At 47.5% G+C, this 60,141-nt stretch overlaps 1 protein-coding gene across 2 annotated transcripts; it reads right to left on the reverse strand.

Annotated features, from left to right (window-relative positions):
- Positions 1-13,504: 13,504 nt before the first annotated feature.
- On the reverse strand, positions 13,505-57,114 carry Slc25a37 (solute carrier family 25 member 37). Of its 2 annotated transcripts, XM_021182559.3 has the most exons (4): positions 56,755-57,114; positions 20,938-21,166; positions 19,159-19,215; positions 13,505-16,951 (listed from the first exon to the last, which is right to left on the reverse strand). In XM_021182559.3, exons 1-4 carry the CDS (start codon positions 56,962-56,964, stop codon positions 16,431-16,433), a joined length of 1,017 nt encoding a protein of 338 aa, XP_021038218.1. In that variant the 5' UTR covers positions 56,965-57,114; the 3' UTR covers positions 13,505-16,430. The 2 variants fall into 2 exon arrangements, with proteins under 2 accessions (XP_021038218.1, XP_029324971.1); XM_029469111.2 differs by lacking the exons at positions 20,938-21,166; positions 56,755-57,114 and adding an exon at positions 20,440-20,821.
- Between the last annotated feature and the right edge of the window lie 3,027 nt (positions 57,115-60,141).

Here is a 60,141-nt window from a genome sequence, read left to right on the forward strand (position 1 = left end):
CCATTCAGACCCAAGTCTCATGGCTATGAAGCCCATAATGAACTAAGTCACAATGCCTGCAGTTACAGCAGAAGATCATAGCTTTGTCTCCTGACATTTAGATGGAAGGAGATTGGCCAATGTGGGGACTTAAGAGGAGAACTCCCCAAAAAGCCCTTGCCACATGAGCCAAGCTCAAGCCCCAGAACAACATTAACAAATCAGGCAAGGTTTGATACTTCTACACCTAACACAGAGACTGTAGGGGGTTCCACTGGCCAGCCAGCCTAGCAGCAAGTTTGAGGCCAGTGAAAACTTGTCTCAAAAACAAGGTGGACAACCAGTGTTCTAGTTCGCATTCTCTTGCTATGATCAACACTATGACCAAAAGCAGTCTGGGGAGGAAGAGCTTATTGTAGCAGGTTACAGCCCCTCATCCAGGGAAGCCAAGATAGGAACTCAAGGCAAGAGGTCAAAGCAAAACCAGGGAAGAAAGCCACTTACTGGCTGCACTCCTGCTTCAGCTCACACACTTGCTGTGTAATCCAGTAACACTTGCCCAGGGTGGCACTACCCAGTGGGCTAGGCCCTCCTCCATCAATCAACAGTCAAGAAAATGTCCCACAGATAAGCCTACAGACCAATCTAAGAGAGGCAGCTTCTTAATGGAAACTCCCTCATCCCACAGTTGTCACGTTGACAACCAAGGGTAGCTATCACAACATCCAAAGGACACCACCAGTGGCTGTCGTCTGGCTCCCATATGTGCTATGTGCACACACATACCTGTGAAAATACACACACAGGCACCAAAACAAAAAAAAGATCAGCCTGTCTCACTAACTACATGATGCTCTGTCACCGTAGCCTTGCTTATAACATTTAGAAGCTGTTTGTTCTCCTTGGTCTATATGTCCCTGTCCAAAATTTTCTTTCCAAGAACATACAGATCAGAGCTGAATATGGTGGAGACACTTGCCTGTAATCCCTGCACTAGAGAGCATGTGGCACGTCCACTAATTTAAACCATTGTCACCACCTACCCCACCCCCTGTGAAACCTTTCCCAACTATGCAGTCCTTTTATTTGGGAGTTTACTCCCATGTGGAAACATTGCCATGCAAAACATAAGGGAACGCCTATCAATCTTAATCCCATATGGGACAGGTATCTGGAGGCAGAAGATTTGGGTTCAGTTCCCAGCACCCACATAATGGCTTACAACCATCCCTTGTAACTCCAGTCCACTGACACACTTTCCTGACCTCTGCCAGTAAGTACACGGCATACATACACATGCGTGCAGGCAAAATACTCATACATATAAACTCAGAAGATCTAAATAAATGCAATCCCCATGGATTTAGAGACCTTACACTGAACACAAGTCTAGAACTGAGACAACTGGATTCATGTGCTTCCTTCAGTGGGTATCTTGTGTGTGTGCCCTGTGTATACCCAGCTGGAAAGGCAGCTTCTGAGAAGGCTCCTCTGGAATGTCCCACTCACAAGCTAACGTGTGCAGCCTATAGCAGGCACTTGTAAAAGTACAATGTGCTTTTATTCTAGGCTATAAAATAGAGGCTGTGAAAGATAATCAAAGATGAACCAAAACCATTGAAAGTACATATTTATATCTTGCCGCAGCTAAGATTGATCCAATACAAGTCTCCTCGACAAAGACATGTTAACCGAACTTTCTTTAGGAATTCCATCTGGTGCAACAGATGCAGAAACAGAAAGGATGAGGGGCAGGGTTGGTTTGGGGGAGTTTCCTGACTGAGCTGTAAAAGATGAGGTGCTTGACTTCAGCATTAATGAAAATCAGATACCACCTTGTGGCCAGAAGTAGAAATTCAGGATTGAGTGGGGAAGCAAATATAAAACTGCATTCCATAAGCGACATGTTCTAACCAGCCCAGTGAGAACAGTGTATAGCCACATTAAAACCTCAAAGATGGGCCACACCATTTGTCTGCCATGGGGTGAAGTAGATGTGGGAGAGTTGCTCTCTTCGCTTACTACCTGCTGCAGTCTGGAGAGCTAGCCCCGGGATCATGAGAGCAGGAGAATTGGCTCTGTCCCTCATCAGCTGCAGCACTTGGGCGAGCAGGCCCTGCACCTCACCTGGGCAGCACAGCGGAGCTGGCCCTGCTGGTGGGAGGGTGAGCAGCCTGAGGGCACAGGAGAGGGAGAGCTGTTCCTGCCCTTTGCTGGCTGCAGCATTGGATAAGCTAGGATGGGCAGTGCTGGAGAGCTTGCCCTGGTTACATGGGTGTGGGAGCTAGTGGTCTGATCAACTCTCCTACACCCCTGGCCCAGATCCAGGGCTGTGATTCCCAACATCTACCTCATCTATTAATTGCTGGAGTGAATGAAAGGGCCTATCCTGCAGATCCAAAGCTACAGGATCTCCATGACACGGGGCAACAACAGGATATCTGAGAGGAGTGCCTATATCAGTACAGGGATCCATCCAGTATTAATGCTGTAGCAGAAGCCAGAAGCCTTGAACCAGACCAGTGACTCACTGCAATGGACATTTGCAAGTGAAGAAGAGTGGACAAGAGGGTACACTGTAGAACACACTGTGACACACTACAGCTTCCACAACAAGATTTTTATCGTTTTTAATTTGTTTCTTAATTTTCTTTTGTGGGTAGGCTGCAAGGGCAGAGGACATACATAAAATCATGGATGGGTGCATGATGTGAAACTCACAAGGAATCAATAAAAAGTTAAAAGGAAAAAAAAACAAATATGCCTCTGCTCTGCTATGTACAATGCACACATTTCTGAGCCCCCCTCCCCCAACTCTTCTCTGCAGAATGGATCATCTCTTCCACTGATATCTGTGTGGGTTTACTCATGACAAACACTCGGAGGGAATGCTCATCTGTGAAAATGATGACACTACATAGGTTTCCATGAAAATTAGGACCACACAAGCCTCTTCTGGTCAGAAAAGCACCGGAGTAGCTAGGGCGCAGGGTCGGCTGACACCCGCCAGCTACCCATGACCCCCGCCGCAGGATTTTGGGACTGCTGGTGAGTGGAACACAGCTTCTGCTCCAGTCCAATCACGCGGGACCTGACACTGCTCTGGTTGGGGAGAGAGAAATCCGGCCTACATAGGGCCACAAGCCTCTTCCGGTCAGAAAAGCACCGGGGCAGCTGGGGCGCAGGGTTGGCTGACACTCGCCAGCTACCCACAACACCCGCCACAGGATCTTAAGACTTCTGGTGAGTGGAACACAGCTTCTGCTCCAATCCAATTGCACGCGGGACCAGAGACTGCATTAGTTAGGGAAGCAGAAAACCGGCCTGAGTAGGACCACAGGCCTCTTCCGGCTGGACCAGCATCGGGGTACTGCCAGCTACCCACGACCCCCGCCACAGGATTTTGAGACTGCTGGTGAGTGGAACACAGCTTCTGCTCCAATCTTTAAACAGTGACAACGACAACAACTAACCCCAGAGATTACCAGATGGCGAAAGGTAAACGTAATAATCTTACTAACAGAAACCAAGACCACTCACCATCATTAGAATCCAGCACTCCCACGTCGCCCAGTCCAGGGCACCCCAACACACCGGAAAAGCTAGACACGGATCTAAAAGCATATCTCCTGATGATGGTAGAGGACTTCAAGAAGGACTTTAATAACACACTTAAAGAAATACAAAGGAACACTGGTAAACAGGTAGAAGACAATAAAGAGGAAACACAAAAATCCCTTAAAGAATTGCAGGAGAACACTGCTAAAGAGTTACAAATCCTTAAAGAAAAACAGGATAACCTAATCAAAGAGTAGAAGTCCTTAATGAAAAACAGGAAAACACATCCAAACAGATGATGGAAATGAACAAAACCATACTAGACCTAAAAAGGGAAGTAGACACAATAAAGAAAACCCAAAATGAGGCAACACTGGAGATAGAAACCCTAGGAAAGAAATCTGGAACCATAGATACGAGCATCAGCAACAGAATACAAGAGATGGAAGAGAGAATCTCAGGTGCAGAAGATTCCATAGAGAACATCGGCACAACAATCAAGGAAAATGTAAAATGCAAAAAGATCCTAACTCAAAACATCCAAGAAATACAGGACACAATGAGAAGACCAAACCTACGGATAATAGGAGTGGATGAGAATGAAGATTTTCAACTCAAAGGACCAGCAAACATCTTCAACAAAATTATAGAAGAAAACTTCCCAAATCTAAAGAAAGAGATGCCCATGAACATATAAGAAGCCTACAGAACTCCAAATAGACTGGACCAGAAAAGAAATACCTCCCGACACATAATAATCAGAACAACAAATGCTCTAAATAAAGATAGAATACTAAAAGCAGTAAGAGAAAAAGGCCAAGTAACATATAAAGGCAAGCCTATCAGAATTACACCAGATTTTTCACCAGAGACTATGAAAGCCAGAAGATCCTGGACGGATGTTATACAGACACTAAAAGAACACAAACTCCAGCCCAGGCTACTATACCCAGCCAAACTCTCAATTAACATAGATGGAGAAACCAAAGTATTCCACGACAAAACCAAATTCACACATTATCTCTCCATGAATCCAGCCCTTCAAAGGATAATAACAGAAAAAAAACAATACAAGGACAGGAACCACGCCCTAGAAACAACAAGAAGGTAATCCCTCAACAAACCTAAAAGAAGACAGCCACAAGAACAGAATGCCAACATTAACAACAAAAATAACAGGAAACAACAATTACTTTTCCTTAATATCTCTTAATATCAATGGACTCAACTCCCCGATAAAAAGACATAGACTAACAAACTGGCTACACAAACAAGACCCAACATTTTGCTGCTTACAGGAAACTCATCTCAGAGAAAAAGATAGACACTACCTCAGAATGAAAGGCTGGAAAACAATTTTCCAAGCAAATGGTATGAAGAAACAAGCTGGAGTAGCCATTCTAATATCTGATAAGATTGACTTCCAACCCAAAGTCATTAAAAAAGACAGGGAGGGACACTTCATACTCATCAAAGGTAAAATCCTCCAAGAGGAACTATCAATCCTGAATATCTATGCTCCAAATACAAAGGCAGCCACATTCATTAAAGAAACATTAGTAAATCTCAAAGCACACATTGCACCTCATACAATAATAGTGGGAGACTTCAACACACGACTTTCACCAATGGACAGATCGTGGAAACAGAAACTAAACAGGGACACAGTGAAACTAACAGAAGTTATGAATCAAATGGATCTGGCAGATATCTACAGAACATTCTATCCTAAAACAAAAGGATATACCTTCTTCTCAGCACCTCATGGTACCTTCTCCAAAATTGACCACATAATTGGTCACAAAACAGGCCTCAACAGATACAAAAATATTGAAATTGTCCCATGCATCCTATCAGATCACCATGGACTAAGGCTGATCTTCAATAACAAAATAAATAATAGAAAGCCAACCTTCACGTGGAAACTGAACAACACTCTTCTCAATGATACCTTGGTCAAGGAAGGAATAAAGAAAGAAATTAAGGACTTTTTAGAGTTCAATGAAAATGAAGCCACAACATACCCAAACTTATGGGACGCAATGAAAGCATTTCTAAGAGGAAAACTCATAGCTCTGAGTGCCTCCAAAAGGAAACTAGAGAGAGCACACATTAGCAGCTTGACAACATACCTAAAAGCACTAGAACAAAAGGAAGCAAATTCACCCAAGAGGAGTAGACAGCAGGAAATAATCAAACTCAAGGGCGAAATCAACCAAGTGGAAACAAGAAAAACTATTCAAAGAATCAACCAATCAAGGAGCTGGTTCTTTGAGAAAATCAACAAGATAGATAAACCCTTAGCCAGACTCACTAGAGGGCACAGGGAAAGCATCCTAATTAACAAAATCAGAAATGAAAAAGGAGGCATAACAACAGATCCTGAAGACATCCAAAACACCATCAGATCCTTCTACCAAAGGCTATACTCAACAAAACTGGAGAACCTGGATGAAATGGAGAAGTTCCTAGACAGATACCAGGTACCAAAGTTGAATCAAGATCAGGTTAATGATCTAAACAGCCCTATATCCCCCAAAGAAATAGAAGCAGTCATTAATAGTCTCCCAACTAAAAAAAGCCCAGGACCAGATGGGTTTAGTGCAGAGTTCTATCAGACCTTCAAAGAAGATCTAATCCCAGTTCTTCACAAACTATTCCACAAAATAGAAACAGAAGGTACTCTACCCAACTCATTCTATGAAGCCACAATTACTCTGATACCTAAACCACAAAAAGACCCAACAAAGATAGAAAACTTCAGACCAATATCCCTTATGAATATTGATGCAAAAATCCTCAATAAAGTTCTTGCTAACCGAATCCAAGAACACATCAAAACAATCATCCATCCTGACCAAGTAGGTTTCATCCCAGGGATGCAGGGATGGTTCAATATACGGAAATCCATCAACGTAATCCAGTATATAAACAAACTCAAAGACAAAAACCACATGGTCATCTCCTTAGATGCGGAAAAAGCATTTGACAAGATCCAAGACCCATTCATGATAAAAGTCTTGGAAAGATCAGGAATTCAAGGCCCATACCTAAACATGATAAAAGCAATCTACAGCAAACCAGTAGCCAACATCAAAGTAAATGGTGAGAAGCTTGAAGCAATCCCTCTAAAATCAGGGACTAGACAAGGCTGTCCACTTTCTCCATACCTATTCAACATTGTACTTGAAGTCCTAGCCAGAGCAATTCGACAACAAAAGGAGATCAAAGGGATACAAATTGGAAAAGATGAAGTCAAAATATCACTCTTTGCAGATGATATGATAGTATATATAAGTGACCCTAAAAATTCCACCAGAGAACTCCTAAACCTGATAAACAGCTTCGGTGAAGTAGCTGGATATAAAATTAACTCAAACAAATCAATGGCCTTTCTCTACACAAAGAATAAACAGGCTGAGAAAGAAATTAGGGAAACAACACCCTTCTCAATAGTCACAAATAATATAAAATATCTTGGCGTGACTCTAACTAAGGAAGTGAAAGATCTGTATAATAAAAACTTCAAGTCTCTGAAGAAAGAAATTATAGAAGATCTCAGAAGATGGAAAGATCTCCCATGCTCATGGATTGGCAGGATCAACATTGTAAAAATGGCTATCTTGCCAAAAGCAATCTACAGATTCAATGCAATCCCCATCAAAATTCCAAATCAATTCTTCAACGAATTAGAAAGTACAATCTGCAAATTCATCTGGAATAACAAAAAACCTAGGATAGCAAAAACTCTTCTCAAGGATAAAAGAACCTCTGGTGGAATCACCATGCCGGACCTAAAGCTTTACTACAGAGCAATTGTGATAAAAACTGCATGGTACTGGTATAGTGACAGACAAATAGACCAATGGAATAGAATTGAAGACCCAGAAATGAACCCACACACCTACGGTCACTTGATCTTCGACAAGGGAGCTAAAAGCATCCAGTGGAAGAAAGACAGCATTTTCAACAAATGGTGCTGGCACAACTGGTTGTTAACATGTAGAAGAATGCAAATCGATCCATTCCTATCTCCTTGTACTAAGGTCAAGTCTAAGTGGATCAAGGAACTTCACATAAAACCAGAGACACTGAAACTTATAGAGGAGAAAGTGGGGAAAAGCCTTGAAGATATGAGCACAGGGGAAAAATTCCTGAATAGAACAGTAATGGCTTGTGCTGTAAGATCGAGAATTGACAAGTGGGACCTCATGAAACTACAAAGCTTCTGCAAGGCTAAAGACACCATCAATAAGACAAAAAAAAAAAAAAAAAAAAAAAACACCAACAGATTGGGAAAGGATCTTCACCTATCCTAAATCAGATAAGGGACTAATATCCAATATATATAAAGAACTCAAGAAGGTGGACTCCAGAAAGTCAAATAAACCCATTAAAAAATGGGGCTCAGAACTGAACAAAGAATTCTCACCTGAGGAATACCGAATGGCAGAGAAGCACCTGAAAAAATGTTCAACATCCTTAATCATCAGGGAAATGCAAATCAAAACAACCCTGAGATTCCACCTCACACCAGTCAGAATGGCTAAGATCAAAAATTCAGGTGACAGCAGATGCTGGCGAGGATGTGGAGAAAGAGGAACACTCCTCCATTGTTGGTAGGATTGCAAGCTTGTACAACCACTCTGGAAATCAGTCTGGCGGTTCCTCAGAAAATTGGACATAGTACTACCGGAGGATCCAGCAATACCTCTCCTGGGCATATATCCAGAAGATGTCCCAACCGGTAAAAAGGACACATGCTCCACTATGTTCATAGCAGCCCTATTTATAATAGCCAGAAGCTGGAAAGAACCCAGATGTCCCTCAACAGAGGAATGGATACAGAAATTATGGTACATTTACACAATGGAGTACTACTCAGCTATTAAAAAGAATGAATTTATGAAATTCCTAGCCAAATGGATGGACCTGGAGGGCATCATCTTGAGTGAAGTAACACAATCACAAAAGAACTCACACAATATGTATTCACTGATAAGTGGATATTAGCCCAATACTTAGGATACCCAAGATATAAGATACAATTTGCTAAACGCATGAAACTCAAGAAGAATGAAGACCAAAGTGTGGACACTGTGCCCCTTCTTAGAATTGGGAACAAAACACCCAGGGAAGGAGTTACAGAGACAAAGTTTGTAGCTGTGATGAAAGGATGGACCATTTAGAGACTGCCGTATCCAGGGATCCATCCCATAATCAGCTTCTAAACGCTGACACCATCGCATACACTAGCAAGATTTTGCTGAAAGGACCCAAATATAGCTGTCTCTTGTGAGACGATGCCGGGGCCTAGCAAACACAGGAGTGGATGTTCACAGTCAGCTATTGGATGTATCACAGGGCTCCCAATGGAGAAGCTAGAGAAAGTACCCAAGGAGCTAAAGGGATCTGCAACCCTATTGTTGGAACAACATGATGTACTAAACAGAACCCCGGAGCTCTTGTCTCTAGCTGCATATGTATCGAAAGATGGCCTAGTCGGCCATCACTGGAAAGAGAGGCCCATTGGACTTGCAAACTTTATATGCCCCAATATAGGGGAATGCCAGGGCCAAAAGAATGGGAATGGGTGGGTAGGGAAGTGGGGGGCGCTATGGGGGACTTTTGGCATAGCATTGGAAATGTAATTGAGGAAAATATGTAATAAAAATATTAAAAATTTAAAAATAAAGAAAAGAAAATTAGGACCAACATGATTTCAGTGAGCAACATCCCAGAGCTAAAGGAACAGCTCTCATCCAACAAGCTCGGAATAACTCGGGACATTTTAATGGGAAAGGAATTCATGTTTGGAATGTTATACAAGTTCAGCAGGGTATGCTGGTGAATCCTTTGCATTTTATAAATCGTCATATTAGTAGATTTTATTTTCATGAGCAATTCTGGCCAAAGAATCACTTCTGGTCAATTAAAAAAAAACGTTTTAAAAATAAGTATATGGGGCTGGAGAGATGGCTCAGTTGCTAAGAGCATTTGTTCTCACAAAGACCCAGATTCCTTTTCCAGCATCCACTTGGTGGCTTACAAACATCCAAAACTCCAGTTCTAGGGAGCCTAACTTTCTCTTCTAATTTCTTAGGATACCAGGCACACAAGTGGTGTACGTACATACATACAGGCAGAAAAAAAAAACTCTCAAACACATAAAGTGAATATATCTAAATTTTAGTCAACATATATGTTAGATACCATCATGATATTTTTGAACAAAGTGTGTGTTGTGGTTCTCCCCACCCTATTTCCTCGCCCTTCCTCCATCCCTTTTCTGTTCTTGTGGCCTCCCCATCCCACCCAGAACATGTGGGACATGAATATGAAGTAATATTGAAATAATCATTCCCACAGTCATATGTATTCCTCTCAGATCAAAAGCTTTTCAACACAGGTGGTGATTCACACCTGTAACCCCAGCACTCAGGAATCAGAGGCAGGAGGATTATGAGTTGGGGGCCAGCCTGGGCTACATAAATGAAAAGCGTGTTTGGGGCATGATTTCAGCCCAGATTATACACTGGTGCAATCAAGGGGAGGGCGGGGCCACTGCAATACTTCATGAAGCAGTCATGGTCAAAGCATAGCATATATATGCTTGACTGTCGGCCCAGGCTAAAAGCGTCCTCCAGGGGAAATCTCATTCTCTTGAGACGTGGGCAAGTTCAAATCTCAGAGATCTCTCTTGGCTCTGTGGCATGTAAATGTGAAGCCAAGGACAAGAGTGTGACTGCTATGGACCATCCAAGGACCCTGGGTCCAAGAACAGCAGTGGCTCAGCATGGAGATACCAGAACGTCTCCAAGTAGCTGTTCCTGTTTAATGCCTGGGTCTCAGCCCCTCTGCTGCCACCTGCTGGTCCTTTCAGTAAGGCCCTCCTTCCTTTCCGTGGGGTGTTTTTCACCTACCACTGAGCCCCACCTCCCAAAGCCTGTGAACTTTGTTCAGCAACCCAGTCCCTGACACTCAGTTCCAGTCTTCTTTGCCTGCCTCTTAGGCATCCTTCTAGGAAATTCATTACATCACCAAACTCCTGAGGACGCTCGCCAACCCCACTCGCCCTGAGACTTCTGTGCCATGGGTTTCTCCAATGACAGCCTCACCCCATAACTTGGTACTTAAGAGTCAAACTTCTTGCAAAGGCAGTGTTACGGGTTGAACGTGAAATGTCTCCAACAAACGAGGGCTTTAAGTGCTTGATCTTCAGCTGGTGGCGTTCTTGGGAGGTTGTTGAATCATTGGGAGACGGAGTCTACCTGTAAGCAGGGGGTAGGGATGGCGCCAAGGGTTCTGCCTGCTCTCTCTCTCTCTCTCTCTCTCTCTCTCTCTCTCTCTCTCTCTCTCTCTCTCTCTCTCTCTCTCTCTCTCTCTCTTTGGTTTTTCGAGACAGAGTTTCTCTGTATAGTCCTGGCTGTCCTTGAACTCACTTTTTGAACAGGCTGGCCTCGAACTCAGAAATCCACCTGCCTCTGCCTCCCGAGTGCTGAGATTAAAGGCGTGCGCCACCAAGCCCGGCTTGGCTCTCCATTTCTTGTTATTTCTCTCACACACCCTTGCCTACCCTAAGGTGACTGATCACACCTCCCTATAAGGCACAATCTTCCCCTCATTAGTTGTTTTAGCCAGGCATTTTATCACGGTGAAAAGGGAAGAGAAGGGGGGGGGGAGAAGAGGAGGGGGTGGGAGGAGCCTGAGTATGGGGAGGAGAAGCAGGAGGAGGAAACAACCTAGAGGCTAGAAAGATGGTCCTGTAGGTAAGAGTGCATGCTGCTCTTATAGGGGGCCTCAGTGTGGTCTCCAGTGCCCACACTGGGTGGCTCCCAACAGCCTGTGAACTTCAGGGGAATCCAGGGTTCTCTTCTGAACTCCGTGGGCACCTGCACTCATGTGCACATACATACCTGCCCCCCCCAACCCCCAACACATATACAAAATTGTTTTAGAATTAAAAACGGCAGCTTAAATGCTTAGTATAGCTTACTATGGACAAAACCCCAAAGCAGTGTATCTATGGCCCAGGCTTTCCCTTCCCAACCCATACTCAAAGGTCTGCATTTAGCCTTAGACTAGATAGGACACTTGGTAATAATCCTCTATCCCTCTCTCCCATCCCACGCCCCACACACATAGCTAAATCTGCTGGACAGCATTGGGAGAATGGCATCCTCCCGAGGCATCCATCCCACCAAGGGCTCTCCTTAAGCATCAGCATTGAGTTCTTCCTAGCAGAACAGTTACCCACTAAAGGTCACGACAGGAGACCTTAGCTAAGGAGAAAAGAAAACCCTTTTAGGGACTTTTGGAGGCAGGAACTGTGTTCTGCAGGGGGCTCTGAGTAACAGGAGAAAGGCCAGGAGCTAAGAGAGGCAGCACTAACCAAGAACTCTGAGGTGAAACCAGCTTTATCCCTCTCAAAAAAAAAAAAAATCGTATTTCACACCAAAAGGTGTGCTATGGACCAGCCTAGTGTACTGCCAGCTCTCAGGGAGACAAACACCCAGATCTGTAAAAACCACTCGTGTCTGTGGTGAATACTGCCCCACTGGAGCAGATTGCAAATGTCCAGCATAATATTAGTCACTGCATGGAAAGAAACGCAACGTGAACACTGAGGGGCCAGGCCAGACAGAGCAGCTTCAGCCTCCACAAGTTAGGGAGAACCAGTGAATCTAACCAACAGTACACAAAGAGGTTCCATGCTACCTGTAACCTCCATAGCACGGAGCACTGCCATCTTGGGGAAGGGGACTGAAGTGTGTCAATGAGGTGCTAGGAACTAAGCCAGAACCTCTCATATGTGCTAGGCAAGTACTCAGACACTCAGCTTAACCCTAGACCACCTTAAACTTTTAAAAAATAAAAGATTTTAAAATTATTTTCAGTTACGCATATGTGCGGAGGGCTACGTGCACTAGAGTGCAGGCACCCATGGAGACCAGAGGCATCATCAGATTCCCTAAACGAAGTTGCAGATGGGTGTGAACCACCTATGGTGTAGGGGACTGAACCCAGGTCCTCAGTAAGAATGGCGGGTGCTTTGAATGGAGCCAGGTCTCCCATCCACACAACCCGCCCCACTAAACTACTTATGGTGGCTTGACTAATCTCTTTAATCCATGCTGGTCTTGAATTTATCACCTCCTGCCTCCCAGGTAGCTGGCATCACAGGCCTGCGACAACAGGGCTGGCTGGCTTTGTATTCTACTAGACTGCATCCTATGCAGGACATCTCGCGCTTCCTTCCCACAGCTCCACATGACTTCCGCTCACCGCCACTTCCATGTTTGCCAACTGAGGCAGGCAGGCAGACTGGGTTGAATCAGTAGACCCTGAACCCATCCCACACTCCCACACCAAAATGCAGCAGCTACAAGCCACAAGGACATAGAGTAGCTCAGAGTCGGGTACGAGGAGACAAGTCAGACAGTTGCTCCGTGGCACTCTTCGCCCAGCACCTTTGCCCACCTGGCACCTGTGTCCATGGCTGGATTCCAGGCTTAGCCTCCGTTCTAACTTTGTACCTTTTTGGGAGAGACTCGGCAGTCATACTGAGCAGATCTTTGGCCTTGGTTCTGGGAATAGAGTCCAGCGTTCTCAAAGCAAACATTTTCCTTTCAGGCTTCCTCACCTGTACCTCTTGGGAAAGTTCTACTCTCTGGCTTTGGCTGTGATATTTTGAGACTGTGGACTCTGGTCGTCTGAGGCTTTCTCTGTAAGAGGTTCCTGACGGACTCTGCACAGAGGTATGTGCGGGGGCGGGGTGGGGATGGGGTGAGGGAGCCATCCTCCTGATGTTCAATGCAAGCAGGAGGCCTCTAGGCCGTGTGATGTACATGAGCGCCCTCTGCTGGCAAGATGATCTGCTTCCTATTCAGCTAGTTCCCAGCGCATCAAGTCTCCTCTGAACCCATTCTCCGGACCCTTCTGCATCCCCACAAAGACCCCACAATGCTTTCAAGATTGATGCTTTATTTTTCCAGCTCCAGTGTTACAACTGTAGCAGCACAACAGACATCCACACATGTGAACACAATGCTGCTCTCCAGACCCAAAGGCCACAAAGGCAAAAACAATCTTGACCACAGGTACTTTAAGACATTCGGAAAGCAACACTAGGCCACTCTTATCCCACACACTGTGTGACCGCTAACGGCACATTTGTTGTTCATAGACATAATTATCCATAAATAAAGTTAAATAAAACCTTAATGGCATAGCAGTATGTTGGATATATAGCCTTGGGGGTGACACTGGAGGGTGATAGTTGTAAGAAATGAGACAGAGAGAAGGGGGGGGGGGACAGAGGGGAACAGCTCACATAAAAGTAGCCATATTTAATCCAATTCTTTAAAAAGTCATGAATTAAGAGCATCCCATTTTTAAAGATCAATATTTGTCTATAATAAATTAACACTCAACTATTAAATGGTTGACTGTCACATGGCCTGAACACACACACACACACACACAGCTAAAGTATTATCATTGTACACAGGTGGGATGGTCCATCCTTGGATGTCACTCCAAAGATGACAATGACCGAGATAGGTTATGGCTATCCTAAACTGGTCACTGAGCCTTTCCCTATCTTGAAATTTGCAACGTCAAAAATTACAATCAACACACTGGCTATCATGTGCATGACGGTCAAGGACAATTTCAATGTTGGAGCTAAGGGAGGGGGGACTGACTGCCACAGAACTTATGTTGAATGTTTCCCAACTTTTAACAACTTTTTTGCAGACATATCACTCGCTCAACTTTAGGGTGACTGAATTGGATGGGTAGGTTAAAAAGCTATCCTCCTGCAGACCCACCAATCATGAGGAGGTGATAGCCAGGATGGGACCCCTGGACTTTAAGCTCAGAGTCCTGAAGTCCTGGTCCTACCTTATAAGGCCATGACCAAAGGGGCTATCCTAGTATTCGATAACTGTAAAGAAAATCCAAGGGAAAATACTGGTTTTGCAGCAGGATTGGTCAACAATGTATCTAAGCGTGGTATAGGAATAGTTTGGGGTTTGATTTAAATTTGACTTCCCTCTCCATTTATAGAATTTAACTCTACTCAATGCTAGCAGGGTAAGAATAGAAACATTGTCAGTGATAATAGGACACCAGCCAGCCCAGGACACCAGTAAGACAGAAACTGCAGCTAGCCAGGAAGCTCTCCTGGAACACATGGGAGTACTTGAGAGAGGTGGTTCTCTCTGGAAAAAAAAAAAAAGTCAGCTGACAAGCGTGTAATTTCTCACAGCTGCTGGACAAAACCAAAAATCTGCATCTACTGGCACCAAGTGGTACGTGGGTCCAAGATGAAATTCTCCAAGTACAAGCTCAATTTCTTCCCAGGCAGCAGCATGACCATCCATGGGAACTCAAGCCTCCCCAGTGAGGGAGCATGCTAGCTGTGGCTTCCAAATGAGACCAGGGCAATGGACATGAAAACATGAGCATCTTCCCAGCTTACTCGTTGACAACTGGAAGAAGGAAGCTGAGCCCATCCTGTCATCTCCATGAGGATGGGAGACTGGACAACACAGGCTTGTGCTTTCTCTGAGAGGATCTGACTCCACTTCAGAAAACAAAGCGGAGAGGACATAGGTTCTCAAGTGGCACAGGGTGAGACAAGGCTGCTGAGCAGCTCGGGAGGGGGGGAGGATCATGGCAGGCTTCAGTCCCGGCTGGAGGGCTGGCCTCAGTGCAGTAAAGAGGCTCTGATGTTAAAGTCGTGGAGCTGAACAGGGTAGGAGACAGATGAGTACCAGAAATACTCAAAATCCCTAGACTGCATGGGAAATGGGGTCAACAGGAGAGTAATAACAAACCTTATAAACCAGGTTAGCAGAAGTGCCCAAGGAGGAGGTTGCCATGGAGATTAGTCCTAAGACATAGGCAGAATTGTCTCATCGACTGGCTAGGCATACAGTGGCAGTCCCAGTGCTAAGAGCTGACCAGGGAGGCACATGCTCACATCACTCACACAGAAGGTTAAGGCCAGCCATTCTTAGTCTACTGAGACAGCCACAGTGCTGAGGACTGTACAGGGGTGTCTACAGAGGGAGAAAATGCTCCAGGACCCTATTTTTGGTCCTGGAAGTCTTAGAAAAGACAGAAAGGCACGCAGGGTAATTATATTTAAAATTAAAATTAAAAAAAAAAAAGCTCCAAGTGATAGACTATTTTGATTTGTTTTCAACGTACCTTTTTTCCCCATGAAAATAGAAATTCAAAATATAAACTTTATATTTATTATTTTACATTCAAGTTAAACTCCCATGGGAGGGGCGCTACACACAATTTCAGGCCACATAAAGCCATTTGTTACTTTGGTGCCGTTTTCCCCCTTGTTTGTTGTTGTTGTTGTTGTTGTTTGTTTGTTTTACTTCTCATGATGGAAGAATTGAACTCAGGTCCATCATTCCCAACTCTAATATTATTTATAGACACACACAAGCACACACAATTTCAAAAATCTCTATGTAGAAAAATAAAGGATAAACATTATCCACCTATTTCAGACTGGGTAGTGGTACTTTTATGTACATAAACTTTTTCTTTGCTGTGTCACTGTTTGCCTCTGCGGTGTGATCTAAAGATCTAGGGAGAAGGCCACAGTGAGGCAGAAAAGCTACATTCCTCTGGAGGAAGGAGGAGAAAAGCAACTTCCCCCTCTCCCCGAGTTTCTCCTGCCTACCACCACCTCTGACGTCCCCACAGACAGCACGCTGGTCAGTGGAGGCCGGTCCTCCCTCTCTACGGCACCAGGGAACGAAGGGCCTGGCGCAAGCACCCTTCAGGACAAGCCCTGGGTGCGAGAACAAGAGGATGAAGCTGGAACAAAGGATGTCAGAACCACTTCCCACTGCCCCGTTCCTTTAGTACAGAGTTCGATTCTCCAGCTGCCTCTTCGTGAGGATGTACTTAAAGAACTCATAAACAGACCAGGAGATGGCGGTGGAAGGCATCTGGTAGATGACTCGAGCCTGGATGCCTTTGAAGTAGCCGGCAAGGCCGTTGAGCTGGTATACCGTCCGGAAGGCATTGGCCATGCCCGACAGCCGGCCGCTGACGTTGGCCAGGGAGAGTGCCATGTTCTCCTGCGTGTTGAGGAGGGTCTTGCAGACATCCAGTGGGGTGGTGGCAGCTGCGGCCAGCGCCCCGGCCAGGCCTCCTGAGATGATGTGAGACTGTGGGTTGTAGTCCCGGCGAGGGTTGACTTGCTCCTGCAGAAACTCATAGGTGATGAAGTGAATTGACTGGAAGGGGATGTTCATGGTCAGCTGTGTGGTGTAACTCCTGTAGAAGGCCCCCAACCCCTCGGTCCGCCACACTGTCCGGATACAACTGAAGGCTGACCGGTGCTGGGAGTTGTACATCTGTAAGCGCTGTTTCACCACTGTCAGGTGGGAGATGAGCAACCAACCAGCAGACAGGTGGATGGTTTGGCCCCATCCCAGACGGGAGTGAGAAGGGAAGCCAACCGATAGAGAGAAACAAGCATGTTAGAATACACACCAGTGACAGGTACCAAGACAGCACACATATAGCCCCAGCTAAGAGGCCACGGAAGGCCAGCTCCAGGTAGCCCACCTCAACTTTGTGACTCTGCACCAGGAAAGTAGGTACTTCTAAACAATTTCCTGTCTGAAGCTGGAATGAGGGAAGATCCCCAAATCAAGCGGTCACTTCAGGCTCGATTAGCTAGCCTGATTTCCAAGGTCCTAGCCTTCCATATACTCCCCCAAAATACTTCCCTCTCCCTGATCTGTCCTTGTCCCTGGCAGGGTGGCACATGTCATTAATTCCAGCCCTTAGGAGGCACAAATAGGTGGATCTCTATAAGCTCAGGGACAGCCTGGTCTACCCAGGGAGTTCCAGGCCAGCCAAGACTACATGGTGAGATCCTGTGTCAAAACAAAACATGGACCTACAAGAGTATCCCTGATTTCTCAATTTTAATGCCTATCACATGTACCCCTGGGACAACACTAAATTACATCTGCCCAATTGGGTGATGTCTCCTAGAGGAGACCTTGGCTTTAACACAAAATGATCCAATGGTTCATAGGACCAGAGAAAACAAAGTGTATTCCCTAGCATTTCAATGGTACCTACACACTGCCAAGATGCTCGATCTTTAAATAAGGGCCTAATTGAGTCAAGAGTCATGCCAAGGGGGTTGGGGGCTGGAGAGACGGGTGATTCCATGTTTAAAGCACTTGCTGCTCTTCCAGAGGTCCTGGATTTGACTCCCAGCATCCATAAAGAGACTCACAACTGTCTGTAACTCCAGTTTCAGGGGATCCCATATACCCTCTTCTGGCTTCTGTGGGTACCAGGTACACATAAATGCATGCCAACAAAACACCCATCCACATAAAAAAATTTTTTAAAATATAAACACCAGGTGGGGTAGCATTTACATAATTATAAAATTCTAAAAATCTAGAGGCTGAGTCAGGGGATAGAGATTTCAAGGCTAGCCTGGGTTACATAACACCACCTTGTTTGCTTTTGGTTTTTGTTTTTTAGGAAAAAAAAACTGTTTAAATAAAGAAACTCTTTGTTTACTTAACATTGACTGAGTGACTGTCATTGTCAGCTCCCTGTATGAATAGATTTTTTAAAAAGGAATCCTAGTCGGTCCCTCTATACCACGCTTCTTTATCCACAGATTTAACTAACTGTGTATGAAAATAACCAGAAAAGAAAACAGTCTGTACAGAACATAAGCAGATATTTTCCTTAGCGTTATTCTCTAAGGGAGGTCATACAGCATCTGCCTACACTGTACTGAACCCTAGGAGTAAGGCAGGGATGATTTTAGCCTGCATGAGGATGCCAAGTGGGTTATAAATACTGCCTTATTTTATAAGAGGACCCCCAAAACTCAAAAAAGGTAACCCCCTTCAAAATGGCCACATTAATTTTAGAAGTAAAGAGGGCTAATAATTCTATATATTCACTGTTTCTAGGAAATTGCCACCATCTCACAAATTAAGAAAAAAAATGAGGCTGGGTGTGCCTATAACCCCAGTACTCAGGAGGCTGAGGCAGGAAGGTTCAGAGTCTGGGCCAGCCTGAGCCTCAGAGAGAGTTCCAGGGCATCCTGAGTTTCATGGTGCGACTCTATATTGATGGGCCTGAAAAAGGCAACCCACAGTGAATGAGATGGGAATAGTTCCCTCTAGATTTGTTTGTGACTAGAGACAATTAACAGGGTCAGATGTATATATTTGGTGTGCACACCCCCTGAACACACAAGTTGCACAGTAGTGATAAGCATGCAAAGCAATCCCCTGCAGCAAGGCCTGGGCCTGAAGATTCTTTTCTAACTCCTCCTAGGATGCTACAGGTAGGCAGAGAGCTCTGCTTAGCGGTTGGTTTCCACAACAGGATGTTCCTAGAGCCCCAATGCTCGCTGGCTTTCTGGAGACACCCCAGTAATGTGTGAGAAATGAAGTCTTCCCGCGGGCTCCAGGGAAGCCAGTCCTTGCCCACTTTCCTCACCCACCCACCCCACCACCACCACCACCACCACCCCGCTCCTCTGGCCTCTCTACCTATCCCCCACGGTCCCTCCCTAGAGCCACGGATCATTACCTTCTGCTGGATTCATTACTGCATCGTGGAGTAGGGTGGCCATACTCCCAGCTACCCCTGCAAAACAAACTCCAGAAAATTACCCGCTGTCACCTGGTGCTCTGGGAAATTCCATGAACTTAAGTCAGATAAACTCTGGACTTAGCTTTCTAAGGCTCAAAGCTGCCTAGCAGCTCAGCCAAGGTGAGCAAATTTTAAAATCCCAAAGTGGTGGCAGAAACGCTGAACAGCAATAGGGAGAGCAGCTATCCGGAGCACCGTTGCGTCTAAACCTCAGAGACTCCTTTTGTTTGTAAATCAACCTTGGGAAAAGTTAGAGCTCAGAAACCACACCTCAGGCATTTCCCACTGCCTAGAATTTTATTCCCTTGTCCCAAGCCTTTGGGTACAGATAGGTCTCTGTGCCCTTAAGCTAAGGCTACTGAACAGGATACAATCATGCACAAGGCTAGCTGCCTTAGCTGAAGTCTAAGCATACTTAGGACCAGCCTTGTGAGTGAAGAAGTTCATCTGAAGTCTCCTTTAGCCTGGCTTTGAAAGCCTGAATTGGCCCTGGAATTTCTGCTTCTGGCTTCCCAGTACCTTCCACAGCAATGCAGGTGTCTGTTAATTATAACAGGTGGAAAGAGGGAGGGATAAGGGGCAGACTACAGGCCACCTCTCAGGAAGGCACCTCTTAATTAGTGCACACATAGACACACACACAATTATTCCCAGAAAGGTGACAGACACCACAGCATTTACACCAATGCAGCAGTGACAGCACTGGGCAGACCCTGGTGTAGGGATGGGTTTTGTCAAGTCCCCTAGCCTCCTCCTTAAAGGAGCCAAACCATTATATAAGGTAGTTTGGGTGATGTGAGGGTCTGTTACCACCATCTCAGAAGCATGGGGGCATGGCTCTTGGTGACCAAAGGAATAAATTCAAAGAATGGTCACCAACTGAAAAGGCAAAGGACTTCAGCAAAGCACCCGGGTATGCTTGGGTCTAAGGGTGGCTGACAGAAGGGAAACCGTTTTTATTGTGGGTCGAATAAAAAGCAAAGGGGAGAGTTGATCACATCCACTTCTCCATTCCTCAGAGTAAATTTTGTCAAAATAAACATTATTTTAAGTTGCTTTGCTATCCACGGTCTTCTCCCACCCACTGAAAAGCCTGTTAAACTCCCAGCCCATCAACTCCTGCCACAAATGCCCCATTCCGGTCCACCCGCCCTCCCTAGATCAACCACAGGAAACTAGTTCAGCCCTGGCTTGCAGAAAGATGCGACTCAGACACACGGAGGACGCTGTGGGGGGGTCAAAGGCCCGAGTCTCCGGCAGCTTAAAGTGGGGATGGCCTTCCACAGTGGCTCGGAGTCCTCTGTCAGCATAAAACGTCTTGACCTTTCAAAGCTTAGTTAGATCCTGGCGCTGGAGATACCTGCTGTACCAGTTTTTAAATAGTCTCAAAGAAGCTGTCCTTTTCTGTGTATTTTTGGTTTGCATCCAGTATTCAAAAGATATTTTTTCCTATGACTGATCATTAATTGTTTCGAGTGTTTTCTTAAAAGAAAAAAAAAGCCACACAATAATAAATACCAAATACCAAAACACATCTACCACCAGCTTCCCCCAGAGAAAGAGGGATTGAATTAAAAAAAAAATGCGTGCGTTCACGTGACCGCATTCACGTGACCCTAGAGTTCTCTGTTTGCCGAGGATGAAGGCTGCTGGGTCCCAGGGAGGAAGCCCCAGGGAGAAGAGCTTCCCAGCTCCAGACAAACGCTTTCAAAATACCATTAGCTAGATGGCTGTTTCCTTGGTGGCTGAAAACGTCATTTAAAGTCCTTTTCATGTTTTCATAGCAGGCAAAATACATGGCGTGCGCGGGCCCTGCACCCATCATCATCACGTTCAGGCCCCGCAGAGGCCTCCAGAAGCCTTCAGTGTGCATGATCCTTTTGAGGGCGCCATAGATGCTTGTATACCGGGCTTTGGGATCTGGATTCAAACTCTGCATCCGTGTCTGCGGGAGACAGAAAATATGTATGAATATAGGGGAGTTAATACATACGATAAGAGGGAAGGAACAACCCAGAGAACAGAAGGAAAACAAGTTGGTGAGAAAAATTAAAAAAAAAAAAAAATGGATGGCCTCCTCCATCAGTCTCCACCACAGCTCCGCATTTGCAAAGCCTCACAGCTTGTAGAAAAGATGGACAAATATTGAGTGAGATCCCTGCTGTGTCCTGCCATGGATAAGCAGTGTAGGCCTCAGGTAGAGCCTTTGGCTACCCTAGGCCTTGGGATCTTCAATGAAATCACGCATTTATTACGAGCAAGCGTTGAAACATGTCTTCAAAACCCCTCCTTAACCTTGTACTCTTGGCCCCAAGTCTCTGGGGAAGAGCTGATCCTGGAGTCCCCACTAAGGATACCAAGATTCATGACCATTTAACTTTCTATAAAATGCTAGAGCACTTGTGACCCATGCGCATGTCTCCAGATGATATCTGATGTAACAAAGGGGTTGTGGAAAGGCCTTGGGATGTGGCTCCATTGGCAGAACGTTTGCCTATCATGAACAAAGCCCTGGGGTGGAGCCCCAGGACCACATACAGGACCCAGGCACCATTGGGCATCTCTGCAGTCTCAGCACTCGGGATGCAGAAGGAAAGGGGATCAGAAGTTCAAGGCGAGGCTATATGAGATCCTGTTTCAAAGAACAAAACTAACCAACCAAACAACCAATGAAAAACAAAAACAAAAACCCTTCTGTGATCACCGAAAGAAGTGCTATAGGAAGTTCTTAGAGCACACTATTCAGGACCAATGAATGGCAAGCTCTAACAGTCTGCACTGGTTTAATACAGGCGCGCATCTTTCTGTATTTATTTTATTTTATGTGCATTGGTAGAACTGTCAGATCCCCTGGAACTGGAGTCACAGATGGTTGTGACCTACCTGCCATGTAGGTGCTAGGAATTGAACCCAGGTCCTCGCTACCCAGGTATAAAAAGCACTTAAGGAGATTGGAGAGTTAATGTCATACTTCAACGGCTGGGCTGAGGAACCCAAAGACCTGATCAGACATCAGTGTACTCTAGATGATTCCCTAATATTTGTTTTGTTTTGTTTTGTTTACATCAGGTTAACATTTAAAGTCAGTTGCCCCTGACTAAAGCCGGTCACTTGTGTGGTGTTGGTAGCAGTCCAGCCTGCTGGCCTGCCACCCAGGCTACCAATGGACAGTCCCTGCAGTGATGTGAGCCAGTCTGGGGGGAGGGGGGGAGGAAGGGAGGGACGGAGAGAGAGAGAGAGAGAGAGAGAGAGAGAGAGAGAGAAAGGGAGAGAGGGAGTTAGTTAATTCTGGGTACACGCATTCACACCCTTCTTGGCCTTTTCCCCTGGAGAGTCTTGCTTATCATTAGGACACGCTTGAGACACCTGCCAAATGGTGGACTTATGTTCCTTCTTCCTCCCCAAACTACCTCCCCCAGCCCAGAGGAGGGGATCTTCAACCTCTAGAGGCAGAAGCCTTTAATTCCCAAGCAAAACCATATATAACCCCTAATTTATACATTGGAGATGAAGCAAAGGGCCCTGGGTTCCACTGTGGTATTTCCCTCTACTCCCCAAAACAAAGGACCACCTCCCACCCCCACCGTACCCCTATCCCTCACTCCAGGACTGATGGCAAGCTCTAACAGTCCATACTTGTTTAATACAGGTGCACATTTTTCTGTACTTATTTTATACAGAAACAGTAAAAAAAACAAACAAACAAACAAAACAAACAAACAAACAAAAAACAGTAGCCTCAATTAGGAGCTGTTTCCAGAATGTTCTGGCCACTAAAACTGCAGAGAATATAAGCATACTCTTGCCGACCAACGACAGAAATATCAGTCACCACTGACCTTTGCCACAATTATCAGTTCCTCAAAAAAAAAAAGAAATAAGTGCATCTTTAATGCTTAGTTGGAAAAGGAAGAAGGAAGGAAGAAAAGAAGAAAGAAAAGGCAGGCCTAACTGCACAGAACTGTAATCGCAGCTCCTCCAGGGGCTAGGAAATGAAGATCCAAAGTTCAAGGCCATCTATCTGGAACTATATAGTGAGTTCAAGAAGCTAGGCAGCTTAGCAAGACCCTGTCTAGAACTAAAGAGAAAGAAGCTGTGGCTATAGATCCGTGGGAGAGCACCCACCCAGCATGCAGTAGATTCAGCCCCTAGCACCACAGAAAAACAGGTAGGAAGGATGCCTCTCTGTGTCCCCGATTAAAGAGACAAGTTATGATGGGTGGGGGTTATGGAGGTGGGGGTGGGAATGGGATGGGGTGTTGACACCCAGGAAGGGGCTTCCCCTTCTAAGTGGAATGGGGGAGGACTTACATGAGGGGGTACTGGGAGGAGGGCTAATACTGAGTTATTGAGTTGTAAAGTGAACAGATACATTTAACAACAACAACACAGCCAAGTTAAATGCAGTCTTGTCAGAAGTTCTCCTTTCCCTCCCACAGGCTGAGGGAAGCGTCTCTGGCCCATCCTAAGGAGGCTGTAGCCTCTGGAAACCCCTGAGAATGGACAGTGCATGGTTTATATGTTAGCTTCTGGTTTAATTGGAGAGTCAATTATAAACAGACAAAAGCAGGGGGGAGAGTTAAGCAAGCACGTATGACAACCAAAGGGACAGCAGAACCATGGCTACCACACTGTTTAGCTGCTGGGGAGCAATGGAGAGAAGTTTGGGTATGATATAGTGCTCGTGTAGGCTGAGAAGGGTGACTGTCCCTAGGAACTGAAGAAGCTGTCGAGCACTAACTTGTAGAAGGTTTGAAATCAAAGTTTCAAGCAAATGAGGTTTTGCCTTTCATGGGGGGTTGTGTGTGTCCTGTGGCTGTCGGTGACAAAAAGCTAAAATCTTGCCATAACAGATGGTGCAATGCAGGGTTTGTGGTCCGGGCCTTGGCAGCATAGACTGGGGTGGATTTGGATCTCAAGCCCTTGTCAGTCAGTTCATCTCTCTAAGCCTGAGTCCATTCCCTGGGAGAGCGGCTGGGAAACGAGATGACACCGTGTCTATTTCCATCTCTGTATTTTGTGATAAAGAAATGGCTGGGGGCGGGGGGGTACATGAAGAGGATGAACATGGAGCTAGGCTCTTCATCTCCCAGAGAGCTGAGACACCACTACCACTCCCAGTCTAGGTGCTAGCTCTTGTTCACTGCAAGGACTTGTGCGTGGTAGATGTAGTAGTGCTAGCCGTGTGCACCCAGCAAACATTTGCTAAATGGATGGATGGATGAGTTGATGATGCAGCGGGTGAGGGGATTCTCCATCACCCCACCCACCTTCCCTGAGCAAGAACCATGTTCTCAGGGACCCATCCTTCCCTATCACCATCTTTTACTCATTCCTAAATGATGTCTGCTATGCCTCACGCTGTGGTATCCCCTGCTGAAGGAGCTTGTCCCAGAAGACTAATCTAGGCTTATGGAAAAGAACGACTCTGGCCAGGCCTTGCCCAGGGCAGAGGCCCCCATGCCTCCAAAGAGAGTCTGCTTGTCTTGTACCTCTTCTCAGAGAGTGAAGCAGTGGCTTACCACCTCCTCCAGGGTTTCTGGCATAGGGTCAGGGTCCTGCTAGGGTTTACACATCCCATGTATGGTTGAGGGCTTCCTTGTATCTGAGCAGGCAGAAACTACAGAGACCGGGGTGAGAACTTGGGGCAACCAGGTGAGAAAACAGAGGCTTTGGGAATGGCTGTTGCAAGGCCTCAGACTAGATCAGATGCTAGCTCCGGCAGTCACAAGTGGGTTCTGATTTGTGATGTTTCTTACCTGGTCCCCAGCATGTTTGGTTTGAAAATGAAGGAGAGGAGGGAAACACCAGGGGTGATGGGGGGAGAGGAGGATGTTAGCAGAATCCCTGGGGAAACTGTGGCAAGATCCCTGGGTACCACCTCTACACACATGAATTCAAAATGTATTTCTTTCCTAAATTCCCTGATGGTTCTAATCACTGCAGGTTAGGAAGACCTATTAAAGGACCCTTTAGGCCCCTTCCAGGCCCCTGGTACTTTCAAATAACATCCTCAGCAGTATGGGATCCGCCTCTAGTCCTATGAGGAAGGAGGTGGGAGGTGATTGATGGATTGCAGTAGGCACAGAGCCAAGCAGGGTGACAGTGGGGTCCACAGTGTAGGCTTCAAGAATCAACCTAAGGTAGCCTACCCTCGAATGTGCCTGCCCTCAGCTGTGATAACCACCCAGAGAGCTCCTGGGGAACCCTGTACTGGCTGTCAGTCAACAACTATACATCCTTCACCCCTTTTATATATGCATGATCATCCCACAGACATCTTACAGGCACATCCTTGTCAGCTCACTGACACTGCACCAACTCTAACAATGCCCAGGGAAGTCTGAATCAACTTTGCATCCATTCCCACCCACTTTCCTGATAAAGCTGTAGCCCTTATGCCAAGCCCCACCGAACCTACTTGCGCCCACCACCTAAGAGAAAGAGAAAGTCAACTGCACATCTCTGATATACGGCGGATGGCTGTGTGCACAGAGCAGGGCCCCATCAAGCCCTCACCAACCTGCAAAGAGCAACCACCCAAGTCATGGAACAGAAAGAGCAAAAGGCACTGGAGTGTGTACACTGGGGGTGACATGTGACAGGAAGGCAGAGAATAACCACTGAGGTGCCAAGAGAAGAAGCTTGGAACTGACCTGAAAGACAACATAGCTTCAGATGAGAGGCTGGGGTCAGGAGGGTAAGAAATGAGGCAGGAGGATGCCAGAGATGGCGGGAATGTAATTTAACCTCTCCTTTTTTTTTTAAGTTTTCAATTTATATTTCTGTCTATAAAATGTAAATGAAAAAAGTTGATATTCTCTATCGTGTGGGCCCGAGGAGGAGAAAGGGTGAATAAAAGGATTCAAAAGGATGAAGAGTGAGCGCTGGAGAGATGGCTCAGCGGTTAAGAGCACTGACTGCTCTGCCAGAGGTCCTGAGTTCAATTCCCAGCAACCACATGGTGGCTCCCAACCATCTGTAATGGGATCCAGTGCACTCTTCTAGTGTCTGTCTGAAGATAGCTGCAGTGTACTTATATAAGTAAAAAAAAAAAAATTTAATTAAAAAAAAAAAAAAAGAACGAAGGGTGAGCCAAAATGTGGCTATTCCACAAAGCACTACACCAATAGGAAGGACCTGCCCTAGTCAGATCCATCCAGGCAAGGCAGAGAGGGGGCATCCAGAGGTGGGGGAGTGGATGATGGAGACTGGCATTTTATGGGCACAGGAGTTTGGTTCTGCAGTAGGAAGAGTTCCATAGATTGATAGTGGCCATAGCTACACAGCAACATGAGTATGTATGATGCTGATCTGTGTACTTAAAAATGATAAGAATGGTAAAGTGGGGGGGGGGCATGTGTGTGATTGTGAGTGGGTGGGTGTGTTTAAAATGTGGAGGCCACAAAGGGGCATCAGGAACTATCATGTATTGCTGGACACGTACTTGTCTGACACTGTGCCTCTTCCTGAACCTGGGACTCTATTTTCTCAGGCTGGAAGTGTGCGGGCCCCCAGCATCTTGTCTCATCTGCCAGGGAGCTGGGGTTACAGCATGCATGGAATGACTGTCTTATTATGTGGACGCTGGAATCCAACTCTAGACCACAGGACTGCAAAGGAAGTGCTCTTAACAACTGAGCCATCTCTCCAGCCCTAGCTTGAAAATAGTTAATATATCCTACATATTATATATAAACCTATAATTTTAAACATAAAGACATGAGAAAGGAGAGAATAATGAAGGAAAACAAATGAGGCTACACAAAGAACATGCAGAAACAACACACATGCACACAAGAGAAAGAATTCGCCCATCTGGGTATTATCATCATCATCATTTTAAATTGTACATTTATTTGTTTGCATTTGGGTATGGATGTGGGCAAGCATGTGCTGTGATGCACACGTGAAGGTGAGTGGCTAACCTGTAAGGCATTAATTCTCTCCTTCTGCCAAGTGGGTAAACGGGGATCAACCTCGAGCCACAAGGCTCCAGGGCAAGAGCCTTTATTCACTTAACTGTCCCATCTGGACTTCAGCCCCTACACTGGACTGGCCTTGCCTTCCCTTCCACTCAGTTTCCATGGCTGGGCTGTAATTCTAACCCTTGGAAATCCATTACACACAGCAGTAGTGTGACAGGCTCTGAGAAGGCATTCTGGAAAGAAACCCGTTTAGCTAGTTTTAACTGGGCACTTCCTAAACATGTGCCTTTGGCAGCACATGCAGGGTTTTTTTTGTTGTTGTTTTTTTTTATTTAATAAGCAGTTACACTCGGCCAAGCATCCTTGTGAAAACACAGCCGGGGCCAACAGGCGGATCTCTAAGACTCTTACACTGGGAGTATGGCTGTGTCAGCGACCCTGAGGCAGCTCCTACAAGGAAGGGCCAGGACTGTCAGCAGGGAATGGTCTAAAGACGACAGGGAGCCCTAAGTAGTAGCAGGTGCACCCTCTTCTGCAGCTGAGGGTCCCCCATCCTCCTCTTACACCTCTGCCACTCACTCTCAAGGGGGCAGCAAATAGCAGGGTGCTCCAGGGCTCTTTCACTCAGACTGTGGCATGCTCAGGCCCCTTGGGAACCAGACTCGAATTAGAAGGATTTCGGGGAATGATATACCCATGGGCTGGGTTCCTTTCCATAAGCTTCCAGAGAGATTAGGAGAGGGGCCATCTCTTTCTCAAACTCTCCCCCAGGACTGCAAGACAGGTAGGCCCAGCCTGTTCTCTTACCCAGGGGAGGGGAGGAGGAGGGAGCGTGGAAAATGTGTGTGCTGTCCCAGGTGAGCGCGTGGATCATATAACCAGAGGCAAAGAGCCTGTGGAGTTCAGCTTAAACACAGGTATTTAGAAAGGAAACTGGAACTCCAAAAGCAACGCCTGCATCTTCTGATGGGTGGGGAGTGTGGAAGCTGGGTTCAAACCCAAAAAAGAGAAAAGGCCTGGAGGAGAGGCCTCAGATCTCCTTAAAGAGTCTGCTCAGAACGCTGGCTGGCCCAGCCCACGCACCAGCGTGTCATCACTAAGCCATTGACTCCCTGTCCAACAACCCAGAGGAGCTGGTGACTTTCAACCTTCCGGTTCATATTTCTGAAGAGAGGGTGGGGAGAGGACCTTCCCTTGTTCAAAGTACAAGTGACACTTTCAGGATCAGAAAATAACATGAAAGCCAAGAATAGGGACACAGTCAGGGTGCAGGCTCCCAGGGCCTGGTGTGAACTTACGTACATTTCCCTAGGCACCGAAACCGAGCTAAGAATGCCCAACAACCTGTATACCCATGTTCCAGAGACTCCCTGAAGAAAAGAAGGAAGGAAAGGCACCCAGAAAATGCTAGAAAAAGGCCAGACAGCTGTAGCTTCTACTGCCAGGGTTGGCTCTGGAATATATAATCAGACAGGCAACTTCCACATTAACTGTCTACCAGTGTCAGCAAAGAGCAAAAACTTTAGTATGTCTAGTCAAACACACACATGCACACGCACATGCACACGCACATGCACACACACACAAGCATGTAGTTGGGCATGCTCAGCTCACACCCAATACTGTGTTCCCTCCGCACTGGAAGCTGAGGCAGCTCTGCAGACACAGAAAGCCAGCTTCCATCAACAGCCCGCCCACAATACAGAGGATGGGGCCTAGGACCTCAGACTGACTCATCGCACTGCAGATCACAAGCCCAGGGTCAGCAGAAAGAGTCTCCTCTGGCCAAGTGTTCTGTGAGAAGTCTTCTGAAGTCAAACTGTAAAACTCACCCAGGCCTTGAGAGCCACGACTCTTCTTCTAGAATCCTTCTGAAGTGCATACTATAGGTGTAGGTCTCCAAAATGCAAGAAACAGCATGTGCAGTGAAGTACTTAATATTCAGGCTCAAATCACCAATGCCCCCAACCCTACAACACAGCTGAACTACCAGTACCTCTATTCCAACCACATCCCTAACACCAGGATCCCTAACACACCAGCATCCCTAACTCACCACCATCCCTAACTCATCAGTATCTCTAACACTCTAGCATCTCTAACTCACCAGCATCCTCAACTCACCAGCATCTCTAACTCATCAGTATCCCTAACTAACCAGCATCTCTAACACTCTAGCATCCCTAACACACCACCATCCCTAACTCACCACCATCCCTAACTTACCACCATCCCTAACTCACCACCATCCCTAACTCACCACCATCCCTAACTCATCAGTATCTCTAACACTCTAGCATCCCTAACACACCAGCATCTCTAACACTCTAGCATCCCTAACTCACCAGCATCCCTAACTCACCACCATCCCTAACTCATCAGTATCTCTAACACTCTAGCATCCCTAACACACCAGCATCTCTAACACTCTAGCATCCCTAACTCACCACCATCCCTAACTCACCACCATCCCTAACTCACCACCATCCCTAACTCATCAGTATCTCTAACACTCTAGCATCCCTAACTCACCAGCATCCCTAACTCACCAGCATCCCTAACTCACCAGCATCCCTAAATTAGAGCCCACACCCATTTCATGCTGCCTTACAGAAGACAGACTCATGATGGACCTTTTATGGTCTCATCCTGGTCCTTTAAAATCCTGTATAAAAAAAAAAAACCTACCAGGCAGCATCGTTCTCACGTGCTCACTAACTGAGAGTGAAGCATACAATGAGCCCTGAAAGAGAAACTGGCGCTCATTATGCTCCATATACATCCAACTTCACCCACGAGCTCTGAACTTCACCTCGTGCTTTGCTGTTTTTTAAAAGTTGATTTTTTTAGAATCAGCATACAAAGAATTTTATTACAGCACTTTCGCACACGAGACAATACACTTCGTTCTAATTCATCTCCCGTGCTTTGATTTTATATCATCCTTAGAAAACCACAGACACAGAGAACATACTTGCCTATCCAGACATACAAAAATAAAGACATGTACATATGTATATTTAACCAAGTGGAAAACTGTGATGTTTATTGAGCAGCAAAAGAAAACAACTACCCCAAGAGTGGTCACTACTGTCTTCTTAAAAGGTAGAGAATTAGCATAGCTACACAGCACATGCAATGAGCGTTCCAGAACATATATTCTGAGCAGAGATCTCCCGTGCATGCTGAAATGTCCCCTCCTGAAAAACCTCTAGTTGGTAGCAAGCAAAAAGGCTAGTCCACCTGCAATGCCAGTTAGAAGGACAGCATTAGAGACAGTGAAGAGGAGGAAACCTGAAGGAAGATGATACCTCATCATAGTCCCTGAAGTTCTTCAGGTGGCCGCAGTGTTAGGAGGCAGCCCTTCCTAGCTACCTATGACTACAAAGTATCCTCCCAGCTGCTGCTCAGCCTATAGGAACAACACTGAAACCTCCAGGGCCCCATTTAGGCTGCTTTAGGAATCACTGCTACTTTCGTTTCATTGCTTTGTTTTGTTTGCTGTGCTAGCCATCAAATCAGGTCCTTGTGCATGCTGGGCAAACACCCTACTGACTAAGCTAGATCCCAGCCAAGACACTGGCTGTTTCTGGGAACAACATACATCATGTGTTGGATGGAATTCTACCTTGGCAAGAATAACGAAGTTCCTCAGGTTGCCTGCAGGAGCCAGGGTACCAAGCCTGTTTCTCCTCCCAAGACCACAGTGGGGCGCACCACGGCACAAAGACTCACACTACCAAAGTGGAGGGTGACCAGAAAGGGAGCACTCAAGCTTCAATTAGGAAAAGTGACAGGGCATCAAACTGTCAGAGCAGAACTGTCACAACAGCTCTTTCTATACTGTTTAATCATTTAGACTATATTACTCTGAGAAAAAATATAAGGTAAGTGCAGTCGTGGAGGGTCAGGGGACAATGACCTAGTTGTGGGGGAACAGAGACATGTGGGAGTATTTGGGAAAAAATAGGACCATACAGGCACGTGCAGAGCTACCTGAGAAACAAGACTGTGTGGCTGGGGCATTGTGTGCAGGGATGGCCCCCAGGACAAGACTCAGAGAAACAGCTGGACCATTACATGGGCATCTGAAAATGGCTGGAAGAAAGGCAGTTAGAATCAGACCACGGAGAGGAGGGCCTGAATCCAGCCAATGAAGCTGGAATTTACTCAGGTGACTTTCCATACATGGCTATACCCTGCTTCCAACAGTGAGAGGACAGAGAGCAGGAAATGTCAGACATTTAGCTAGGACAGATGGGCTCCCTGCATCGGGAGGCAGCCACATACAACTGAAGCCCTCCCTGCAGGATCCCCAGACAGGTTGCCTGTTCCATAGGACACTTGGGTTCCCCCTCTATCTAGGGAAGCAGCTTACCGTAGGCCTATGGCTCCAAGGAAATGGCTCCCATTCCTGACCCCAGGAGCTGGACTTGGGTGACCCCTTTCTCCGGATGGTCCTACAGCAAGCAGGGAGGGATAAAAGAATCCGTGCTTGGCCCAAGGCCAGTTGATTCAGGACACTCTCAGAACACCCCATGTGAGGCACACCCTAAGGATAATCTACTCCTCAGGGGGAGCAAATTCCCAGGATACCAGATAGCAGGACCGGGATCTCACGGGTCCTGCGGTGACCTCACTGAGGGACAGAAGGGAAACCTGAGACACGGGTCACTCCTTCCCACCCTGAACAGGGCCGTGACCTACTCCAGCTTCTGTCAGCGGTAAAGTCTGAGCCTTTCATATCTCTGCTTACCAAAAATACTATACTAAAAGCAAGAAAAGGAACAGCTAGCTATCCTTGTTTTATAAATGGGGAAACCAAGGTAGGGAGCCAGGCAAGGCAACATGGCTCCAAATTCCTGGCTGTTCCCAGGGTACTCTGCTTCTATGGTCACACTAAGTTACACGCAGCCATCTCCTTTGTGTCCAGTGTTGGTGAACAGAAGAGCTACACTGACTGTCCAAGCCACCCAAGCTCCCCCAAGTTCAAGTCCAGGCATCCCTGTCTATGCATACTCTGTTTATGCAGAGCCTGCACCCGTGTCCTCACAGGCCAAGTACTGAGCCGCTTCCCGCATAGACCTCACAGGCACAGATCTCCACCAGAGCTCCATATAGAGCTGCATCAACATCCCACCACTCAGTCTCCTGAAAAAGAACCTGAGCCAGATACTCACTGAGGTCAGGGGCAGGTCGGTATCTGAAAGGATGAAAGCTTGGGGCTGAGTCAGTGTTTGTCTCAGTCCATCCTGTACTGTAACGGAACACCTCTGAGTACAGCAGCAGCAGTGTTTGGGGGCATCCCAGTGCCACGGCCCTGGAAATCCAAGAGCACATCCCAATATTTGGGGAGGACTCCTGCATTGTGGAAGGCAGAAGGGCAAATGCATGCAAGACAGTAGATCCAGCCCAACCCAATCTTATCAGGAACTCGCCCACTCCCATGGCAGTGGACTTACTCCAGTATCAGAGCTCTCAATCCATTCAGTAGGCCAGAGCCCTTTCTCAGACTCCCCCTGAAGAACCTGCTTCCCAACTGTGCTATTATAATAGCAGCTCAATTTCTTTTCTTTTTTTTTTTCCAAGAATATATAAATGTATTAGTATTTCTGCTGTCAAAATGTATGGTCTTGATCTTTCCTTCTTGCCTTTGTACGGGGCCAAGAGAGACACACTGGCTACTTTAACAGCCTTCAGGCAGACTCCAGGGATAGCGCCTAGGGTGTGTGTGACCGTTCTGACTAAATCCAGCAATCAAAACTTCATTGTCTTCCTCAGTGAAATTCGAGCAGCCATCACTGGGCACAAACACTGTGACCTTCTGGCCTTCTTGAGGAGCTGCACTCTGCCGTGCTCCCTGGGGTCTTGAGCCTGCACTCTGCCGTGCTCCCTGGCAGCAGGATCTGGATGTTTAACATCAACCCCAACTTTTTCCTTGCACAATTCTCTTTGCATAAGAAACGCCTCCAAAGCTAGAGAAAGTACCCAAGGAGCTAAAGGGATCTGCAACCCTATAGTTGGAACAACATGATGAACTAACCAGTATCCCGGAGCTCTTGTCTCTAGCTGCATATGTATGGAAAGATGGCCTAGTCGGCCATCACTGGAAAGAGAGGCCCATTGGACTTGCAAACTTTATATGCCCCAGTACAGGGGAATGCCAGGGCCAAAAGAATGGGAATGGGTGGGTAGGGAAGTGGGGGGTGCTATGGGGGACTTTTGGGATAGCATTGGAAATGTAATTGAGGAAAATATGTAATAAAAAATATTAAAAATTAAAAAAAAAAGAAACGCCTCCAACAGGACTGGCCTACAGGGCCATGCCTAAGAGGGCTTTCTTAGACTGTTTACCATGCCTCTTTGGATCCCACCGGTGATTTTGGAGCTTCCGGGCAGTAAGGAGACCATGGCACTTGACTATGTTGCCAGCATCAGGATCCAAAGAGCAGCAGTTCCATTTCAACATTGTTTTCCAACAGGATACTCCAAACGGCCCGGTATTCAAAGGCTAGTGCGTACTGGAGCCACAGGTCAACTGCCTGCTCATAAAGGGAACTTCTGAGGCCTCTCACTGACTCCGTCTTGAGGAGCTGAATGGCTTGTAAACACTCCGTTCACAAGTAAGGACAAGACGTTGAGACAAGCTGGAGAAACGGCGTGTTACTTCTGCAAAGCATAGGTAGGCTTGGCATGCCACAAAGGAAAAGAAATTGACATGGAAGAGTCCCCATGCAAGTACCAAAGAAGCCCATGGGGGGGGGGCGGAAGGGAGGTGTGCCTTGAGAGAGTTTTCATTTGAGTTCCCACGGGCGTCCCCCGCTTTGTTCTGCTATGAAGGAAGAGGAACAGAGAGCCTGACAGGGAATCTCAGAGTCTGCCGAGAGCCTTCAGCCATCCACTCAAGGCCTCAGAGACAGCCACTGCTCTCAAGGAATGTCAGGCTGTCTGGGGACACTCAACTAGTCGACATCTCAGCCCCATAAAGAAAGGGTGGGATGGTACAGAGATGGGGTCAGGAGAGGCCCCCCACAGGCTCTGGAGCACTGGGTACAAGGCTGGGGACACTGGGACACAGGGAAGAGTTGGAGGTTTACCTGAGTTAGGGTCAGACCCTAGACCCCAAGAAGACCCAGTGACCTAGGTGGCACCTGTCTACAATGAGTCAAAGACATTGTGAAAAGCAGAGGAAAGAGTATAGAGGTCAAACAGTGTCCCTTTCCATCTTTGGGGTCCTGCCTGGGGGGGGTTAGATTTAAACAGAAGGAAGAGAAATGCACATTTGAGCAGTTCTAGGTGAGGTGTCAGTTCCTGTCTGGGCTCCAGTCTCCTACAAGGTGGTCTGACAAGTTGACAGAACAGTGAGAAATCTCTAACCCTCCTGCTAGGGCAGCCAGCAGCTTTCTCCTTTCCTTCAACATCATAAGACATCTAGGGGAAACCCCAATCCCTGAGGCTTTATTGTCTCAATAGTCTGACAGCCAAAAGGGAGGAGCAGAATCAGCTCCTTAGAATATCTTCATTCCTGGCAGGGATAGTTGTTACCAGTTCATCTCCACACTAATCTCCTCACCCATCAGTTGCAGAGTACAAGCTGATTTGAGGCCTTGTACTTGGATCAAGATCCAAGGAGACAAAAGATGGCCCAGTTCTCTGCCATCTAGTCACTGAAGTCCTCGTTCAACTTTGTAGCCTGGTAAATTATCATGTCACCTCTCTGACTTTTAGCTGGCTCACCTGCAGAGCACCCTCCCAATCTTGTGTGCCTTGTGCTGCCCATGATGAAGAAAGAGGGAACGGAAGCAAACGGGCCAGCTAGGGCAGTGGCCAAGTGGTCAGTAAGGGTTCGTCTCTGTTGCAATGGTTTGTGGAGAGGCTGCTCCTCCTCCGTCCCTGAGAGAGGGGAAACCACCTCTGGTAATATGGATGCCCACACTCTCCCCACAACCTACCACTAAGACTAGCTTCACCTCACCTGAAGGAGTGTTCCTCTTAGCTAGCTGTTAAGGACTCTATGTCTGGCACATAGGTCATCATGACAAGGGTACTGGCTGGTTTTGAGTGTCAACTTGACATAGGCTGGAGTTATCACAGAGAAAGGAGCTTCAGTTGGGGAGATGCCTCCATGAGATCCAGCTGTAAGACATTTTCTCAATAAGTCATCAAGGGGAAAAGGCCCCTCGTGGGTGGGACCATCTCTGGGCTGGTAGTGTTGGGTTCTATAAGAGAGCTGAGCAAGCCAGGGGAAGCAAGCCAGTAAAGAACATCCCTCCATGGCCTCTGTGTTAGCTCCTGCTTCCTGCCCTGCTTGAGTTCCAGTCCTGACTTCCTTTGGTGATGAACAGCAGTATGGAAGTGTAAGCTGAATAAACCCTTTCCTCCCCAACTTGCCTCTTGGTCATGATGTTTGTGCAGGAATAGAAACCCTGACTAAGACAACAGGTTTGAACAGAATCCCATTAGACTATAAAATAGATGGCAAGAAATCACACAACAGGTTTTGAGTGTCAAAAACTCCTGGCCTCGTCATTAATTCCCTATCCTCTCTTAGCGCAAGAGCTTGATGCTAGGCCACTTCCTGAGAATTACAGACTCTGGCCAGGGGCTGGCAGAGCAGTGAGACATCCCAGGGGCTTCTTCCTCTCCCAAGTGTAAACTCAGACAATGGCTCATCTCCTCTGTTTGTTTCCTTTTCTGTGTGAGGTTCCTCACAGCACCAACCTTCTAAAAAGGATATTAAGATTGAATTCCTTTTACTTTAGATCTGGTGAGCACTCAGGTTTTTATTTTTGTGGAAAAAAAAAAAAAACTCCTGAAAACTGTCACTTGTACCGATTCCTCTCTTCAACTCTTCTTGCTTGGAGAAAGGTATCTGCAAGACCTGCCCAGGGTGGGAGTGAACCCACCCATAAACACCTACAGACTCCAGCACACCTGAGGTGCTATTCCGTTCTGCCATTGCATGGAACGGAAGGAAAGCTAAGTCCCAGAGGAATGAGAGAATTCACCCAGGCTGTCCCACGAGGGATACCAACCCTCCTGCAGTCACTCCTCTTCCCTGTCACTTCTGAATGAAGGGATATGAGCTGCTTAAATTAATCCTGCTTATGTAACAAAGGAAACTTGGACAGCTAACTAGCATGGGGGATGGGGAGCTGTCACTAATATCAGTTTACTGGTATTAAAGAAGTCACAAACAAAAGTGCTCCAGGAAGTTCACTCACCTGGCCTCCTTGCTCACCTTTAAGGGTATTGAAGTTCCAGCCCAGGACTGGGGAGGGTCCTTGAGTACCAAGACATCCTAAAACTATTGGGTGGTCTGTTATAAGCAAGCTCCCCTCTGTGACAAGCCTTTGGCCTCTCTCAATGCCTTCTGGAGTGTTGAAAAATAGACCCAGGGTGGCAGCCAGGTATGGACTGAGGTCAGCTACAAGACTGAGCACAGAGGACCTCTCTCCCCTGTCCATGTCCCTTAGACCTCTCCACAGCCCAGAGGTGGGATGCAGGGGCTCTCGCCTCTGAGGTCGTCTAGGAATGCAAACCCAGTGCAAGTGCTAACTCACTGAACAACTAAAGGTCCTCCAAAATGTTCTGGAAGCTAACAGACCGAAATTCCTATGCAGCTCAGCCACCACAGGGACTCTGAGCAATCACCTCTCTGGACACTTACCAGGAGAGGAGCTTGACAGATGGACTCCTAGTGCATTTGTTCACCGTCTATTACAACTACCAAGAGATGCCGCATGAACAAATAGGGCTAACGTTGTCTCCATGGAGGCATTCAGAATGTCAGCCATCAGTACCTATGTAGGTACATGTAGGGCCAGCTATAAACAAAGGTGCATCTGTGTGTAGCAGTGTTTAGTTGAAGGAGGTTAAACCTACTGACATTAACATACATTGGACCTATTTGCAACTTTACCCCCTCCTGTTTAAAAATTTTAAAGCAGGCATGGTGGTGCACACCTAAAACCCTAGCACTTGGGAAGTGAAGGCAGGAAGTGTCTAAGCCAAAGCCAGTCAGGGAGACATATGAGGAGGCTCCTATGTTAAAGAGCCAAAGGGATAGAGGGGCTGAAAACCAGGAAAGACCCGGACCCTGTGCACTTGTCTTAGATACTGTTCTATTGCATTGAAGAGACACCATGACAAAGGAGACTTAAAAAAGGAAGCATTTAATTGGGGTCATGCCTACAGTTTCAGAGGGCTGATCATCAGGGTAGGGAGCACCTCGGGATGCAGATAAGCATGGTGCTAGAGCAGAAATCGAGACCTTATAGCTTATCCTTAGGTTAGAGGCAGGCACAGTGAGGCTCATCCTGGCATGGGCTGTTGATACCTTAAATCCCACCCCACTCCCCACTGACACACCCTCTCCATAACAATTCCACACCTCCTAATCCTTCCCAAACAGTTCCACCAAATGGAGACCTAATGTTCAAATATATGAGCCTCTGGGGGCCACTCTCATTCAAAGGCACTATTTATTAGTAGTAAGAAGGTTTAAAAGGACACTAAGGCAGTTCTTCCAAAAGTTAAAAAAAAAAAAAAAAAAAGCAGAAATCCCAAGGATCCAGCAATTCCACCCGTGGAGAGTGGAGCTATACCTAGGAGAACTATAAGCAGAGGCTCAAGGAGAGATGTGGGTGGCTAGAAAGAGCCCTGTTGTCCACCACAGATAAAGACAATGTGGTCTCAGCCATTCAATGGAATACCATCTAGCCTGGAAAAGAGTGAAAATTCTGACCCATGTCCCATTATGGATGAACCTAGAAGACCGTATGCTGAGTGAAATAAGCCAATTGCAAAAGGGCAGCTCTACTATGCTTCTGGTTACGTCAGGCACTGGAAGGAGTGGAATTCAAAGAGACAGGGAGCAGAATAGAGAGTACCAGGGTCTGGGGGCGGGAGAATAGGAACTTATTATTTAAGAGGCAGGTTTTAGCTCTGCAAGATGAAAAGATGTCTGAGTCCAGCTACATCATTAAGAAGAGGTTCTCAACACCACTGAAGGGTATACTTGAAAAGAGATGGCTCAGTCAGTAAAGTGCTTACCAAAGAAGCAGGTGGCCCCAACTGCAACCTATGCACAAGCCAGGCACCGAGGCACAGGGGTGGAGACAGTAGACCCTTGAAGCTCTCTGGCTGCCAGCCAACCAGGTTCAGGTAGAAGAGACCCATCTCGCAAAAGATAATGTGATCAGCTAGAGAGATGGCTAAGCAGTTTGGCGCACTTGCTGTTCTTGTAGGAAACTCGGGTTCAGTTCCCAACATGTACTCAGTGGCTTTCCATCTCTGTGTACTTCCAGTTCTAGGACATACCAGGGCCCTCTTCTGATCTCTGTGGGCACCAGGCATACATGTGGTGCATAAATATAGGCATACCTGCAGGCAAAACCAAAGTGGGCTGGCAGGGTGGCTCAACATGTAGAGATGCGTGCCGCCAAGCCTGACAATCTGAGTTCGAAACCCAGAACTCGAATGGTAGAAGAAGAGAGGTTGTCCTCTGACCTCCACATGCACACATGTTCCATGTGTATAAATAAATACAATATATTTAAAAATTAAAAAATAATAATAAGGTGGGTAGCTCCTGAGGAACAATATTCAAGGCTGGTCTCTGGCCTTCCCACACATGCACATACGCACAATATATATATACTCAATTTCAAAAAGGTGTAACCTACAGTTTGCTCCAAGGATGTATCCCGGAGTCTGCAATCAGAGTTCCCTGAAGACTCCCGCAGCCCTTTCCGGAACTGGCCTTTGTCTTGTCTGTCATCCACCCTGGGTTCTCTGCAGTGTCAGACACCACCCCCACACCACCCCACCCCACCCCAGACACAGCACTGTCCCTAGCCAGGAGTCTGCCACACTGTCCCTAGGCAGGAGGAACATGCCACGGAGGAGGCTTCTGAAAGGCCAAGTCCGAGGACTCTCGGGCTTCTGCAAAGGAAGACAAAATGCTTAGGCCACAAAACCCGAGTCTTTCTCCTTCCACAGGCCAACCTGACTGGATGACACAGCATTTCCTCTCTAATGTGTGCCAGCCTCTTGCCACGCCAACGGACACCCTCCCAGAACACATCCCAGCTGTTCAGGCACGAGGGAACTGACAAGAAGCAGCTATGTGTCTGTGTGAGAGACCAGGAGGGTGACAAGACAAGTGGCCCTAAGACTCATCTCTTAGTGTTGATACCAAGCAAGGGAGGGGCCCCAGGATTCAGTGGGTACAGCTCGGCTGAAATCTACACCGGACTGGGAACCAGGCACCCAGTGCATGCCTGCAAATTGGGTGCGGTCCTGCCAGCTTCTACAAGGCCGGCTTCCACACCCTTCACAGAGGCCACACCTTCCCGAAGCGTGCCCAGTGATTAGCCCATTAAACAAAGGAGAAAAAGCAGAATCCACAGAAGTCCTGTCGCCAGGCTTGGCTTGCTCATTCCTCTGCTTATAATTATATCAGGTGATGCATCTGTGCGTCTGTCTCCTGTGAGAATCATCCATTGTTGTTCACTGTGCCCCCACTAAACTGTAACAATGGCCCAAGGAGTCAGGGGCCAACGGGGTTTCACCCACATGCACAAGGCCCTACATGCTATCAACAATGCATCTGTGTGCCCCAGAGTCTGGGACACAACACACAGGAAAACAGCCAAGGATACAAGCATGATCAAAGCTGAGCCCCAGATTTAAGGCAGATTTAAGGTTTCTCTGTATCCAAGTATGGCAGAAAGCTTCCATTATGGGTGAGAGCAGACGCTAACTAAAATCTTTTCCCTAAAAAGAACAAACTAGGGTGTGCAACTTAAAGCAAAACTGTCTGAGAGAAGGGTTCCCAGGAGTGACAGAAGATGAGGGACGAGGGTGACAGTGACTCTAGTTTTACAGAGGTCCCAGCAGGGAAAATATGCTGTGTTGCCAGAGAGATCTTTCCACAAACTACCCATTAGTGCACTGCTGGGGAGTGGGGGGCAGGAGGGTGAGTGGAGTTCTGGTCTTTGAGATATTTATGATCTAAAAAGGGAGAAGAGGAAACTCAAATAATTTCCAAACTCTGAATGCCCCAAATACTAGGTACTACCAGATCCGATGAAGGGTACTTAATTTAGATCTGGGGGTACCATCACATGGACACCAAGGCTGAGGACCGTAAAGCTGATGATATGTAGGAGAAAGAAAGTAGCCTGTGGCTTGGGGGACAGCTCGGGCATTGGTAAAGTACTTACAAATGAACTGAATCAGGCACTCAGAATCCACATTTTAAAAATAACTAGGCACAGTGGATCACTCTTGCCCTCCCAGCACTGAGGAAGGGAAGACAAACAGACCTGGCTAAATGGCTTAACCTCGTGACAGTCTGTCTCAAAAAGACAAGGTAATGCTAGGCATAGTGGCAAGGTCTTTAATTCCAGCACTCATGAGGTAGAAACAAGCAGATCTCTGTGAGTTCTAGGCCAGCCTGGGTTACATAAGGAGACCCTGATTCAAGCCAGCAGCAATACCAAGGTTCAGGAAAGTGAAGCTGGAGATGTGTAGAAAACATAAACCAAGCTGGGCAGTGGTGGCACATGCCTTTAATCCCACCCAGGCGGATTTCTGAGTTCGAGGCCAGCCTGGTCTACAGAGTGATACAGGACAGCCAGGGCTATACAGAGAAACCCTGCCCCCTCCCCCCCCCCCCAAAAAAAAAGAAAGGAAGGAAGGAAGGAAGGGAGGGAGAGGAGAGGAGAGGAGGGGGAGGGGGAGGGGGAGGGGGAGGGGGAGGGGAGGGGGAGGGGGAGGGGGAGGGGGAGGGGAGGGGGAGGGGGAGGGGGAGGGGGAGGGGGAGGGGGAGGGGGAGAGGGAGAGGGAGAGGGAGAGGGAGAGGGAGAGGGAGAGGGAGAGGGAGAGGAAAACATAGACCAGATGGAAAATACCTTATGAATAATGACCAGGATTGTCCTCTGGCCTCTATAAGCACACATACATGTGCATGCACACATGCACACAAAAAATGAAAGAAAGGGGTTCAGGTGAATGGACTATGGAATGGGAATGTGGATGCATGACTGGGAGAACTGGTTTCCCATAAATGTGCTAAGCATCAGGAGCAGAGCCTGAGAGCACAGCACAGGGGCAGAGAGGGCATGCTGAACTCCAAACATGAGACAAGGGAAGGTATTTTATCCCCTGCACTGTGTTTCTGTTTGGCTCTGACCTTGGCCTTGAATTCAGAGAAGAGGGAAAGAAATCAAGTGAATGAAGTGGGTGACGGCTCGGCTCTCCGCTGTGCAGTCCCCAGGGTGTGCAGCCCACCCTCCCCACTCTCCCTACCCCAAAGGGGCGATGCTAAGAGGGCCTTTGAGCTCATCTACCTCATCATTCCTACACTGCTCCCCACAAATGCCCAGACAACCCGATGTGAGTTGCCAGCAGCGCTGGGGTGATCTTTGATCATGCCAGTTGACCCCTGCATGACTCAGCTTCCTGGTGATGAACTTATGAAAGGTCCCCAAGCAGGAAAGAGTCAGAGAGTTGTAAACAGAGCCCATCCAGAAACCTCTGGGACTTTCTGCCCCAGGTTCCAGGGCGGGGCTAGAGTCATTCAACACTCTGGGAGAGGCTTAAATGAAGGGTCTACAATCTTGAAGGGTGACTTCAAGTGGACAAAATAAACTGCAACTTCGAGACGGGCACTTTGGAATTCAGGGACAAGGCAGGCCCAAAATGGGACGTGAGCAGTTGGCTCCCCTCCCAGAATGCACTGCAAGCAGTCCTTCCTCCCAGCTTTCTTCTCAAGGCAGAATTGCTCTAGCTAGAAGTCTACATTTGTGGCCAAGTGTATTCAGAGAACCTAGAAGTTACAGTGTCCCAAGGCACAGAGAGGCCATGAGTTCAAGTCATACTTGCTGCTCAGTCAATGCATCCCTGGTCACCTTGCACTGCAAGTAAACACAGGCTTCTCTTCGCTTCTTTGGAGTCCCTCCCTCCAGGATGAAAAAGCCCTGTCCAGTGCTTCCTGGCCCCTTCCTCCAAGCTGCTCTGAGAGCAGACATCTGTTCTCAGTTGCACAGTAGCTCCTGAGAACAGCCCAGCTTTGTAAGAACTTTTGATGTCCAGGGTCTGACAGAGAATTCCAGGAACAAAACGCAAAGAGCAAGGTCTGCAACATGTCACCATATGGACAGGGGCCTGCTCACAAGCCTGAGAGAGTCAACAGAGCCCACTGCTACCTGTAGTCATGGCGCTATGCATCCCATATTGCAATTTCAACATCTCCAACTCCAATCCAAACTTGCAAGGTCTGTCAGAAGTAAACAAGCAGCTAAGAGTTAGTCCCATTCGCAGACTGTGAGAGTTGCCCTATATATAATTAAAGGCCATTTCTGAGCTGACACCTTCAAAGCTCTAAGATACACATACGACAATCTTCAATAATTCTGGAATCAAGTTTGTTGAGCCTTTCCTTCCTTCCCGGCATGCACAAGTGCTTAGTACTCAGATGGGGCTGGAAAAGCTAAGAGACCGAAGAGGGAAACATGGTTTGATGTACAGTTTCATTAAGGGGGTGCTCTAGGGCTGTGGGGAAAACAACTCCATGGGCAAAGTGCTTTCCACACAAGCACGAGGACCAGAGTTCAGATCCTCAGACTCTTAGGTAAATGCTGGACAGACACGGTGGTCCATCTATAACCTCAGCATAAGGGAAGTGGGGACAGTGGCCCTCAGGAGCAGGCTGCCTAGCTGGATTAGATGTGTCAATGAGAAAGCTCTGGGGGGTCAATTGAGAGACCCTGACTCAAAATATAATTGAGTAATTAAGGGGGGGAGTCACTGGACATCAACCTCAAGTCTCCATAAAACACACTATCTGACATACACATATGTCCCCATCCACATGTAAACATGCCTGCCACATACACATACAAGAAGGGAAGCAAGAAGAGAGAAACTCCCATCTTGGTACTTTCTTGGGCTTTTCTACAACCAGACCAAATCTTTCCTTCTAGTGTTTCTTCTGAGTACCACCTGACACAGAAAAAGGTCTGTTCCCAACCACAGCACCCAGAAAATGAGCAGAGTCACCAAGGCCTCCTGTGCCAGGGAACTCCACAGCCACATGCTGTTCTGGTCAGTAGGTCCACGCACACGTTGCTGGATTGGCCTCCAGGAGAAATGGGAGTCAGCGTCCATCATGTGTATGAATAGAAGGAGCGAGATGAGCTGCTGTCTGGGGGGACTTGCTATGACGCACTGAACAAAACATGTATATCCCTGTTCTAACACCCACCACTTCCTCACGCTTAGACACACACTGAGATCCTACAGGATCTCAAAGACCCCTTCCTTCTCTTTGAAGCTCAAAGTCCCGAGAACGGTCCATCTCTCTTCGAGGACTTGATGTAACATGCATCTATCCTCTTGGGCATCAGACCTCACTGGAGAGGCATCCATCTCACAATGAGTACCTTTGCTTGATGGTAGCCAAGGCATAAAGCACCTGCACGGAGGCCCTTAAGTCTTCCCGGGAGGGACATTACAATGAATTAGGGAGGCAGCAGATTGGAGACAATAGTAGCAACCAAACCAGAGATGGTGACTATAGAACTCCATCTCTCTATTCTTCATTAAGATGAACCCAGTTCACTTGCATAACCACGCACAGGACAGACAGAAGGACAGACAGAAAAATGTGCTGGTACTTTCAATCCAGACACTTCTAACTACCCTGCCATGTCGGGACAGAGAGCACCCTGCACTCTGGCCATGACTGTGTGGGCAAAACTGTGCCCCACAAACCAGTACTCACCACTCTATCTTCTTTCTGTTCTTGATGTCAAATACCAGCAAACACCATGAAGGAAGGGAGGTCAGGAGACCCAGAGGCGATGGCACCTATTTCCACACAGACAAATAAGCTCAGAAATCAGGACAGTACACAGTACAAGAGCCAGATGATCTTGGGGTGTATCCGTCCTCAAAACATCCCCAGACTCATCTGTCTGGTGACCCATGGGGCAGACTCAAAATCAGGATGAAGGTGTGCACTGAAAAGTCTATAGAGTGTTACTGAGCAGCAGCCCTGTGCATTGTGACGGTCACCTCCTCTTCCCTTGTGTCTCAGGTGAAGACACCAGCAGGCAGCTGAGGACTCAACTGGATAAGAGGTCAAAGCCCAAGGCTGCAGCCATAGGGAATCCTACAGTCCTTCATGAACACAGGGCTGGCTTCACGCCTCTCCCTAGAGCCCAGTTGAACAATAGATAACATGGTGGAGCAACCTGCATTGAGCTTTAAGACTGTGCTCCCAGGCTAAGGAGGTGGCTCAGGGAAAACTACTGGCCATGCAAGCTAGGACCTGAGATTTTTGATCCCCAGATTCCACATAAAGGCATGCACAGTACTGTGTGTAATCTCAGTGCTTCTACTGCAAGAGGAGCGGAGACAGGACAATCTCTGGAAGATTCTGGGCCAGCTAGCCTGGCCTGGACAGCGATGAACAAGAGAAGTTGTCTCAACAAGAGGGGAGGTAAGAGCCAGCATCCAACATTTTCCTTTGACCTCTGAACATGTGCCATGACACCAACACCTACAACTAGGAAAGAGGGAAGGAAGGGAAGGAAAGAGGGAGAGGCGAAGGGAGGGAGGAAGGGAGGGAGGGAGGGAGGGAGGGAGGGAGGGAGGGATACAGATAGAAAAAGCTGTGTTCTCTGCATGGTATGATACTACATACCTATAATCTCAGAAGTTTGTGAAGCTGAAACAGGAAGACAGTCAGAGGCTAGCCTATACTACAACGTACTACAATCACGAAAGCCCATTTCAAACAGCACAAGGAGGTTTGGATACGTAGTCAGGTTCTTTCTATCCCTATAGCTCTGTTTCTGTCCCTAGACACAAGCCTGAACATTTCTAATCGTTAACCACACTATACATTACAAACTATATACAACTTGTCCTGACTCTTGTACGTCAAGGCTTACAAAAGCCATTTAATGAATGTGATCTCACCTAAGCCTCCCATTAGGGAAAGCTGAGTCATATGTGGTTCCACGAGGAAACCAGCTCAGAGAAATGGCTTGCCCAACAACTGAAGCTGGTTAATGGCAAGACCAAGAATTGAACACTAAAGGCTGTCTCTTGGTTTGATGGCTTCAACACTGTCATACGCAGGGCAGGCACACACCTCTTCTGAGGCCCCACCCACAGCTACATCTCAGAAGTACCCGTCCTGACTGTCCCAGGAAATAAAAACCCATCAACACAGAGGTAACAGGATCGAGTCTTCTTCCAGCTGCAGTATGCACCACCTACTGTGTGGATAGCCACGCAAAGTTCTGGAACTTTCTAAGGCTTTGCCCAGCCACCTCTGATGGACCCAAGAGCTCATAAGACACGGGAAGTGCCATCGGGACAGTGGCTAAGCTTGACCAGTGGAGGACAGACATCTCCTAAACCTATTATGCAACTGTTGCCTCAAGCAGTCTGGGATTTCTCCCAATTTCAACACGTTTTGTTTGCTCTCAAAGAAGACACCGGTTTAAGGATGTGGCCCCTTAGTGACTAAGCCAACAGCATCCTGGGCTGTCTGGGATTACACACAGGGTGGGTGGATATTTTCAAAGGCACCTCTGTGAGCCAATGTGACCTTCTAGAATGACTAAAGGTCACAGGGTAGGAGCAGTCAGGATCCACCATCACTTTCCCTATTTAACAATGTCCCCAAAGGAAGCCAGGTGACACTGTTCTAACCTCCAGACCTTCAAGAGAACATCGGTGTGGCCACTCAAAATCCAACAACTCTCACCTCATCCTTCTTACCCAAGTGAAAGTATTGACTTTCAAGGTTTCTGTGCCTTGGGTGAGGGTGGAAAGCTAAAGTGCTTGAAAAATATTAAATGGAAAATGCCAGAAATAATTCATGTTTTTTGTTGTTGATGATTTCTATTTGCATGGGTGGGGGCTGGTTTGGTTTTTCTTAGACAGGGTTTCTCTGTGTAGCCTTGGCTATCCTAGAACTCACCTTGTAGACCAGGCTGGATTCAGACTCAGAAATCCACCTGCCTCTGCCTCCCGAATGCTGGGGTCGTATTTATAAGTTTTTAAACAACTTGGTTACAGTGTCTTATTATAGTTCTGTTTATCATTGGTTAGTGTTCATCCCTTAAGGTGTCTAATTTATAAACTACACTATTATCACAGGTATTACGAGTGGGGGAAAATAGTATGTGTACAGTGTTCTTTATTATTGTGTTTCCAGATATAGGCAAACTATCTTACAAACTACATCACCATACCCTCCCCCAGGATAAAGGGGGCTGCTGTACACACAGAGACAAGACTTTCCTCTTTAAGGGGAGCCAGCCCTTCACCCTCCTTAGGGTCTCGTTACAGGGAAGGAACATGCCTACTTTGGGAATGTGGACCAGGAATTCTTTTTGCAGCCTCATGTTTAGTGCAGAGTGTGGAAAGTGAGGGAGCAAGACCAGCAGCCAGATGGAGGGATGGTCTCACGACAAGTGTCTTAGTGACTGTTCTAGTGCTGTAAAGACACACCATGACCAAGGCAACTTATGAAAGAGTTTATTGGGGTTTTCAGACAGTGAGCCCATGGCCATCGTGACAGCGAGCACAGTGGCAGGCACGGTGCTGGGACAGTGATGAGAGCTTTTTTCTTATCCAAAAGTATGAGGGAGAGACTGGGCCTGGAGTGAAATTTTGAAATCTCAAGGCCCATCCCCAACAACACACACACCTCCTCTAACAAGGCCATACTATGTCATTCTTCCTGAAACATTTCCACCAACTAGAGACCTCAGGGGTGGGGGGGAGGGGGGGCATTCTTATTCAAATCACCACAAAGACAAAGCTACTCCCAGGTTCTACTGAAAATAATTTTTTTTTAAAAAGGATGGAACCTTAACACAATTTCTAAGGTAGTCTCTTTTTTGTGTGTGTGTGGCCAAAATATGTTATGATTTCAAAACAATATAGAATAAGACAAAGGCAAAGCTAGTATTTGTTTAATAATGAGATATTCATTTGTTTTAACTTCTGTTTGACTGGGTTTTGTAGCTCTCTATAATTGTCATGTCCTGCCTTCATTCACCTGATTCACCAGGCTAATAATATTCCAGGAATGCCTTTGTGGACCTCAATCTGGTAAGCGAGCATGTGGAAGAGTCTCTGCGTCCACAGAAGTCACACTCAGTCCACAGAAGTCACACTCAGCATTGCCATATATGAAGGGGCTGCCAGGTGTAGAGTGCACTGGGGTTACTGGATACAGAGTGTGGGAAGGCAGGGCTGCTTCCCATCCCCCCATGCCCCAGGGTCTGACTAGCACCAGGAAAGCCAGCTAGATGACCCACGTGGAGGAGCCAACCTTACCTTTACAGCAGGATCTCACTTTGACTATCATAAATACCATGGGCAGCCCCAGCATAGAACCTCCCCATTGAAAACCACAGCGCCCGGAATCCCTGTCAAAGCGTCTGACCAGATGTAACACACATCTGGTGTTGCCACTCTTCTGATTTCAGATGGATAAACTTGGAGGGCTCTGAGGCCAGGTGCGAAGGAGCAGCTAAGAAGAGTGGGCTCCAGAGAAGGGACGGCTGAAATTCACACACTACATGCTTGCTAGCACCTAATCTGTTTCAGGTCATGGAAATGCAAAGATCGAAGGGACACATGCCCAAGTCCCTCCCACTGGAAGATGACAGTTTAATGAGCAATAAATAAGCAATAAATAATTCTGTAACTGCAGATAACGTCTAAACACTATAAACAAGCAAACAGCACTGTGTGCAAGAAGGAAAAAACAAAGAAATGAAAAACCAAAATAGAAGAGAGGTAGGGAGACCAGGAAGCCAAGTCCACTGACAAAACCAAATGCCCTAAACACATGGCAGCAGGGATGGGAAAGCACATAAAAGATCTTGGACTCAGAGATACACTTGTCTTCCATGTACACAAGCAGGAGCCAGGAAGAAGCTGAAGGTGCCACACCTCAGGGTTAGGGATAGGCTCTCAGAAGGGCACTGAGATAAGGAAGAGGGGGGCTGAGCCAATGATCATGACATCCAGACATGGTGTGCCAGGGCAGGCTGTGGGAGGCACCAAGCAGAGACACAAGATGCAGGTAGATCTCAGAGTTTGAGGCCAGCCTGGTCTACAGAGCAAGTTCCAGAATAGTCAGGGCTACATAGAGAAACCCTGAAAAGAAGAAGAAGAAGAAGAAGAAGAAGAAGAAGAAGAAGAAGAAGGAGGAGGAGGAGGAGGAGGAGGAGGAGGAGGAGGAGGAGGAGGAGGAGGAGGAGGAGGAGGAGGAAGAGTTGGAGGAGGAGGAAGAGTTGGAGGAAGAGGAGGGGGAGGGGAGGAAAGGGAGGGGAGGAGGGGGAGGGGGAGGAGGAAGAGGAGGAGGAGGAGGAGGAGGAGGAAATAAACAAACCATTTTACTGAGAGCCTTACCAGGCAGGGACATTTTTTTCTTCCTGTAACCCAGTAAGATGGATCTGGGATTAATGCCCCCAAGTCTGTTGGGAAGGGACCTGAAGTGACAGAGTGACAGAGGTTAAGTCATGTGCCCTGGGTGTAGAGTCAGGACTCAATCCTGCTGTATCTGAATGGTTCACACCTCCCTGCCACTATCAACTCCCCTAGAGGACCAAGAGAGCCCCATTCCCTTACAATGGGGGTTGGAAAGCAAGAGAGTGTGAAGGCACTGGGAGGGTGTGGGGAGGGAAGATGAGCCATCTGAGGTCCTGGCTTCTCTGCAGTGTAGGAAGAGAGGCACCCTGTGGCAGTAAGGAAAGCAGAGGCAGGTGGGTGGTCAGAAGCTGTTGATGGGGCCTTAGGAGGAGACCCAGGCTCAGAGCCCACAGCCCATGGATACCGGATACCAATGGGGGCAGTGATGAATTAACCAAGGGCTCAGCTGCCCAGTGGGCAGAGCAGCTTTTCAGAATCAAGTTAAAGAAGCAAAGACTAAGAAACTTAAGCCTGCAGCTGTACTAACAACAGACCTGAATTTGATCCCCAGAGCCCACCATGCCTTTAATCCCAGAAATCGAGAGGCAGAGGCAGGCTGATCTCTGTAAACACAAGGTCATGCTAGTTTCTGATTTCCAGGAAAAGCCAGGACTACATATTGAGATCTTGTGTAAATGCATACATACATACATACATACATACATACATACATACATACATACATACATGGGGGGAGGGAGAGAGAGGAGAGAGTGCACAAGCTAGGTGTGGTGATTTGCTTACAATCCCTGGGGAGGCAGAGGCAGGCAGATCCCTGGAGCCTAGCTGAGCTACCAAGTCCCAAGCCAATGAGATCCACATACACACGCACACAGCCACACCGAGTGCTTTCACAGACACACTCATGACAGGCACAGAAGCCTGCACTGTCAGGTGGTATATCCATAGAGATCTGGAAAGAAGTAGATTGACAAGAGTCCGAGTCCTTGGAGGAGAGACAGTGACTCTAGCCACATTACTGAAGGGGAGGAGGAAGAAGCAGGCTCACTCCTGGAGAACATCCTCCTTGTCCCAACTCTGTCCTGAGCATTACAAGGACCTCACCCTCCGACCACCCAAGAGAACAGTGTCTTCTTTCTACAAGTGGGAAAACAGCACAGAGAGGCTGAGAAACTATGTCAAGATCACACAGGTAAGAATGGGGGCCATTGCCAGGCAGATGGGTGAAAGGTCCTGAGAGTGAGTTCCTGACCACTAGGAAGAGAGATGGACTTCTAGGAGGACAGCGAAGGGAGACAGGAAAAGAATGGGAATGGAGGTGGCCTTTGCTACAGGGGCCGATGGTGTCAACCAGACACTCCCACAGTACAGATGAGGTGAGAAGCCATCAGGGAACAGTAAGGCTGGGGAGGGGAATGAGAGACAGAAGTTAGGGTTCTCCTCCATAGATAAGGAAATCAGGACTCAGCCATCTGGAACAGAACACTAGGATGCCAACCCCAAGGGCAGAATAACCCCAAGGACAGAATAAAATTGAGCTTCATGGAGTTCAACAAAGACAGAGCAGGAAATAGCAAGGTCAAACCACAGAGCTGCAGGTGCCATGTCCCTGGGGAGCACCATGTGGGGCCAGACTGCTTCAGATTAGAAACAAGCATCAGTGCCTCAAAAGGGATGGCTGAGTAAAAAGGGAGATAGGCAAAGACTGGGAAACAGTCTCCAGAGAGGGCCTCCTGGCTTAATGAGAAGCAGGGAGGAGGATCAGGGAAAGGAGAGGAGTGGGTAGCTCACCCAGTGGTCCAGGGAAGGCAGTTAGTTCCACGCCACCAGAAGGCAAAAAGTCCAGTAGGCCGGTGCCAGCCTACTGTAATCCCAGCACTCAAAGGCAGGATTGACAGGAGTTTGAGGTTAGCCTGGGCTACCTAGTGACTTTCAGGTCAGTTTCTATCCTGTCTCAAAAGAAAAGGTGGGTGGAGGGGTTCAAGTGAGCTACAGAGGACATGAGTTTGGTTCCCAGCATGCATGCCCGGTGGCTCACAATCACCTGTAACTCCAACTCACGTGCACATACCCACATAGGCATAAACACATATGCATAATTTAAAAATCTTTATACACATACATATGTGCGCGCGCGCGCACACACACACACACACACACACACACACACGCCCAAGGCAAAACAAGGTGGGATTTGGGGTCTGAAGTTGATTATTGTAAATGACACAAAACCTCATCCAAGAAGGGATGGTCAAGGTGGTGGCAAAGGCTTAGCCAATAAGGGCCAATAAAAAGTTTGGAGAACACATCCCTTAAGCCCTGAACACTTGCCCCTGTGACCTAAGAAACACATTCAATTAACACTACTCCCACCCCCACTCCTACCCCATTCCCACCCCTACCATTAAACTCCAAATGCACAGTAAGCAAGATGACTCAGCAAGCGACCTGCTTGATGACCTAAGTTCTAGCCTCTGAACTCTCTTTAAAGTGGAAGGAGAGAACTGACTCCACAAAACTGTCCCCTGACCTCCAGACACACATGCACCCTACCCGGGTCATGCCCACTCAAATACCACTCCAAACTAAAAAGCTACAGTGGCCAGATGTGCTGGAGTTATCTGGAGGGAACCTCAATTAAGAGGCATTTTCTTAATTAGTGATTGATGGGGAAGGGGGCCCAGCCCATTGTGGATAACATCATTCTTGGGCTGGCGGTCCTGGGTGCTATAAGAAAGCAGGCTGAGGAAGCCATGGGAAACAAGCCAGTAAGCAGCACCCCTCCATGGCTTCTGCATCAGCTCCTGCCTGCAGGTTCCTGCCCTGTGTGAGTTCTTGTTTAGTGATGAGCAGTGCTGTAGAAGTGTAAGCCAAATAAACCCTTGCCTGCCCAAGTTTCTTTCATCGTTTTTTTTTTACTCACAGCAAAGTAAGACACCAGGTATAGGTGTGCACACTTTTTATCCCAGCACTCAGGAGGCAGTCAGGTGATTCTCTGTGAGTTTTAGGCCAGCCTGGTTTACATAGTGAGTCTTGGGCCAGGTAGGGCTACATAGAGAGATTTTGTCTAAATAAATAAACTGTCTTCGTCGGGGTTTCTATTCCTGCACAAAAAATTATGACCAAGAAGCAAGTTGGGGAGGAAAGGGTTTATTCAGCTTATATTTCCACACTGCTGTTATCACCAAAGAAAGTCAGGACTGGAACTCAAGCAGTTCAGGAAGCAGGAACTGATGCAGAGGCCATGGAGGGATGTTACTTACTGGCTTGCTTCCCCTGGCTTGCTCAGCTTGCTCTCTTATAGAACCCAGGGCCACCAGCCCAGGGATGGCACCACCCATAAGGGGCCCTCCCACCCTTGATCACTAATTGAGAAAATGCCTTACAGCTGGATCTCATGGAGGCATTTCCTCAAGGGAGGCACCTTTCTCTGTGACAACTCCAGCCTGTATCCAGTTGACACACAAAACCAGCCAGTACAGAAACTAACTAAAGCTTATGTAAAAAAATTAAAATAAAGTTTGTTTGTTTATTGTTTAAATGCTGAGCCCCCTATGCTACTCAATGATGTTCTGGGTGTTATCCCCCCACCTTTGTAACCCCCCACCCAGCCTGTCCCTCCCCTTCATTCCTGGGCAAGGGAATGTGTGAGGGTCAAGTTCCAACTTTGCAAAGGGATACAGACAGCAGATCTGGTTATCAGAGTGCACCGGGGTGTCATGGAAGAATGGAAGAACTTAGTTGAAGAGAACTCTCTTTTGACTCTGTGTCTGTCCACCTATAACTCACCTGTCCAAAAGTGCTTCTCAGTTAAGGGCGGGGAAAGCAGGGAGGGAGAGAGAAAGCACTATCATTTTGCTCCAGGGAACAGAGTAATTTGGGACTTCATGGCCTCTTGAAGTTGCACTACCAGCTGCCCCACACTTTCTTCTATAAAGCATGAGGAACTGGGAGCGGGATTCCGGCAGCTGCCAGTACTCCCTCCCAGTCAGATGGAAAAGCTCAAGGACTCGGGGAGGGGGGTGTCCTGGCACCTGCCTCACCAGGGCTGGCCCCAAAGGCAGGCCAGGCTGTATATCCATGCTTAGCCTGTATCTCCACTTAGGCCATCCCCCGAAGACACCCATGAGGGCTTCCTGAGGAGCTAAGGTAAGGTAAGCAGTGTCAGCCATTCAGTGTCTGGAGAACAGAGGGCTCACCCAGGGAGGTTAGAGCAGAGCTTTCCTGACAAGTCACTCAAAGAAGGACCGTGAAAGGGTCAGCGGAAGTTCCCCTACTTCAAATCTTTCCTGTTTCCTTTCTTCCCTGTGCTTACCAAGCTGACTTGCATGGTCTCTGCCTAATCTGGATGGAATTTCCTTCCCCACCCACCTGGCATGCTCCCACCAGTAGTGAGCACTCCTGACCACTGGCTCTTGCTTCCACCCCACTGGCCAGCGAAAGCCACCATACCGGCTTGCCACCACCGGTTAGAGGCTTCTAAGGAAATGCTGCCAAGAGGGACTTAGAGAGAAGCCACAGTTGGACACGAGTCTGCAGACACCCAGGTACCCTAGATCTCTGACTTAGTATCCATCAGTTTGCTACAATCATGCCGGAGCTCAGGGGTCCCACCAGGCTGGTGCTCTTTAAATGAAGCCTTCGCATCTACCCACTAGCTGTGAAGACTAAGGGGAAAGAGAAAAGTTAGAAAAAAAATCCATGCAGGTCTTCCCAAGAGAAACTTAGGTGACCTTAGACTGTTGCTGCTGGGAGAGAAATTATGGACCATGAGATTCTATGATGCTCAGACTTTGTGTGGAGATGGAGTCTTGCTAGGCAGCTCAGGTTGGCCTTGAACTCACTATGAAATTCAGGCTGACCTCAAATTCTCTGCCCTCCCATCTGGGTCTCTGAGTGCTAGGACTCATTGCATATACTTACTACCTGGTCTGGCCAGAAGTGCTTTTTCACACAGTCTCTGGGGTGCACGACTCAAACAGAACTTCAACCGTGTTTCTTCCTACCCAAATCATACCTGCTTACACACTTACATACTGTCACCAATCTGTCTTCCAAATGCTCAGCCCACTAATACATCAAAACCCACAGTTTGAAAGACAGTGGACATTAAAGTGGCATCGAGAGATGACAGAATCTTATGAAATAGCAACTTCAGTATTAGAACAGTGCACATCCCATGAGTCCTCTTTCTGTACTGAAGACCCAAGGAAATCAGCAGGCTTTGATTGCAAAGGACCTGCCCTGGGTCCCAACGCTCACACAGCCTGGGACAGCAAATCTGAAAGAAAGCTGGCGGACTCCACTCACACTTAACAACTTCAAAAAATGAATGCCTTTATAAAAAAAAAAAAATCAAAGACATCTTTTTTCTTCTTTCCAAGATCCGATTTACACGCACTTGGTCTCAGCTGTAATAATAACACAAAAGGACAATAAGGGCACCTTACAAAGTGGGAGGGGCTAAAGGAGAAGGAGCACCCATTTTCCCCAACAAAACAAAGGCACAGGTTGGTGCTTGAGGCAGACAGAAGTGAGCTACAGGGCTGAGAGCCAAGCCCGCCCTCCTGACTCAATTACTCAGTCTTCATCATCCAAAATATTTAAGAGGGACGCAGCTGTGGGCTTCCCACATGAACTGTTTCCATGACTGGGGCATAACTGTGTCCTGCCACCTCAGGTTAGATACAGACAACTGTGATGATCTTGGTGGACTCTGGCTCGCCTGGTGCCTACTTGGAGCCATAGGGCTTGTGACACTAACCTTCTCTATACCTTTATTATTAATTATTGTTATCTTTGTTGAAAACTAGAAAGAAAGAAAGAAAGAAAGAAAGAAAGAAAGAAAGAAAGAAAGAAAGAAAGAAAGAAATCCTTGCTGCCCCCCCCCAAAAAGCTGCAGGGGTACACAGAAGGCACTTCACACCCAAACTGTGAGTCTAAGAACAGAAGAGGGTCCCAAGGGTCACTACTGACCAGCAGTCGGGATCAGGCTCAGAACTAGAAGAACCTGCTGACTGGCATTGAGCAACTTTATTTTACAAGCAAATCCCATGAGATGAATACTTGCTATGACACTCTAGATAGCTGTGCAAGCGCACAGACACACACACACATTCACTCTCACACAGCGAGGTATACGCTCACAGCTCACACACTCACAAACATACACTCTCACACACACTCACAGCTCAATACTCTCTCACACATACGTGCATACAAACACACATACATATACACACACAGGTATATGCTCACAGTTCGCACACTCAAGAACACTCACATATGCACTCATAGCTCACACACACATTCTCTCTCTCTCTCTCTCTCTCTCTCTCTCTCTCTCTCTCACACACACACACACACACACACACACACACACACACACTAATAGCCTATATTTGTCTATCCACAGATGGAAAATTTTTGGAAAAGACTAAGCACAGAAGCAAGTCTGAATCCAAACAGGTAGGGAGAGTGTGGGGGAACTAAACACAATGTGTGTTACTTACAAAGGGGAAAGGCATGCCTGGACTGTCAAATAAATCAAGAGGCATCAATAATTGTTTCTAACCTTCAAAGTCAGCTAAGGGGATAGGAACCAGAACTCATGGCTAAGGAACAGCAGGCCTCACAGGTGGAAGGTCATCTCCAGGTCTGTGACCAGTTCACATTAATAGCTCCTGACTTTCCCCTGTCTCTAACCAAGATGCATTAGACCGTAGAAAATGTCCTTACATTTGATCCATCTTCTCCTGTATTAATGCGATCTAGCATGTGTCCAGGCTCCTTCTAAGGTGATTTTAAAATCAAAAATCAGTTCCCCCCTCCTCACTCAACAGTGGCAGGCAAAGGAACACTGCATGATTGCCCACTAGGACAGTGGAGGGACAGAGGTGAAGATGACTCGGGTCTGGCAGTGAGCTAGAAGACAGGCCTTGCCTTAGGCCCAGCATCCTGTTCACTGGACTTGGCCTGTCCAGCCGCTGACTGCCAGCTCTGAGAAAACCCAGATACTCATACCTGCTCAGGTGGGGCCCGCATCTGCAGTAAGGTACTGTTTCATGTGTGCAGGCCTGGCACCCTGCCTTACAAAATAACTGCCACTTAGTGAGGCCCCCAAGTTCCCCAAAGCATAGTGGAGCTGTAGCTGCCCAGAATTCAAGAGGCTAAGAGTCAGAGGAAGCTTCTCCGCTCTCCTCCTTGCCCCTCGGGCTTATTCATGTTAACTCCCAGGGTTGTCTCGCCCTGTATTCCAGCTCTAAAGGTGCAATGTCAGTACAGGTATTACTTCCTGCATCTCTCGCGGGGCCTCTCTAGGTCCAACACAGGCAGTTCTTGCTCTAACAAACCTCACCTGTTCAAGCTGCCTCTTGACAGAAGCGCATGCGAAACTACCTGGGGGAAATGACCAGGTCAAACTGGAAGCCTATTACACAACCCACTGCTGTACAGTACAAGTCTGCAGGTCCACCTCGCAGCAAGCGAAAGACAGCAAAGATCCCTGGATGTCCCACTGTCTTCTAGTAGAACTGGGTGGGAAGGGAGGTGTCACATGGAGTGTCGCTGATCCAGTATGCCCCCCAAAGAGCTGACCGGAGCCTGGGGAATCGGCGAAACGGCGTCCCTGGCTCTTCCCCAGACCCTAAGCCACCCCAGAGCAGCAGGCACGCGCCGGGGCCAGAGGGCGCGCGGCCGGGGGGAAGGGAGGGGAGTACGTTTCTCGGAGGAGCGCGGCAAGCGCTTCCCGGCCACCAGCTCCCTCAGAAGCCGCGCACGTGCAGCGCCCGCGCGATCGGACGGCTCAGAGCCACAGCCACCTCCGCGCACTGAGTGCTCACCACTTGTCCCCCACAACCACGACAGAGACAGAAGTGCAAGACTCCCTTGCGGAATCTGGGGGCACTCCCCCGGGACATCGCGGAAGGAGCGACATGGTGCGCTTTCCCGGAGCCCTGGCTGCACGCAGCCAATCCGGGAGAGAGCCCTGGCCTGTCGCCGCGCCCCGGGGAACCGGCAGCGTGGCTTCGTGGCTCTGCCCCAGGCTGGAACTGCGCGGGATGCAAACGCGCGCGCTGCTGCGACTGCTCTCCGGCTCCTTTCCCCCACAGTTCTCCGCGCGCCTCACCTTCACGGAGTCCACCGGGTACATGATGGAGTGCTCCAGAATCCCGGCCATCGCTCCCGCTGTCATGTGGGTGGACACCGAGGCGCTGGTCGGTAGGTTCTCGTAGTCCTCCGACCCGGCGTCCTTGCTGCCGCAGCCGCCATCGCGGCAGTCCCCATCCATCCTCCGGCCCGCAGCCTGGTTCCCCACGCCGCCACGGCGGAGCTCCATCCGCGGCCCCGCGGGGCGCGGGAGGCGGCAGGAGGTGGGCAGGAGGGGGAGGGGGAGGAAAACTTCACTTCTTAAAGTGGGAACCTCCTCCCCCGGGTTGCGGCGGCTGACGCCATGGCGGGCTGGGGTGGAGCCGAGCGGCCAGAAGCACCAATAGCTGGAGAAGAAGAGGCCGGCCGTGGCCGCGCTATTGGTGCGCCGGGCAGAGGGCACCCACCTCTCTGTGTGACGTCGCTGCCCGCTGCACATTTCCAAGCAACCGGACGGGGGCGAGAGCAGTCATTGGGGTGTCCCGGGAAGTTGTACTACCTAGAGGGTGGTGACCATCTGCAAGGGACAGTCAGGTCCCTGGGGAGAGTCAGCAGAAGGGATATGCGCAGAGCTGCAAGAGCGGGAGAAGGGGCTGTCCCCAGAATCGGTAGTTTTGCAGACACTAATCAACCAGCTTTAGCATTCCGAAGGCTGGGGATCTGGTAGGAGGTGAGGTCTGTTACTGGGAATGTCAATTATGAAGCAGAGTGGTTGGACGATGGAGTGGTTGTAGGAATCTAGAATTGAGGATACACTCGGATATGTGCCCGTTTTGTGCTCTGCTAGGGCCCATTCCAGGGAATGAACAGTTAACACTCAAGGTCCCCGCTTCTAGTCAACTTCGCTTGGGAGAATCTTGGAGATTGGGAAGTGTGTTTCTCTTCTGAAAACAACGAAGGGCTAAGTGTATGCTGCTCTTGTTCTCTGAAGATTCAAGTCCACCCTGTCCTGGATAGACCAAGACAATCGTGGCAGGAGCAGAACCCTTCACTAAGCAGCTCCCTGGGACATTACTTGGGGTTTGTAAGATCTTTAGCTGATATCACAGCAAGAGTGCTCAAGTGAACTGAACAAAGCTTTGCAACACTGCCTATCTTCTAAAGCTGTTCTTTTAAAACCATCCCTGCCGAGCCCTTCAATGAATTGGAGTCCGGGATGCTTTATTTTAACTTAGTATTGCCTTGCTCCATCTGCGATTAAAACTAGAAATCAAAACGCAGAGGTCTGCCTGTTTGTGGGCTGCTCTGTCCTTGGATGCATTTAGGACATTATCCCAGGGCTGAGGACAGTGCCAGGGCCTCCTTCGATTATGTAAAGACTTCTGAGCAGCAAGGCTGGGCAATGAAATATGCGGGGCTAGGAAGGATCCTGAAGACACTGTGCCTGCCAAGCGTCAGGTTAGCTATCTCAAGCAGCCCTTGGGGATTCAGCAGAAGATGATAAAGGTGTGGAGGGCAAGGGCACCGTTTTCCAGTGTTTGTAGCTGTCCTAGTAGCTTCCAGGTGAATCCTGGGACTATGAAAGTAGATATCAGGTCACTGTCTAACATAGGTGACAGAAACAAAGCTCCACTTTTGACAAAGGTGGTGTTTTAAAAACTGTTGATCAGAAGTTGTTGATATTCACAGGATGTATACCAGCAACCAAGAATCTGAGGCCAGGGGATTACAACTAGTGTGAGGCCAGTTTGTGTTGTGCAGTGGGTTCCAGACCATCCTGAGCTCAGTGTGAGACTCTGTCTCATACATACAAAAATGAAAGTCTTCAATACATATGGACCCCCCCCCGTCCCACTTCTGGATTTGGGACATGAAGACCCAAGATACACACATAAAGCTTTTTTGAAAGCATTGTTTGTAGTAGCAAATACTTACAAACTGTCTAAATATTCCGTAAGGGGGGAAATGAAGAAACAATGTGTATTGGGTGAAATATTACACACCCCATAAAAACTGTGGTTCTATTAGGCAATCACAGAGGAAATGACTCATACACAGCTGGGTCAGGAAAGGAAAGCACAACTCTGGGGCCATTACACACAGAACATGTCTGTGTACAGAAAGAAAAGTGAAACAACTTGAGCTAGTAATGGGATTACAGGCAACTAATTTTTTTTTCAGGTTTCAGTTAATACATTATTTCTGTAATTTAAAAATAAAAGGACTTAGATGCCACATGCTCGTGGATGGGAAGCCATCTGAGGTTGGCAACTATGGCATTGGTGGAAGGGATTCAACGTATCAGTGACTATTCTTGGAAACTTTGAAATTAATTTTTTTTTAAATTAAAGGTTCTTACAAATGTGAATACGACTATAATCTTTGGAGTCAGAAGATTTTTTAGATTTTTCTTTAAAAAAATAAATCATTATGGTGTAACTCTCACCCCCTCATCAAAGAAGCTTCCCCTTGAAGCAGACAGAGACGGTTACAGAAAGCCACAGCTTGTCAAACTGCAAAGAACAACAGACCACGGACCACGGGGAACCAAACCCTAACTGATACATCTACAACCCAACCCCAGCTCCTAAGGTTCACATAACATAGAGGCAGAGGGGACAGAAAGATTATCAAAACCAGAGGACCAGAACATCTGCTGGGGGACCGTGTCTTCTATATGACAGGGAATCAGCACCCAGGGAATGGCAACCATGTTGTGGACGAAACAAGACCTGAAAAATGACAGCACCTATAGACATGACCGCATGGGTGGGGGAATTCTCACAAGGCTCCACCCCTAGATGGAGAACGACAGGCAATGAATAGTTGCTAGGAAACCAAGAATTAGTCTTCTCCTGGGATGAGCCCCCTGATAGGCTACCCAATCCCAAGAGGTCATTCCTAACCACCTATGAGCAACACTCAGTTATCTCAGCAGGATGTATTTATAAATGCATTTGTATATGTGTAACAATAATAAAGAATAAGAGGCCAGGGGCTAGGAGATGACTCAGTGGTGACGAGTCCTGGATGCTCTTCCACAGGCCCTAAGTTAGCTTCCCAGGACTCACGTGCAACCCACAGCTCCCTACAACAGGATCTGATGTCCTTCTCTGGTATTCTGATGTACACAAAGACAAAGCACCAGGATACATAAAACACACAGATAAGTAAATCTTTTGTTTAAAAAAAAAAAAGAGGAAGCAGAGGCCATGAATTTGAGGAGTATGTGTAGCAAAGAACTCAAGAGTTGGAGGGAGGAGAAGGGGAAATTATCTAAATACAGTACTTCTATGTGAAATACATACAAAAATAAATATTAAAAAAAAATCAAAACATGAAAAGAATTCAAGTCAGGCCCAACTGCAGATTTGTGTTGGGTTTGCAACAAGTGCTCAGCCTTTTTTTCTACCTCTCTCTAGGGTGG

Source organism: Mus caroli, unplaced genomic scaffold (assembly GCF_978045245.1).
Source record: "Mus caroli unplaced genomic scaffold, Mus_caroli_1 scaffold_12, whole genome shotgun sequence".
NCBI classification, from domain to species: Eukaryota; Metazoa; Chordata; class Mammalia; order Rodentia; family Muridae; genus Mus; species Mus caroli.

What these genes read in the sequence shown, in the direction of transcription:
- Slc25a37 (XM_021182559.3), bottom strand. Translation starts at nt 56,964, where the DNA reads ATGGAGCTCCGCCGTGGCGGCGTGGGGAACCAGGCTGCGGGCCGGAGG. An exon ending in ACCCGGTGGACTCCGTGAAG is followed by an intron (nt 21,167 to 56,754) that starts GTGAGGCGCGCG and finishes TGTCTCCCGCAG; the next exon opens with ACACGGATGCAGAGTTTGAA. An exon ending in AAACAGCCATCTAGCTAATG is followed by an intron (nt 19,216 to 20,937) that starts GTATTTTGAAAG and finishes TTTGTTTTGCAG; the next exon opens with GGGTAGCTGGGAGTATGGCC.